General features: G+C 38.1%; 1 protein-coding gene and 1 pseudogene across 1 annotated transcript; both read left to right on the top strand.

Annotated features, from left to right (window-relative positions):
• Positions 1-40: 40 nt before the first annotated feature.
• LOC135707719 (UTP--glucose-1-phosphate uridylyltransferase-like) lies at positions 41-1,759 on the top strand (annotated as a pseudogene).
• A 22,553-nt stretch (positions 1,760-24,312) lies between these two features.
• Positions 24,313-62,515, top strand: LOC135707678 (uncharacterized). The gene is made up of 3 exons (XM_065229528.1): positions 24,313-25,481; positions 28,462-28,565; positions 48,122-62,515. The coding sequence occupies exon 3, from the start codon at positions 48,130-48,132 to the stop codon at positions 53,872-53,874; it is 5,745 nt and encodes a 1,914-aa protein (XP_065085600.1). The 5' UTR covers positions 24,313-25,481; positions 28,462-28,565; positions 48,122-48,129; the 3' UTR covers positions 53,875-62,515.
• The last annotated feature ends 9,574 nt before the right edge of the window (positions 62,516-72,089 follow it).

Here is a 72,089-nt window from a genome sequence, read left to right as displayed (position 1 = left end):
CTTGCTTCACGCTTCTTTTTACGTAAATTACTTATTATAAGTTGTCATCCGACATCCGACTGAGACAGCTAAATTCGTACACGTCAGGAAGTTTACGGTGCAAAGGCGAAATGTTAGCAGTTGCAAATGAACAGAAGGTCCGTGGACTCCAACGTGTCCCATCAGACTCCAAGGAATTCCACGAGGCTACCAAGCGCGATGCGTTGATTCGTTTGCGCAAGGATCTGGACAATCTGCTTCAGACTGCCGACGATGTCAGGAAGTCAATTCTGCAGAAAGAAATGTGCGGATTCGAAGCACTCTTTCATCGGTTCTGGCAGGAAGATGGTCCCTCGGTTGAGTGGGACCGTATCCAAAAGCTACCGGAGGATGCTGTAAAAGATTACTCCAGTCTCAAAACTCCACAAGAATCGGAGATTTGCAAAATGCTGAATAGACTGGTCGTCGTAAAACTGAATGGTTGTTTGAACGGACCAAAGAGTGTAATCCCTGTTCGTAACGATCTAACATTCCTCGATTTAACTGTGCAGCAAATAGAGCATTTGAACAAAAAATATGGAGCCAACGTACCACTGGTGTTGATGAATCCGTTCAATACCGACGAGGATACGGAAAAGGTCATTCGCAAGTACAAGCGGTTCCAGGTTAAGATCTACACATTCAATCAAAGCTGTTATCCTCGCGTCAGCCGCGATTCACTGCTGCCAGTTGCCAAGGATTTCAATATTGAAAACGATATCGAAGCGTGGTATCCACCGGGTCACGGTGATTTCTACCAATCGTTCCAGAACTCTGGATTGCTGAAAAAGTTCCTAGATGAAGGACGTGAATACCTCTTCCTGTCCAATATCGACAATTTAGGTGCAACGGTCGATATTAATATTTTGAATCGATTGCTGGGCGACGACCGCCAAGCGGACAAACCAATAGAATTCGTCATGGAGGTCACCGATAAAACACGCGCTGACGTCAAGGGTGGTACTCTGATTCAATACGAAAATAAGCTACGATTGCTGGAAATTGCTCAGGTTCCCAAGGAACATGTGGACGACGACTTCAAATCGGTAAAAACGTTAAAGTTTTTCAACACAAACAACATTTGGGCACGCCTGGAGTCGATTGAACGAGTTTTGGATGCACGCACAATGCACATGGAAATTATCGTTAATAACAAAACTTTGGACAACGGCATGCGAGTAATTCAGCTAGAAACCGCTGTTGGTGCAGCTATGAAATGTTTCGACGATGGAATTGGCATCAATGTACCTCGATCGCGTTTCTTGCCTGTTAAGAAAACATCCGATTTGCTGTTGGTTATGTCTAATCTGTACAGCCTGAAGTATGGATCGCTAGTTATGTCGCCGCAACGTATGTTCCCTAGTACACCGTTGGTGAAGTTGGGAGACAATCATTTTAGCAAGGTTAAAGAATTTCTTGGACGATTCGCCAATATTCCTGATTTAATCGAACTAAATCATTTGACTGTGTCTGTCGCGGTACTGTCCTTATCATTGCCAATCATGGTGATCGTATAGATATTCCTGCGGGAGCTATTCTTGAGAACAAACTTGTGTCCGGTAATATGCGTATTCTTGATCACTAGTGGGTCATTTGCATGCCATTCGCAATCACCTTTTGACGCATACTCAAGAGTGTTTGCATAAAAGCGCACCTCATACAAAGGCATAGAAAGTTGATATACTTCTGATAGAAATTGTGCCCCAGTGAAGCAATAACAAATGCAAAAGTTATAAACTTTCTTTGTTTTAGAATTGAATTTATTAATTGCAATCGATGTGTGTCATCCACAAACAAAATCAAAGATTTAATGATTAAACATAGCTTATAAGTGGAAAACAAAGTTTTAAAGATTTTTGTTTTGAAGGTACGTACGTCAAAATATTTTGTTTATCGTGTTAGTTGAATAAAAGAAAAGAAAAAAATAACTGTTTCTACACCCGCAGCAGCACTTACTGTAGCTGCTAGAGCCTAAAAATTTAACATTGCATTTGATTATATATAAATATCGCAAATCAAACAGATTTTGTCTCCAAGAGTAGTTTTCCAACCGGCTATACAATGTAAATAGAAATCCAACAAAATTAACAGCAATTAAACCATAACAAAATATGACAGTTTCGGTAAATTTTCACTTCGCTAGAAGTGTAAACTGACCGATTTCACTTCACATGAACTGTAAACTGGGCAAGGTGGTGAAATCAAAATACTTTTTTTCTTCTTTCCTTTATTTAAAAGGCAACTTCCACACCTGCGTAGGATATCGCACCCATTCAACACACATGGGCCCGGACTAACGGCTTTACTTCCCTTCCGAAGGAAGACGTGACCAGAGATTTGTATGCCTCAGAAAAATCCCACCAACCTCGGCTGGGATTGAACTCAGACCCATTGGGGTGAGAAAGCAGTCAAGGTTACCACTACACCACCGGCGCCGGATAAATCAAAATACGTTCCACAATATTTTTTCGCATCCATTTTCGCTAGCAAAATTTCATGATTTTTCGCGGGCTTCAAATTTTCGTTTCGCTTTCTATGGTAAGTTCCCATCAGCAAACGTCAGTCTGTGCGTGAAACATGTGGGACATTTTCTTACCCTATCACTCCTATGAAAATCCCATAAGATACTGTCAAGCTTTGCGTGAAGAGACGGTGGAGTGAAGAGATTAGACAAAGTTCGTTAGATTTCATGCACAGATTGCGAGACAGATTGTCAGATGTTTATGGCAGAGTCCATGTTATAATAAGAGTCCAATAGAAAATGTTACGAACAAGCAGCACTGTATGTGATTTATTTTTCGTCAGAGTAAACGGCAACCAGATTTTTTGCGTTAACATCGGATGGCTTTCATTCAGCAGTGAAAAATTGCATGTCAATAACGGACCTTCTGGGAGACAAAAACAATAGACGAATCCAATAGAAACCCATTAATGAATAAACCATACTTTACCCATTAAATGAGGAGGGGCACTTTTAGCGGAAATGGGTATTTTTTACCCATTAATGGGTTTTTGTGAAACACCGAGTAGGAGAAAATAATTGCAAAGTCGTCGAAAAACGTCAATGCTTACTGAGCATGCGACCATATTCTGCTTCTCTTTCATAAGAGCCAATGTCGCAAACGTAAACAATGACTTGTTCCACGAATTTCTCTAGAATGAAAAACCATTCAAGTAAACCACCGAGTCCCCCTATCCGAGAGAATTGGTGGCTTACATGGATTGACTTTTAACTACGAAACATTTACGATAGAAGCCATTGTTTACGTTTTCGACATTGGTCCTTGTGAACGCTCAGTGTCGATATCATGAAAATTTGATTTTGGCAGATCGATGGCCAACTATACCAGTTATACAACTGAGGCAACACAAAAAAAATTGTCTACTATATGTAACTTTTTAGCCAGTTATTTTGCATGAACTTCCTCATATCAGGAGCAAATTTTCATTACGTCGGAAGTAACAAAGGTAAACAAAGTCGAGCTGTCAGTTCCAAGGCTCCTGCTATTACACTGTTGGAATATAGGATCACATCCTACTTTTAAATTTATTTACCAGTCAAATTGCTTTTTGACGTAATCACCTTCCGATCAAAATATTTTTCAATGTTACTTAAGTCACCCGATTTCTATGGAGATGCCGTTTGCCTTAACTAACAGCGCAGAGAAACCCGTGAAAAGTGTATGTTCGTCGTTTCGCTTTCTCATTATTAAAGTGAATAAATCGAACTGTTTGTTGCTAAGATGATTTCGGTGGTCCTAAAATGATGAAAGGACTGCACATAAGGAGACGTGATTGATTATTCTCCCGAATATCCTGGTAAATACACGTTAAGTAACACTAGGAGCCACCAAACGACGTACAATAATTCTTGACTCAAAAACCAGTATTTTTGAGCATGAAACATATTAAGCAAGGTTTTAATCATACAAAGCAGATCGCTAGTGCTTTGTATGGTTAAAACCCTGCTTAATATGTTAAACATTGCTATCACTATGAGATTATATGTGTTTAATTGGAAATAGGAATAGCTTTTCGGTCATCAAACCAAAACTTTATTTTTCTCGGATCGGTACGAATGTTACTTTCGACATAATGAAGATTTGAAAGTATTCACTGTTATCAATGGTGGCATTTTGATTTAAAAATGATTTTTTTTTCTCACGAGTTAGTTTAAAAAAAAGCTTTGAATACGTATAAATTGATTATATTTTTTCAATAAATCATTACATGAAAATAATTGATCTGATTAAAATTTCAGCTGTTAAAAAGTTGAAGTTAATAAAAAGTTCTTTGAGAAAAACTACACTGAAAGAAAAAAACTCAGTAAATTCATAGTGAAAAACATAAAAGTTGTTTTACTCAAAATATACCCTTTCGATTTTTATTTATTAGTTTTTGTAAAGAAAGCGAAAGAAATGTCCTAATATTTGGTAAGAGATGTAACCTGGAATCTGATTTCCACAAAATTCTATAATTTATTAAATTTTTATTGGTAGATTGAAGATATAACGAAATTGCATATTTCTTAGTAAGGTAATAACATTGGATCCTACGATTTTACGCATATTTTTTGATAAATTTTGCTCAATAATTGTTTTTCCTTACTCCAGCCGTTAATGCGAATTAAAAAAAATCATAATTATAAATTTTAAACATTTTAGACCATTTTCAAATGTCAGTCGCGAAGTCCAGGAACAAAATATGTTTTCCATGATTGTATATTAAAAAGCAAACAATTTATTCTCCGATTTGGTGGCAATCAGACTTGCTTGGTTCAATTTAGGCGCTGTGGATGAGAAACAAATTTATGAGTAAATACTTTCCGATACACTAAAATAATCAATAAACCCACTAATATGCCTTTTGCAGGTCTCTATTAGCTGTATACCTGGGTAGAATTGTGCATGCCTGTGCGTTGAATTGACTGATATTTGATTAAATAAGCAGTTGAAATCGTCAATTGTTCACTTTACCCCAACTTCCCCTATCAATCACATTTCAACTAAGGATAGGAATAAAGGTCATTCAAGGAGAAAAGATTGACAATACATGTTTAAAAACTAAAAAGTTTAGTGAAATCTGCACGCTGACAAAATCGGGCAAAAAGCTAACAAAATCGTGGGTAGAAAAAATCAGGAGCTGACAAAATCTGGAAAGCACTGTATTTTTTAAGGTGATAGCCTTCGATTTCATTTTTATCTTTTACTAAACATTGTGAAACGCAACCTCGGTTGGTGTTGATTTAACCAATCAGAGCAGGACACGTTGGAATTCTGAATTTATTTCTCGTATACGAAGTGGCAAACGATATTATTCATATGAGTCAGGGTTATTCCTGTTAGACCTGTGCGAGTGATCAGATCGTCAAGCCAAAATTATACCCAAGTATGCTATATTGTTCATACCGAGTGTGCTATTCTTGAAGTGATAAAACGCGTGATAGCTAACTTTGTTTTATAAAGGTGAGTTATGCGATTTTCGCTAGATTTCTAAACCTAATTCTATAATGTATAACCAGACTGTGTAGCTCAGTGCCACTAAGAATTAATAAAGTGCAGACCAAAGGCTAATGTAAAGGTAAAACATTGAATAGGATATTTGGTCCAACAATTGTTCCTAAAAGTACTCGTTATCGCTGCAAGCACTATTCTCGTGGCCCTTCCAAGCACCCTGCGCTCCCCAATCTGCGCGTGTCACGTGTGGGTTCGAGTTGGGCAGCAACAAAGTCGAACTTACATTGCGGGGGACGCTGGTGACGACGTCATAACACTCGAAAGCAACTTAGTGAAATATGTTTGTAATCTTTTGTAAAGCCGCCGGGAAATACCAGTTGCCATTTTGTGTTTTATATAAGACAACACATCATGATGATGTCTTCGGTTTTATGCTAACTGCTTACTTGAAAATGGGAAAAAATCACTGGCAGGATGCTTTTACACGGAATGCAATGTGATAATACAATAATCTATAAATTATCTCAGCATTTAGTGGAAGAACATTAAAAAATTGAGTAACATACAGAAATGATGTAGGGGAAATGACGGCTTCGGCATGACAGACTATTTTCGGCAACCTAAATTGAAACACTATTTTCACTGGATTTTCTTACGAAAACACTTCGCTGAATGCATGCAAACGATTCTTTATGCTTTCAGCTTCAATTTGACTATATTTTTACCACTGAGAAAAAGCAATCTAGCAGGGTTTTCTTGAAATGAAACACGCGCACTACAAATTGTAGCTGATTTCGAGTTGCCGATAATAGAACAGCAGATTTACATGCAGTTCAAATGGAACGGTTGCCGAAGAAAAACTGGTTGCCGACAATACTCGCTCTCACTAGAAAAGATTGGAGCTTTGTAAAAGCGTTTCAAAACAGTTTTTGACAATTCTTTCGACTGAAATTGTTAGAGCAGCTGGCAGCAAAATATTGTAAACAAACCAATACTTCATATGCGTGCGTTCCATAGAGAAAAAGGCTATAGAAAGAAGGTCGCTGCTTAGGTTGCCGAGAATACGTAAATTCCCCTAATCCATATTACATTTCCAATGCAAACGCAAACAAAAAGATATGACGTTACGAGAATGGTAATTGAGGGAACGAAAGAAATGAATCGTGCGAAGCGGAATGAAAACCGAGCGATAAACAAAGTGCACCAATACATTCAGCTCTTCAATTCCACTTCTTGCACAGACCAGGTTGGTATGTGCCTGTTCATTTGCTGGCCATGCGTTTTCATTCCCTACTGTTCGACCGCCCCAACTGTGGATCGTTCATCGTAACTTACAGAAAGTAAAAGCTCTCTGCCGTTACTTTAATGAGCTTTCCGACCACCTTTACAGCTTGTAAAACTTAAGGTATGGTAGCGTCACTATTGATGGAGTGGCGGGATTTGCAACTAGATATATAAAAACAAATACAGCAGAAATGTATAGTCCGGATCGTACTACTTTGTTAATGTGGTAGCCTTCGATTACATTTTAATCTTTTACTAAACATTGTGAAACGCAACCTCGGTTGGTGTGGGTTTAACCAATCAGAGTTTGACACGTTGGAATTGATAAGAGTTCTGAATTTATTTCTCGTATACGAAGTGGCAAGCGATATTCGTAACAGGGTTATTCCTGTTAGACCTGTGCGAGTGATCAGATCGTCAAGCCAAAATTATACCCAAGTGTGCTATTCTTAGACTTGAAGTGATAAAACGCGTGATAGCTAACTTTGTTATATAAAGGTGAGTTATGCGATTTTCGTTAGTTTTCTAAACCTAGTTATATAATGTATAGCCAGATATTCAGACTGAATACTAACTGTGTAGCTCAGTGCCACTTAGAACTAATAAAGTGAAGCCCAAAGGCTAATGTAAAGGTAAAACATTGAATAGGATATTTGGTCCAACAAGTATTCCTAAAAGTACTCGTTATCGCTCAAAGCACTATCCTCGTGACCCTTTCAAGCACCCTGCGCTCCCCAATCTGCGCGTGTCACGTGTGGGTTCGTGTTTGGCAGCGATCTCGAAAGTAACTTAGCGAAATATGTTTGTATTCCTTTGTAAAGTCGCCCGGAAATACCAGCTGCCATTTTGTGTTTCATATAAGACAATACATCAAGAAGACTGCCAACTCTTCTATTCTCTCGTACGACCGCTATGAGACAGGTTCAATTGCGCATCTGCCACTCACAGGTAAATGCTTCGAACGAATTTGATAGGGGAAATGGATATAATGTTGGCCTAAATGCCCCTAATTTGGGCCCATACATAAATTCAGCAATCAACTAGAATTTCAATAGCCAACAAAATTATCCATTAGTACCGTCTCAATGATGCGTGCATATTAGACTGTTTCAAAATAGGTCAAATCTGGGATTTCAAACGCTACCCTCTGGAATGGTAGTTTTGGGGGTCAGAAACACCCTGCCAAAATTTGAAGTCATTTGGTTCACGGGAACGCCTCGCTCAAACGGCTTGAAGTTTGTATGGGGAAAATCGACAAAATGTATGGGGGAGCGAGCCACTTTCACATTCGAGGCATTCCACGAAGGTTCGCAAATCGATCCTGACCGATCATTTCCAATTACGCTGAAACTTTGCACAGTTGTTCCTTTTTAGTAAAGGCGCCATTTTGTGCTCTCAGTTTTTCATATTGAATTACGACTACTTTTTGAAAAGGGCCTGTGTAAAAATAGTACTAATGAGTTTAAAAATATATATTGCCGAAACACTTTATTCGATTGATTTGGGGTCTAGAGCAAAGTTGTAGATATTATTTTGGCAATTGTGTAAAAAATATGCACTGTAAAAATTTCGTTTATATCAATGAAAAAAATTATATTTATTATTAAAAAAGTTAATTTCTCAAAAAGTACATTTTTGAAAATTTTCGTTTTAAGCCTCATTGAAGCTCATAATGTTTGCTACTAACTGGCAAAGTTTGGTGATGGTAAACTCAAAAACAAAAAAGTTATGGTTTTTTGAATATTTCACTATTTTTACATTTTCATTAAAAACACATTTTTTTAACCGTGTATATTTTTTCAAGAATTGCATTTTAATTTTGCACAACTTTTCCGGAGACACCATAGCAATCAAGCAAGCCGTTTTTGCAATGTATTAAAATGTTTATTTTATAAGCGCTTTTCTACACAGGCCCTATCGGAAAAGTAGTCGGGGTTCGCTATTACAATTTGTAATAGCGAATCCCGACTACTTTTTTATTTTAAAATCTCAACTTAAATCCACAAAATACATTTATCTGCTCTTTTTTACTTTTCTTTTATTCGAAAACCTTATGGACAAATGATACATAATTTATTTTCATTGTAATACACTTACTTTCTATTTTTATTTACATCACTTCTTAAATACATCGAATATTTTGGCATCATTATCATTACAGTTTGAGTATCGTTTGGCTTTAATTTTATTTTCTGATACAGGAATGAAAGAATGAAACTTTTAAGTTCCTTGAATTATTTTTGCATTATTATATTGCTCGTTGAGGTATGAAGCCATACATTCGTATTCCTCTGTTGTGGCAAAACTAAATGATAATTTTGTTAATTCTTCTTCTTTTCGATTATTTGCCCAATTATAAAGCTCTCTTGCATTTTTTATTGGATGTTCACGTTCTTTGGCCAAACTTGCTCTAGTAGCCATACGTTTTATTGTACCTCCAATAGCGTCACAAGGACCTTTCCCATGTGATGTTGCAAAGAAATGCCATTCGGCTTCAATTCCATACTTTGATTTAAATTTACAAAGGCTAGCAAAATTTTTCCGGTTCTTGTACTGTGACGCGGCTCCATCGGACATAAAATAAATCTTGTTGATATTTTTACTTTGGTTAATGCGTAAAAAACTTATCATTTTAGAAATAAATAAGTTAACAGCCACTGTGTCATGCCTTAACTCTTCAGAAATTATAATAAAACTTAAATGTTTAACTTGCATATTTTCTCTAAAATATATAACAAATGGATGAATGGTAGCTTGTTGGACATTCCAGTGATGAGACTGAACTTCATCCTGTAACACAAAGCTGTAGTTTTCGGAAAAATCGCAAGTAACTAAAAATTCACCTTCTTGCAAATTATTTCGTGTAGCTTTCAAAAAATTAGATTGCTGTGTTTTTATGAAATCATGTGGTATCAAACTTGTCAATTTCAAGCAGAAAAATGAAACAAACTCGTCTGCAGGCTTTACAATAGTTTCTAAATCACATCTATCCGTAGTAACCCACTGTTCAAATGAAAGCTGATGTTTTAATAAGATGTTTTCTAATGCGGAAGAGTCTGGACAATCTTCACAACACCGTAGATAGCAATATGTTGTCTTGTTTTCACAAAGTAGGCTGTCAGTGAACGTTTTTACATCATTTAAATGGTTAAGTTTTTTCAAACTGTGTAAAATTAGATTGATGATTTCATGCGTTGTGCACACGCTAACATTGTGGGTTCCAGAGCTGGTTAAAAGTTTACATTGCTTAGGGCGGAGTTTTGCAAATGAAGAGAATCCAATTTTTACATTGCAGTGAGTTTCATTGAATCGTTTATAAGCTTCTCTCAAAGTCATCATTAGTAATCTTTTTTGAATGGCTTGTCGTTTTCCGTCTTTTTGCACAGACACATAATCTTTTTGACCAGGCATTGCCCGGCTTATATCATCATCTTCAAAAAAATTTATGACTGCCAATTTTGTTTCATCACTTAAGGCTGTGCCATATTTTGCGGTTTTTGACGAATGACCTTCCTTTATCAACTTAGCCTCTGTTGCAATATATCAGTTAAGAACTTCGGAAACTTTGAAATAACGACTTGACTCGTTCGAGATCGAAACAGAATTGATTTTATTTCTTGATATGTTTAACTTATCCTAACATTCTTGTTGCTATCGTCGTCGTCGTTGAAGGGTCGTTGTCGCGTATGCTGCTGAGTCGGCATTCTAGGTGCCATCGACAGTCTCGGTGCAATCGCGTCGATGGGTGGTGCGAGTACAATGTTGCCGGGAGGTGGATGATGATGATGATGATGGTGCGCTGGGTCAGTCAGTGCTACTGCCGTTGGTTTGGATTCAATTTTGGTGCTCTGGGTCGGTTAATGCTGCTGCTGTTCGTGTTCGCTTGCTAATAAGGCGAGCGATCTAGCTAGTTGTTGTTGCTGTTGCTGTAGATGATTTATTTGGTCTTCATTGGTTGGGCGGCTGCAAAGGTTGGGGTTCGAGATGGCTTCGGCTTTAACTACTCCCTCCTCCAGTTCGAACTGTCCCGGTTCGACAATTTTGGACGATGAATTTGGCTTGTGACTGAAACGATCTTTGAACAGATAAAAGGCAAATGCTATCGCAATGGTTATTATGACCATGGATGTTCCAATTGTTGTATGTTGATGTTGCTTGCGTAAAGCAAGAAGCTGTTTCCGAGTATCGAGATGTATCTCCTTCAATTTATGTAGAGTTATGTTCGTATCTACAGTCTTCCCAGTTATTTGTAAACCATTTAAGGGAATTAGTACTGGAGAATCTCGAGTAAAGTACTCCATGTTGGTAAATGATGTGTGATTAACTACCACTGTGCAGTTTTTGAAATAAATGAGTGTGGCTGTGGAAATATTTCGATTCGAAAGTCCACAGTCTGTTGTGATTGGCAGACTTTTCAAACAATCGATGATAATGTAATTGGAACTTATTTGCTTGATTTCTGTTTTTGCCGAGGATTCGACAAGTTCACAATTACCTGATAATCCTCGAAGGATTTTGGAATAGCATGTGTCGAATGAAACATCCTTTAGTCGATCTTTGCTGCAGATAGTATTGTTTCCAATTTGCTGACAGTCACCTATTATAAGATACGTTTCCTTAGTGTTGGTGAATGCTTCGTTCACGAATAGATTCAACACCTTTCCTTCTTTGACAACCGGCTCGATGAGTTGATGTTCGAAGATGGCGTCCTTCAGAGTTGGTATTAAAATTACAAATACAATTTTGGTATTGTTATGAAGTACAATCAGTTCGAGATATTCAATGGCTTGTTCATAACTATCAACAGTAACATTTTCACTTTTCAAAATTGACATTGCTTCTAATATTTCTTCGGTTGTGAGAATATTTTTTGAGACAACTTTTGCTTTAGACATTTGTATTGATTCAAATATATTATAAAGGTATTCTTTTACGAGATCTAGGTTTACATTGAGATTGAAAATTTCTTTGAGGATTGCGATTTCTTCCGAGTTGTTCCTGTCATTAATAAAATTATGTCTGTATTTAACAAAGTTTTTTACTATTATTTCCTGATGTTCTTTCAGCTCCTTAATGATTCTGTTCATTCTATCCTGCACTTTATGATTAATTTTTACTTGCTCATTGTTTTCCGTTATTAAGGCATTACTTTTCTTGGACAATGTTTCAAATTGGTGGTTAATTTTGTATAAGTCATTGTTATCTAAATTTCCTGTTATTACTTTTATCATGTTTCCTACTCCATCAAATAAGCCTCGTTTTTGCCTAGATAGAGGCATAATATTATTGTAAATCACGTGAATGGTTTCTAGCTTCCTATTGAGCAATTTTATAGTATCTCTGAAGTTGAATACTTTGAGGTCGTTTATTATTGAGTTCAATTTTAGAATAATTGGTTCTAAATGTGAAATGTCGATCACGTGAAAAATTTTATGCGAACCTACTTGAATACGTCCGTGTCCTAAATTTAGAGATACCAACCCTGGATTGTTGCTCAAGTCGTGTAGTTGTATGCTCGAATACAATGTCATGAATACTAGTAGTATTACCACAGTCGATGTCATTGTTATAGTGTCTCGATGAGGTACGTAACTTACAGAGAACAACTTCTTGGGTTCCCGTGTTTTCCTCTTCAAAGATTAGTCACCTAAAAAGAGATTTATATTAGTCCAATCTAAGGAATAGTAAGCACGGTGTTCTTTTTGATTGTCTTTTCCACTTCAAGGATGGAACCTAAAAAGAGATTCATATTAGTCTAGTCGGGTAGAAATTATATAATGTAAGGCTAAGGAATAGTGACCATTCCAAGTATAGTGATTAAATTTAGTAAGATTAGTGCTTATTATGTGCATCAACCAATGACATTCTAGCGGCCACTAGAGAGCTCAGTATTATTAGTGTTGTGGTTAGGTAGAATACTTCGGTCCTTACAATTTTATGTCTAGTTTGGACATTTCACTGTCCTGTTTCGAGGGTAGGTGGTTTTTCTCTATTTGAATTGTGATAGTCGTGTTGATTGGTTTGGGTTTTGGACATTGTGACTATTACTTCATCATAAAATTTGTCACGAGCTTGTAATAGTCGTTGCTTATTCAATGGTCTTTCTTCACCATCTTTAATCCCTAGAAATGCTTCACGGGGTTTTAGATTGATAGAGGAATGTATGGCGTTATTGTATAGTGTGCATGATAACAGAAACATCTCCTTAAGAGAGAGATTTTCGTATTTATGTCTGTTACACCTGAATATTTCGACCAAAGTTGAATGAAATCGTTCAACTATGCCATTGGTTTCACTATTATTCACTGGTGTGAAGTACTGTTGAATGTTCAAGTCGTTTAACATTCCTCGGACCTCAATGGATGTTAGGGCCGGTTCATTATCGGAAACGATAAGGTTTGGTTGCCCATAGAGAGAGAAGTATTTGATTAATGCTTTTCTTAAATCGGGTATGGATCTCGATTTGATTGGAATCAAAGTTCCAAACCTTGAGAATTTATCTACAGCTGAGAGAAATATGCTCGGCTGTGATATAAAAATGTCCATATGGACAATTTCCAATGGTTTTTTAGGAACAGGCGTTTCTCCTAGCTGGATTTGATAGGGTTTCCTTTCATATTTCATTTTGTTACATGTTTTGCACAAAATGACATACTTCCTAATTTTTGCTTTCATTCTGGGGAAGTAATACCTTCTCAGAATTTCGGCATGATTTTCTTGAATTCCTCGATGAGAGGTTTCGTGCGTTTGTTCTATAAGCAAATCTTGTTCGCCTTCATCAGGGATATTAATTAACATCTTCTGCGTAATTTTTACGCGGAAAGTTCTACATCGGCTGAAGTATGTACGGTAGACTGTTTGGATTGACTCCATAAGGTTTTCAGGACATCGTATGCAATTCAGCCTTTTGAAGTTCATGCATTCTTTAAAAATATTTATTAATGCGGGGGTCCCAAAATGACTTCTGGTTATAACTCGACGATGAACTTTTGGAAATATTTCTTGATATGTTTCAGAGTTTGCAGTGCCAAATTTAAGAATTATTTGATTGTGGAACACGTTTATAGGTAATTCGGTACATTGAATAAACTCTGAAACGTCAGTGTCTGCTGAGTGGACTGAGTTCGTATCTGAACATTCTTCGTTTAAGTTGATTGTACTTGGTATTCGGGATAATGCATCGGCAACGGCATTCTGTTTGCCTGGTCGATGTTTTATTTCGAAATCGTATTCTGCTAGTTGAAGCCTCCATTTAACGAGCTTAGAATTAGGCGTTTTTAAGTTAATGCATATGTTAGGGGTTGATGATCCGTATAGAGCATGAACTTCCTACCAAAAAGGTAGGGTTGAAAGTATTGGGCAGCCCACACAATGGCTAACAATTCCTTTTCAATTGCCGAATAATTTTCTTCGGTCTTCGACAAGGTTCTAGAAGCAAATGCAACAGGTCTGTCTTTTCCAATATTTCCCTGTGACAAAACTGCTCCTAAAGCAAAATTGCTCGCGTCTGTGGTTAACACGAATGGTTTTTCAAAATCTGGGTACTGCAAAATGTTACTATGTGTAAGCAAACTTTTGCATGTTTCAAAGGTTTTTATGGCGTATGCTCAACAGTTTCGCCCTTGCGTAATTGTGCTGTTAAGGGTTTCGTGATTTTAGCAAAATCACGAACGAACCTTCTATAGTAGCCTAAGATACCTAAGAAACTTTTAAGTTCTTTTTGGTTCTTCGGAATAGGCCAATGTTGAATTGCATGAATTTTGTCGGGGTTTGGTTTAACTCCCTGGTCCGTAACAATATGACCTAAGAATGCAACTTCCGTTTTCAGAAATTCGCTCTTGTCAAGCTGAATTTTTAAATTGACTTTTTCGAGAGCTTTAAATATTCTATTCAGATTTTCTATGTGTTCTTGCAGGGATGTTGAAAAGACAATTATGTCGTCCATATAAACTAGACAACATTTGCCTGCTAGATCTCTCAACACGTTATCCATTACGCGTTGAAAAGTCGCTGGTGCGTTCTTCAGGCCGAAGGGCATACGAAGGTATTCATATAGCCCATAGTCGACGGAAAACGCCGTTTTCTGTATATCTTCAGGATGAACTTCTATTTGGTGAAAACCAGAGGCAAGATCCAGTGTGGTGAAGTATTGACATCTACCGAGCTTATCGAGTATCTCAGTGATGTTTGGAAGCGGGTACTTGTCGCTTATCGTTTTTTCATTGACCTTACGATAATCGACAACTAAACGCCATTTTTGTTTACCCGAAGCGTCGACCTTTTTTGGCACAATCCAGATGGGTGAACACCATGGAGATGTGCTAGGTCTTATTATGCCTTGAGCTAGCATTTTTGTTACTTGATTTTGCACCTCTTGCTTATGGCAATAGGGATATCGGTAACTTTTTGCATGAGTAGGGATTTCGTCCCTAGTCTCAATTTTATGTTTTACAACGTTGGTAAACGTTAAATCGTTTCCTTCAATGTAAAAAATACCAGGGTATTTAGAAATAAGACTCAAAAGTTTGTTTTTTTCCTCAGTGTTTAAATGATCAACGCGAAGTTGATTTTTCAACCTTGGGCCAATCGTGCAAGAATTAAATATAAGCTCCCGTTAATTCTTTTCAATTTCAGGGTGCTCTTCAAAATTATTTAGCTCTGAACAAATTACTTGGTTGGGGCAAATTTTTACTGGAAAATTACAACAGTTTTTTAGTAGAACATGGGCTCTATTGTTATTGGCAGTGTAAACTCCTGGAAGAACCATCACATCGTGCGTCAATGGAAGAGGATGTTCGATATAAAAATCTCCTTTCGCTAGATTGATGTTCAATGAAATAGGGGTTTCTTCTAGTGCATTCAAAGTCACTGAGAAGGAGTCTGGATATTTCCTAGACATTTGAATGGAATATTCAGGAAATCTTAAAGTATTGGTTGAAGTTACAATCTCGATTTGAAGAGTACTAAGAGACTCGTAACCTATTAAACCATCGAAAAATGGGTGGAATTTAAATAATTTGAAACTTAATGGGGCTTTATTTTTGAATACAGATAAATTTGTTATTTGATTAATATGGAATTTTCCACTTATGTTGCTCACACATGTAGCATCACAGTTTTGAATATGTTTCGGCGATATTTTTGCTGGATCTATGTAATTCTTATTGGCCCCGGTGTCAATAAGAAATTTTAAAGGTCCTGCAGGAGTATTTATTACGATGTACGGTAGGAAATTATTAGGTTCTATGTTTCTGTTCCTTCGCTGGGAGTTGACTGAAAATTTAAGTCGTCCGACTCAGGGTAATTTTCTTGGGTCAGTTGATCTTGGTAAAACTCATTGTTAGAGTTTTGCTCTTGGCTATCGATCCAGTCGTTATTCTCGTGGGTGGATTGTTCATCGTGAACGTTAATGCTTTGGTACTTTTTAAAATGGGAAGTTGAGGGTACTTCTTGTTTTATGGCTGGGTATTGCCTGCTTCCCTGAATTTGGGTTTGGTCTCCAGGTCGAGATTGATTATTCATATTGTTATATCCTCCTGAAGGATAAGGTGCACGTTGGAAATTATTATTACCCGAGGCATAAGGTGGGCGGGTATTCGGATTATTTCCGTAGTTATTGAAAGGTAAGGGTGCTCGTGTGTTTGGGTTAAAACCTGGAGGATAAGATGGACGTATGGTTTGATTCCATACTCCATTTCGGAATGGAATTGGTTGAGGTCTAGGGTATTTTGAAGGTTCAGGGTTTGATTTGGTTTCGATTTTGGTCCTTTCTTTCCTCCTATTAGCTGCATTTGATTGATCTAGTGCATGCTGATAGGCGGACAGTAGGCTATCTGGTCTACTGGTTCTAGTTAAGGAAGATATGGGCTCGTGCAACCCATCGATGTAGGCATTGATTATCATAGCTTCATAAGATGCCATGACAGTTTGTGCACACAATCTCATGTTATCATCCAGCATGATTTTTGCGTTTATGTCTGACAACAGACCATCGCACTCAACGTAGAACTCTTCTACGTTCTTGTTACTTTGCCTTAGGTAAGGTATTTTGTTGAGAATTGTTGACAAGTCACGCTTGTCACCAAATCTTTCTTTGAGTTTTGTTTTGATGGCTTCCCACTTGCAATCGGTGTTGCTCATTAGCAGGGCCTCATTTGCTTTTCCCGTTATTTTATCTCGGATGAGCGAGTGCCAAATTGGCATCACTAGGTCGAGCTTATCTTCAGGGACAAAAGTTTTTGCGCATTCGAGTTTCTTCTCGACTGATTCCAGCCAAGAAGGTAACTCTCTTTCTACTCCGCTATACCCGGGAATGATTTTGATGATATCGGGGATTTTAGTGGGGTCGAAATTTGTTACCGGTGCCGTAGGCCTTTGTTCCACGTTACTACGTGGTCCATTTTGTAGCCTTTCGAGCTGCAACTGTTGTTGATCCAATAGCCTTTCTAGCTCTTGAATTCTTTCTGCAATATTCTCGCTCATTTTTCGTGTAAGCATGCGATTTTATTGCTAGTCGTTTAACTTTCTCTTTTCACTCGCGTTGTCCCAATTTGGGTTTTTTTTTTTTTTTTAACTATTAATTAAAATTTATTGCTAGTCGTTTAACTTTCTCTTTTCACTCGCGTTGTCCCAATTTGGGTTTTTTTTAAGCTATTAATTAAAATTACTTACGATTCTATGTAGATCCTTAAGGTTGTGCAAATGACCGGGTGCTTTCTTCTGGGGTGATCCTCAATTTGCCGATGTTCCCTCGGCAACGCGTTGACGCCTAACGATGTTCCCTCGTTGGCTTCGAAGCGGAAAAACTCACAGTTTACTTGCACACGCGGATTAATCAGCACAATCCTACCTAGACTGCGCCAGTTAAGAACTTCGGAAACTTTGAAATAACGACTTGACTCGTTCGAGATCGAAACAGAATTAATTTTATTTCTTGATATGTTTAACTTATCCTAACATTCTTGTTGCTATCGTCGTCGTCGTTGAAGGGTCGTTGTCGCGTATGCTGCTGAGTCGGCATTCTAGGTGCCATCGACAGTCTCGGTGCAATCGCGTCGATGGGTGGTGCGAGTACAATGTTGCCGGGAGGTGGATGATGATGATGATGATGATGATGATGATGATGGTGCGCTGGGTCAGTCAGTGCTACTGCCGTTGGTGTGGATTCAATTTTGGTGCTCTGGGTCGGTTAATGCTGCTGCTGTTCGTGTTCGCTTGCTAATAAGGCGAGCGATCTAGCTAGTTGTTGTTGCTGTTGCTGTAGATGATTTATTTGGTCTTCATTGGTTGGGCGGCTGCAAAGGTTGGGGTTCGAGATGGCTTCGGCTTTAACTTATCTACTAGCATTAAATTGATCCATAACTTTTTGTGTTGACCATGAATAAGGCAATAACGATAAAATTAATAATTTTTCACTTCTTGCAGTGGATGCATTGGAAAACTTTTCCTTCATGTTTTCTAAAACTTCTTTGAGTTCATTCACTTCGTCAGCCTCAGGCTCGAAGTTGAAAAGATTCTTTCTAATACCTTCGTTGATTTCACGGTGCTTCTTTTCGGGGTAGTGGATGTAGTTGAGTTTTCCCACGTCTATCGGTGATACCTGCATTCCTGCAATGCCTCGGTTGAATATCTCGATGTTGACTGGTTGAGTAAATTCTTGGTACGATTGAACTGAAGTAACTGATGTCATTGATGGTACAGTTGTAAGTTGTAACTGTAGTTGGCATCTTTGAGCTTCCGGCAACATGCTGTTCCTCGTTTGAGATGAAAAGAGCTTGTTTATCAACACGAAGACGACAGGACGTGCAAATGCGAAAACCAGTATTCAATCCTGATGCTTCAGAATATCCAATCGATTTTAATTTCTGGATGGTAATATTCGAAATATTCCTCAGCTCTTTCGAGCACTTGACTTCCTCGAACGGCCGAATGCACCTGATAAAACATGCTCGTTCACTCATGTTGCTTCCTGTATTAAAAAAATTAAAAATAATAATCTTTAAAAATGATTTCATTGAAATACAACTGAAGGTTATGCTTACCTTTTAACCGAATGGTGTTACACTTATTTCCTACGATGATTTTTTTAAGATGTATGCGGTAAAAAGTAATCTTTGTGATCAACTGCTTGTTTTCACCATTCAAACTCATTTAAGTATCAGATAGATAGGTATAATTTCTACATTAGGTACAGACAGATGTTTTTGGTGTTCACTACAACAGTGTTGAGTATTTGACTAATTACTGTTAAGATCACTGATACAACTATGCAAAATTGAAGACAATGAATAAAAAAGAAAATTAATCGCTAGTTTGAGCATCATTTCACTTTTATTTAGTTCTAGCTCAATATTCATCAAATGAATTTTTTAGTTTTGTTAGTAACGATACCTTTTCATGGTATCAGATGTAATGAATCCTAACTTTTCAATAGGGCCTGTGTAGAAAAACACTAATGAAATAAACATATCTATATTGCAAAAACGGCTTGCTTGATTGCATTGGTGTCTTCGAGAAAGTTGAACAAAATTAAAATGCAATTCTTGAAAAAATATACACGGTTGAAAAACATGTGTTTTAAATGTAAATGTAAAAGTCGTGAAATTTTCAAAAAATCATAACTTTTTTGTTTTTGAGTTTACCATCACCAAACTTTGCCAGTTTGGTAGCAAATATTATGAGCTTCAATGAGGCTTAAAACGAAAATTTTCAAAAATGTGCTTTTTGAGAAATTAATTTTTTTAATAAGAAATATATTTTTTTTTCATTGAAACAAACGAATTTTTTTACAGTGTATATTTTTAACATTATTGCCAAAATAATATCTACAACTTTGCTGAAGACACCAAATTAATCGAATAAAGCGTTTCAGCAATATAAATTTTTTAACTCATTAGTACTATTTTTACACAGGCCCTGTTAGAAAAGTAGTCGTGATTCAATTTGAAGAACTGATAACACAAATTGGCATCTTTACTAAAAAAGAACAACTGTGCAAATTTTCATCAAAATCGGAGCCGACAAATTAAAAAAAAAATTAAAAAATTCGTCAATATGTAGAGAATTGCTCATTCGCGGCTCAAGGTGGCGCTGTAGTGGGTCGATTTTCTTCGTGTACAAAATGTAGCACCTTTGAAGTATTGGGAACATCCGGATGTGAATCCGAGTTACCTCCGAATAGTTATTAGCGTTTCAAACGAACACCACCTGCTTTACTTCTGGGGAGGGCCTAACGCGCTTGTGCAGTTTTTATTTTTACGAACAGGTATACGAATAGCAATGTTTGCATAGGTGTAACTTTTTTGTTTAACCATGAAATTGGTTGAAATTTTCACAGTGAGTAGAAAAATGTTCGAAATTATGGTCTACTAAAAATTGGAACATATTGGCCAAGGATTCCGGTTTTATTCCGGGTTTCCGAGAGGCCATCGTGGGGAGAAAAGGTACCAGTCGTCTAGAACAAGGTGGTGCTGAAAATCCACAGCAACAGGCATCTATGGGTAGTGCTGATTAATATTTTAACAAAATCAACCCATAACCTGGTTCTAAATACTGAGCGTCTACCGGAAGGCCTTCCGATGATCTGGATCAACCTTAATCTGGATTATTATGTATTGTTGATCAAAGTAGGCCTTGATTATTCTCTGCAACTATATGAAATGTAGTAAATTAATGATTTTAGATATTTTAGCGTTTCAATGGCTCCAAGTGGTCACCAGATGATCCGCCGGAAGATCCGAAACATCGGTAAAATTTAGTGCTACATGAAATCGATCAAAGTAGGCCTTGATTTTTCTCTGCAACTATGAGAAATGTTGTAAAATGGTGATTTTTCATATGTTAGCTGTTCAATGGCTCCGAGTTATCACCAGATGGTCCGCTGGTAGATACGGAACATCCGTAAAATTGATTGCTGTGTAAATTTGATCAAAGTAGGCCTTGATTTTCCTCCGCAATTATATGGAATACAGTAAAATGGTGATTTCTGAACTATGAGCTGGTCATTGGCTCCAAATGGTCACCAGGTGACCCACCGAAAGATCTGGAATATCCGTAAAATTGGTCGCTAAGTAAATTTCATCAAAGTATGCCTTGATTTTTCATTGCAACTGTATATAATGTAGTAAAATTATGATTTTTTTATATATTAGCTGTTCACTGGCTCCAAGTGGCTCGCCGAAAGATCCGGAACATCCGTAAAATGTATTGCTGCGTAAATTTGATTAAAGTAGGCCTTGATTTTGCTCTGCAACTACGTGAAATGTAGTAAAATGGTGATTTTTGTTATATTAGCGGTTCAATTGTTCCGAGTGGTCACGACATAACCCGCTGGAAGATCTGGAAAATCTGATAAATTTATTGCTGTGTAAATTTGATTTTACTCTGCAACTATGTGGAGTGTAGTTAAATGGTGATTTTAGATACATTAGCTGTTCAATGGCTTCTTCAATAGATGGTTTTGAATAGAAAAATGCCTTGGCAACAAGTCCTTCTTAAATAAGTACCATTAAGTTTTGATGAGTTTATTTTGTACCTGCATTATAAAAAATATTGGTATTAGTATTATATAAAGAGCAATAGGCTGAAGTGTTTTTGCAGAACAAAGACCATTCCACGCAAATAAGGAAAAAGTATCCAAGTATTTTGTTGTTAAATGATGTTTAAATTTTGTTTGTTGAATTTTAAACAAAATATGCAAAGGACGGGTATACACTACTGCTGAAAAAACTCAGAGTGCACTGGAAAAATAAACTAATAATTTCATAAATATATTACTCTTGCTTTCCTTTTTGCTCGGGTATGCTCCTGGAGTTAAAAATTGTTTAAATTCGACTCCTAAAAAACAGCTATATTAAATTGCTTCTTGTAATCGTTACTTGTTTGTTGACTATTATATCTCCAATAAAACCTTTGAGGCCGTATTTCACTCAGCAACTCATTTTGCTTATTTCTTCCGGAGACTTTATTTTATGTATACTATCTGGAAGTGGGCAAATATTGTGGTTGAAGGGACTATTTCATGCAAAAGCATGTTTCAAGTAGACCTGTAAACCAGTCATGTCATCGGCAGCGGTGGCGCAGAAACTATTTTCGCCTTGGTAGTACTTGCCACACAACGTGATGCCGCTGGTTTAAATCATTGATAGAATAACCTGAAAAAAGTTTCTTGGTACATACTCCCAACAAACCCCCCGCTGACTGTGAAATGTCAGGAGCGACAGCACAATACCGAACAGCAGCTTTTTATCCCCTCGGAACTCAAAAAATAAGAACGGCTATTTTGTAGATATCCTCCACGGTTCTATGAATACCGAAGAAACCAAAAGAGCTAGCTGCCTGGACACCCAATTTTGTCCTGCCGCTCATCGGAGAAGTGATAATGATCTCCGCCCTCAGAATCAAAGCCTGGAGAGGTAATGTCACCAGCACACTTAATGGAAACCTGACTAATTGAGTGTTGTTTTCAGCACAGTTCTAAACCATCCCTTACCCCGCCGAATTAGAGAACAATTCCAAAACGAGCCCAACAAACATTTTCGAAGGTAGAAATATGAATAATTTTGCTGGAAGAAAATGTTCTAATTATAATTTGTCTTGTAGCTCCCATCGGTATGGGTGAATCTGACAGACACCTAGATGCATTCCAGTCAGAAAAAGGCCCTTATATGAGGTAACCAAACCGATTTAATTTAGTCATAGCTGGAAGCTAATCGCCATGCTTATACAGGACCATTTCTTTCGTCGTCACGCATTTCTCTCGGTGAACGGACTACAAATCTGGAGTGTCAGAGTCAAAGTAATCATACATGGGAGTATTCGCCATTAAGCTGCTTTTCTTCTGTTCAAAAAGTCCTTTATATAGCAAACATTCCGAGCTAAATGCGGTATTGTTGACGTCCAAGTTCATTTTACGTTCTTTATTCTTTTTCAAACAATTAATACATTTCAATACAGTTGACGTACACTCTGACGTTTTGTGTTGTTGGCTGCACCTAGAACATCTATCACAACACATCTTCAACACATTAATCGCGGGAACTATCGAGCACCGATCAAACCCTACACTTACTTTTTTTGCACATAACAAACATTTAACATCAATTACAACACTAAACTTGTTATAAGTGAAACATGTTCACTACTTTGGCATCATTAATAGCGATGTCTTCATTTTGACTTTTTAAGTAGTCATTGAAGACATCGAAGGAATACTGATCGCTCATGTCCACTATTTTCAATCTTGGCACCGAAGTGGGAACAACAGCACTATATTTTTCACCCAAATTGCTTTAAATATCAGTTTTTACATCATTTACATTAGCTCCTGTTGCACACTCAACAATAATAGAGCCATCTTTACCATTCCTAAAATTACTGATTTTGTGTGTTTTTGGATCCAACTGAGTTTTCAAATACTTACGAGTATCTTCGCAAGGTTGTTTGGACTCTTCGGTTTAATCACAATGACCGGACGAGTTTTACGATTATTCGGTTTGTTACTATTACACATATTTTTATTTGTACTTGTACTAGCATGACTAGATCTTTTTACAACATCCACAAAAATCACATTTTCTTGAAAAACATCATCAGTCGAATCGTTGTCACTATTTTGAAATTTACGTTCTTTGTGTCTGGGATTTCGGTCCAATTCAGGATGAACCATCCTAGATGCACCATTTGTTGCAGCTAATTTCTTTTCCGTACTAATTTCAAAACATGAACTATATAGTCATCGTATTCCATTTCTCACTAATTAATTTTTCAAAGTAACTTAAAGAATCGTTCAAATTTTGTTGCATCTTTTCCATGCCAATTGTCAACGCGTTGTCTATCTGAGCAGCAACGTTGTTTCGTATACCAGTGATAGAGTTAGCAACAGAAGACAATTGCTTCATTGCTTCCCCCATCATTTTGGTATCCGAAACCGATACATTCTGCTCGTCACAACTCTGATCTGACAAACAATTACTACACTTGAATAGAACATGCTCATTATCTGTGATAAGCTTTGTCTGAGTCCACGTAAGTGTAGTGCACTTGCAATGAAATACACGAGCACACTTACCCACACAGATAACCGGCAAATCACTTACCAAAATCCCCAAATTGCATATTGCACACTCAGCCATATATCACATAAACTTTACATGCCACACCACAGAGCCACAAGTAAAAACGAACGAAAGCAGAAATTTACAATGCCGTAGCTTACTAAAAGCATACCAAATAGCTTGCCGGGTGAAGGAAAAAACAAAAATTGAACGAGAACCAGCGGCAGCAGCAACCATTCTCCTACTTATCTAATAAATTATCACTACGGGGCACGCGTAGGATCAATTGTACTGCGGCAAAAACACAATTTGACATTAAACTCAGTTTAATCATATCGAGTGATTCAAAATAAATGCTCTCTTTCTAAAATATTGGAGGCGAACCAGCCTAAGGCTGAAAGCCTCCTAAATAAAGCTAAATAATAATAATAATTTCTAAAATATAATCATCTGAAATTTAAATCAGTTAAATCATGGTTCACAAGAATGGAAAATAATCCTTTTTGAATAAATTTTAATAATTTTTTATTCTTTTTTAATAATTTTTGATTTAATTTCAATCTTTTTTGATTACATATTAATATTCAAAATGAATAAATTTTAATACTGGAACGATTATTTCAAACTTAATCATGCATGACTACTGCCGAAGTAACCATGGCTCGGACTCAATAACGTGAAGAGGGAATCTGCATACTTATTAAGCTTTTTTGATTTAATTTGTTTTTGAGTGTATGCAAACGCTGATCGAAACCTAAGAGGAAGAGGTGACAATTGGCTTCTTCCTCTTTTATTTCTATCTCTATCTCTATCTTTATCTATCTCTATCTCTATCTCTATCTTACGCACATGAAATTGGCCAATCAGGAGCTGGTTCACGTTTGACAGAAAAGTGGTTCATTTTCGCCCCAGTATTGTCACCTCTTCTCTTAGATCGAAACAAACGTTATGACGTCTCGACAATGGTAATTGAGCGAACGAAAGAAACGAATCGTGCGAAGCGGAATGAAAACCGAGCGATAAACGAAGTGCACCAATACATTCAGCTCTTCAGTTCCACTCCTTGCACAGCCCAGGTTGGTATATGCCTGTTCATTTGCTGGCCATGTGTTTGCATTCCCTACTGTTCGACTGCCCCAACTGTGGATCGTTCATCGTAGCTTACAGAAAGTAGAAGCTCTCTGCCGTTACTTTAGTAAGCTTTCCGACCACCTTAACAGCTTGTAACAATTAAGGTATGGTAGCGCCACTATTGATGGAGTGGCGGGATTTGCCACTAGATATATAAAAACAAATACAGCAGAAATTTATAGCTCCCTTACAGTAGCCCGGATCGTACTACTTTGTTAATGTGGTAGCCTTCGATTACATTTTAATCTTTTACTAAACATTGTGAAACGCAACCTCGGTTGGTGTTGGTTTAACCAATCAGAGCAGGAGACGTTGGAATAGATAAGAGTTCTGAATTTATTTCTCGTATACGAAGTGGCAAGCGATATTCGTAATATGAGTCAGGGTTATTCCAGTTAGACCTGTGCGAGTGATCAGATCGTCAAGCCTAACTGTCAAGTCAAAATTATACCCAAGTGTGCTATATTGTTCATACCGAGTGTGCTATTCTTAGACTTGAAGTGATAAAACGCGTGATAGCTAACTTTGTTATATAAAGGTGAGTTATGCGATTTTCGTTAGTTTTCTAAACCTAATTATATAATGTATAGCCAGATATTCAGACTGAATACTAACTGTGTAGCTCAGTGCCACTTAGAACTAATAAAGTGAAGCTTAAAGGCTAATGTAAAGGTAAAACATTGAATAGGAAATTTGGTCCAACAAGTATTCCTAAAAGTACTCGTTATCGCTGCAAGCACTATCCTCGTGACCCTTTCAAGCACCATGCGCTCCCCAATCTGCGCGTGTCACGTGTGGGTTCGTGTTTGGCAGCGATCTCGAAAGTAACTTAGCGAAATATGTTTGTATTCCTTTGTAAAGTCGCCCGGAAATACCAGCTGACATTTTGTGTTTCATATAAGACAATACATCAAGAAGGCTGCCAACTCTTCCATTTTCTCGTACGACCACTATGAGCACGTGCAATTGCGTCATCTACCGCTCAGTGGTAAATGTTTCGAACGAATTTGATAGAAAAGATTACAGCCTCAGAAGAACGGTTTGGGTATTTGCCCAATTTTCTATGCGTTGCTTCACTAAAGTGCAGCGCTACTGTATCTGTCGCTTGAATTCTGGCAAAGTTGCCATACTTCTAGATATGATGTCTTCGGTTTTATGCTTACTTCTTACTTCAAAACGGGAAGAAAAAAACTACAAGGGACAGCCCTAAGATGCTAGTTCACATTGCTATGACGACGACTGAATTAAGAGGTCAATTTTCTTCATCGATTTCCTTTTTTGATGACCATCATGGCTTCACTAACCATTTTCACACTATTTCTGCTAGGCTCTTCTATCATCCAGAACAACAAACGTATCAATGAATGCAATCAATACCGTCGAGTTTCAGTTTCATTGAAGCAAAACGTAGGCATCAATGCATCATGGATGTTTCCTATTCGTTTTAATGATTTGTATTGTTTCTATATAGCATTGAAAACGCAACTAGAAATTGAATACCATGTTTTTATATCACTGGTAATTTTACAGAAAATCATTCATTTATAACATTTTAAACATTCTACCAGACACAAACAGATATAACACTATCAGGCTTAAAGTGACCATTTTATACGATAGATTAGGCGATAAAAGTATAGAGTTGATTGTTCCGTTAGAGTAGTATGGCAGTGTGAAAATTGTATATAGAGAGTAGAAAACGATCATATGTCAATTTCGGGTTGATCGTCTCTTTTACCAAACTCCCTCGTTGGGGAAGGACGGTGATGGAGATGATCAATGATAATGATTAATTAAAAGATTTTATCTAGAAATTAAATTGTTGATTATATTACGTACATCTTAAATAAATGTTTGCATTTATTAATAACACCTATACATAATTTACCTCTACTCCACCAAGTGTTTCAAACTCCTGATCCTGGATTACCAGCCACTTCTGTTTCCATCTGCTTTATTCTTGATTACATATTTTGATCATATCATAGAATAATATGAAGCTCATTTTGAGTAACTTCTCTTGAAGTCGAATAATCTTTGCCTTACGGTCATTTAAACGAATCGTATCACTTATGCTATTTTTAGTTAGAAAATTGTGGTTGGTATTTGTAACCCAAGTCGCACAAGTGCTGAAACAAAGTTTTATAAGCCAACCTTATCAAAATTGATTAGGCGTTGTAAATCAGCTTTACAATAATTGAATAAATGCTTAACAAACATATTTGGAAGCACTGTTCGTTGTGAAGCTGTAAACCTGCTTGTCGATTTAAGTGAGGTGCTATAAAAGGTATCGTTAGTCTTATGAAGCATATAGTTAAACCGAACGCAAACAATCATTCAAAAGCGCTCCATGCAGTTTTTTAAGCTCTTAACCAAATGGCAATACAACTTCATTCTTGTTTAACTCTGGAAGCTATTATATAACTTTTTTTTATCAACACAGGTGTTTTATAAGTGCTCTCAATTATGTGTTTGGTCAGATGGCAACTTGAGTGTGAAAAAATCGTTAGAACTGTTTCCGCACATCGTAGGTTCATGAGCAAGTCGACCATTATATAATTTGCCATGTATGTAAATCGTTAACTTCACGCATTAAATAATTTAAACATGTTTAGCTATAGTACTATCATATTGTTCATCAAACACGCATTTAACGATCAATTTGAATATGTCCTGGTTGGTAGTACTGTCGTTTGGGGCGCGCATAGTCAATTCCCTTGCGTTTGACGTTTACACGCTAGCGCCATATGTTGATCGTACTGCCCATGACATGGGTATACTCAATAGATGGCGGTAGCGTTTTAGTGGCGCTATTTTATAGTGAAAAATATATAATACGTTATGTATCTTTATCAAGTTCAAATGTTACTTTCAAGTTAAGGACAACACACGTTCCAAGCATATGATTCATATATTTGAAACTGATATTGAATGCTATTGAACGTCACACACACACATTATGCTTAAAAATCTACTTTTTTATGAAGAGCAACTAGTTAAAGCTACCATTGGAGTATCATAATGAAATGCTATCAAGATTTATTTTGATATCTTTCAACAACCAACCAATTCTATCCCGGTGCTCAATTTGCCTCCGTATCACAGTATTTAAATCTTTTTCCTTTAATTTTTTTGTGGCGAAATGTAGAATTCACATGATTTTCTTATGATTGTTTTCATCTTAATTTAATTTGTTTCATATCAAGATGGTAGGAGGAAAAATACGAACGCACATTTGAAATTCAAACTTCGAAGGCAAATAACTGCCCCGGACCCCGGATCCTTAATCTGGCACTGAGGCACATTCAAAAGATGCAGTATAAAGAAAGTTTTTAAGATTAAATATAAGCTGCTGATGAAGTCTAGGAACGCTTCATGAAGGTTTCGCGAGGAATTCCTACTACAAAACATTTAATCAACATCGTAAAAAATTAAAATTATAAAATGCACCATATTTTCAACTCGGTTGAAGTGCAGCCTCTTTGATGTGATATTAATTTTAGTTTTTTGCTCCGCAGGATCATTGACGGACGAGCCGAATGCTGATACTTCGCGAAATCTCCTATCGCTGTTTCTTCATATCCGCGATACACCCAGTACTGTAATTGTAAAATAATAACAGGTAAGTCGCAATTTTTCTCAAGGGGCGACAGATAAGTAAGGGTAAAATTCAAAAGATGTGCACCAAAGTGAAGCAATAGAATTTAAAAATTACCGGTATGACAAAAATCCTCTCCAAGGGTGACATGGCATTAGATAAGAAAGAGAACTTCATGAGGACGGATTATTAGAATTTCAAAATTATCAACGATGTGGCAATGGTCCCCTGTTCAGATGACATTTCTTAAACAAGAATGTCGAGAGCTTCACGATGACGGAGCATAAGACTTATTATATTATCAATGAGGTGACAATGATATTCTGTTGTAACTTTGTTCCAAAAAAAATGTCTATCAAGAACTTTATGAGGATGAAGCATTAGAATTGAAAAAAATATCAACGATTTGGCTACGGTCCACTGGAAGAGTGACATTCCTGAAATAATATTTTCAAGAACATCATCAGCATGAAGCATTAGAATTTTATGGTTTCAGGTTGGCGATATTCCAAATATTCGCATATCGAGAACTTCAAGGACGAAGGGTTAAAATTGCAAAATTATCAACGACGTGGCGATGGTCCTTTGTAAAGAAGATATTCCTGAAAATGAGAATGTTGACCACTTCATGAATAGCCATGCATCGATCCACCATAGTCCAGCCCTTGGCTTGTTTAAGGTTCAATTCAGACATGTTCAAACACATCACGGCACTGCGTACGGAAATTTGTTATCTAGCCCATATATTAAGTAAGGACAAACAGTTCAATGAATGTCACACTAGCGCTACCGGGTGAGTGAATTTTGAACTAAACTCTTTACCATAAGATAGGTTTTGACCATCTGATCAACTTTACTGAAGACGGAAATCTTCTATTTAGTCCATATGTTTTAAATAAAACAGCAAAAAAGGTTATCTTCCATTTAATTCCACATGAATTTTGGTATCCATGACAGATACGTGTTTCGACTACAATGTGCAGTGTCATTCCCACTAAAGAACTTATCTAAATCTAATCCCCTTAAGTACTCATCCCCTAGGTATAAAAGTCAAGATCACAGGTATAAAAATGAAACTACAATGTGTTGAATCGGAACCTACCTAACTAATTAAAACCAAAGAACTAAACTAAAGGAGAAACATCTATACAACTCTCTAATAAGCAAAGGCTTGGTAGCCATCATAATACGTATCTGTCATGGATACCAAAATTAATTAAGTGGAATTAAATGGAAGATATCCTTTTTTGCTGCTTTATTTAAGCATTCCGCTAACAACCCAATTTCATTAATTCATTGTGATGTTTATTTAGCCTTTGGGAATTTCCATTATTAGAGAGTTGTATAGATTTTTCTCCTTTAGAACATTGAAAATACTCCAGGAACTGCTAGGTTGCAGAAAATACTCGCTAGAGATCTTCCAATGGGCTGGGCACTAGACTGATGCAAAATTTGAAGTTATCGCTCCACAGTGCCCAAACGGTTCCAAATTGGGCCCTGATTAGCCTCCCAAAATTTGAACTCATTTAGTTTGAAACTGACTTGGCACAAACCATTTGAAGTTTATATGGGAATTACTATGGAGAAACCATAATTTCGGTTCATATTTATCTCAAAACCCGCCAGTTCACTCTACTTTAAAAAGCTGATAGCTGAGCTTGTTGAAAATTTTCTCAGCTACACTTTTGTTAAAGAACACTTTTCGATCAAACGTAAGGAACACAAATTATTAATGATTCAAGTCACTGATGTCTTATGATTATGCTCAATCAACTGTTCAGCAGGCAACATTGGTGTTTATGGCGCGTAGAATAGAGGAAAAAAGCATGGCTACTATTTTTTATATATAATGCGTTTATTTTTCCAGGCTCATTTGCTATAGCTTTGCGGAGCCAATATTCATTGATTAGATTACAAAATTACTTAAAACTAACGTTAGTAAAGCGGGGACCGATTACTCGCGGCTATCTCGAGGTTAGGGGTGACAAATTGTAACAAATGGATGGCAGGGAAGGGATTGTGAACACAAGGTTTGGAGAGCAATGTGCTCTTGATCTCGAACTAAGCGACACTCTGATGAAAAAGACAAACATGGGGGTACACCGATGGGCAGCTAACTACTTGGGAGAACACAAGATGTCACTAACTACTAAATCCTCAGATCTATCCGTTTTAAAAACACATAAATTAAATTCAAATAGTCGAGATCTCGGCTCGCCAAGACATCTATAATAGGTATCGCGGGTTGTTTTCCTCGGGCCCTGAGGGATGTGGATAACTCAGATCTGGCAACACGGTGTAAAGTACACGACCAAACAACATGCTCGATATCGTGATAACCACTGCCACACGCACATAAATTGCTGCCTGAGAGCCCAATTCGATAGAAGTGCGAGTCTAACGAGCAGTGATTGGACATAAGCCTTGATATAACGCGTATAAAGTCGCGGCTCATGTCCAACCCTTTGAACCATGGTTTGTTCGACACCTGTGGGAAAATAGGATGTAACCATCTTCCCAATTCACATCATTCCATTTGTGTTGCCAACTGATGAGGACTTGCTGACGAGCAATGGAGAAAAATTCCTTGAAGGCGATTTGTCGCTCAAAAATATCGCCTTCCATAGCGCCCACCTTAGCCAACGAGTCCGCTTTCTCATTACCCGGAATTGAGCAATGAGATGGGACCCAAGCTAAGGTGATAGTATAGGAGCAGTTAGATAAAGCACTCAGTTTAGATCGTATTTCAGGCAGGAAATACGAGGAGTGCTTCATCGGCCTCATTGAACGAATAGCCTCCAATGAGCTAAGACTATCCGTAAAAATGAAATAATGGTCAGAAGGTAGTGAGGCAATTCGCTCTACTGCGTAAAATATAGCTGTGAGTTCCGCAACGTATACTGAGCATGGTTTCTGCAGTTTATAAGAGGCGCTATGAAATTGATTAAATACACCAAATCCAGTGGAAGCATTTATGGCTGACCCATCTGTGAAAAATCTTTTATCGTTACTTACATGGTGGTACTTGATTGCAAAAATTGAGGGAACAACCATCGACCGATGGTGATCTGGTATTCCATGAATTTCTTGCATCATGGTCAGATCAAAATTTACAGAGGAACTATAGAAGGCTTGGAAGCAATCACGATTGGAGATTAATGAAGAAGGACCAACCTCCAGCGTCATGTACTCATAGTACAAACTCATGAATCTTGTTTGAGGATTTCGGTCGAGCAGCTTCTCAAAGTTTTCTATTATCAATGGGTTCATTACCTCACAACGGATAAGAAACCGGAAGGACAGTTCCGCGAAACGATCTGTCAGTGGGAGAACACCCGCGAGTACTTCGAGGCTCATCGTATGCGTCGAGTGCATACAGCCAAGCGCGATTCGGAGGCAACGGTATTGAACTCGTTGCAGCTTCAAGATATGTGTTTTCGCCGCGGATTGAAAGCAGAAGCTACCGTACTCTAGAACCGACAAGATGGTTGTTCGATACAACCTGATCAGATCTTCTGGGTGTGCTCCCCACCAAGTTCCAGTAATTGTACGAAGTAAATTAATTCTTTGCTGGCATTTTTGTTTCAGATACGCAATATGTTTTCCCCATGTGCAATACTTGAAAGATATACTTTGAATGATTGTTCTACCCTTTAGTTGAAGCAGTAACTGTGCAGGATGATGCTTCCTAGAAAAAAACAACCAACTCAGTTTTCTCCGGAGAGAATTCGATACCCAACTTCATAGTCCAAGTAGACAAATTGTCTAAGGTATCTTGCAATGGTCCTTGCAGGTCCGGTGCACTTGGTCCTATAACGGACACAACGCCGTCATCTGCAAGCTGCCTTAGCGAACAATTTTCATCAAGACAACCATCAATGTCTTTTACATAAAAATTATAAAGGAGGGGGCTTAAACATGAGCCCTGGGGAGACCCATGTAACTAATTCGTGAAGTTGTCGAGTTTCCATGAGAAAAGCTCATATATTTCTCAGACAACAAGTTGCTCAAATAGTTGTTCATAATTGGTGAAAGCCCACTATCGTGGAGTTTATCCGAAAGGACATCGATACAAACAGAATCAAAAGCCCCCTTAATGTCCAAGAAAACTGAACCCATTTGCTGTTTTTGCGCATAGGCCAGTTGAATTTCAGTTGAAAGCAACGCAAGACAGTCGCTCGTTCCTTTGCCTCTCCGAAATCCAAATTGCGTATCTGAAAGTAAACCATTCGACTCGACCCATTGGTCTAGACGAAAAAGAATCATTTTCTCCAACAATTTCCGTATACAGGACAGCATCGCGATGGGACGGTACGAGTTATAATCCGACGCGGGTTTACCGGGTTTTCGAATGGCGATAACTCTTACTTGCCTCCAATCATCCGGAACAATGTTGTGCTCCAGAAATTGATTGAATAAGTTCAACAAGCGTCTCTTCGAGACGTCTGGGAGATTTTTAAGCAAGTTGAACTTGATTCTATCCATTCCTGGAGCTGAGTTGTTACATGAGAGGAGAGCAAGTGAGAATTCCACCATCGAAAACGGGGAATCTATTTCGTTAATACCCGACGGACGATCACGAACGTTGGTTTGAACCGACACCGAATCCGGGCAAACTTTCCGCGCGAAGCTGAATATCCAACTGTTTGAGTACTCCTTGTCTTCGTTGACCGGTGATGACGCGTTTCGCATTCTCCTGCCGACATTCCAGAGTGTTCTCATGGAAGTCTCTCGCGACAACCCATCGATGAACCGACGCCAGTAACCGCGTTTTTTGGCTTTAATCAAGCCCTTAAAAGTTTTCTCGAGGTCGGTGTACCGCTCGAAGTCCCCGACCTTACCGTGTCTGCGGAAGCGTTTAAACGTGGCGGACTTCTCGCTGTTCGCGTCGGTGCAATCCTTATCCCACCACGGAGTGGGAGGTCGCTTGCGAACGGAAACACCCGGAACACGTTTCGTCTGTGCTTGCAGCGCACAATCGATGATTAGACGCGCGAGAAAGGAGTACTCATCCAGTGGAGGAAGTGTTTCAACCGATTGACTGGCATCAATAACCGCGGACGCAAATTTTTGCCAGTTAATGTTTTTCGTAAGATCGTACGCGATGTCAACCGAGCGAGTAGAAGATGAACCATTGGTAATATAAATTTTGATTGGCAAGTGGTCACTACCGTAGGGATCTTGGATTACTTTCCACGAGCAATCCAACGATAGTGAACTCGAACAGAGGGAGAGGTCTAATCTACTTTCTCTTGCTGGAGGTTTGGCCACTCGTGTTACTTCCCCAGTGTTTAGAATGGTCATATTGAAGTTATCGCAAAGGTCGTATATCAGGGTCGAGCGGTTGTCATCGTACAGTTACCCCCAGCCTGTACCGTGGGAGTTAAAATCTCCTAATATCAACCGAGGCTCAGGTAAAACTGAGCAGATATCTGAGAAACCTTGGCGAGAAATCGCAGTTCTCGGAGGAAGATATACTGAGGCAATACTGAGACTTTTACCTCGAACATTTACCTGACATGCAACTACTTCAATGCCTGTCACGGAAGGCAGATCGATTCTATAAAAGGAATGGAGTTTGTTGATCCCGAGAAGCGACCCTCCATACGAATCTGCTCGATCAAGGCGAATAATGTTAAAATCGTGGAAAGGAAGATTTGTGTCTGAAGAGAGCCATGTTTCACAAAGAGCAAATGCATCACAAAGTGAGGAGTGAACTAAAAATTTGAATGCGTCAAGTTTTGGTATAAGACTTCTACAGTTCCACTGCAGGACTGAGATCATATCCCCGACCTCATTTGGAGAATTATCCATCAAAGGATATGATCGATGCAAGGAAGGACCACTTGGAAGCTAGTTGCTTCAAAAGAGTTTTCAAAATTGGAAGCACTAAATTAATAATGTTCCTCGTTGAGTCAGAGACATTGAATATATTGAAGATGCTCTCCACAATTCCAGAAAACGTAAACATGGGAGCATGTTCTTGCTGATTTTTCAGCTGTTCTTCTGGCTGAAAAAATGGGATATCTGGGGTTTTAGATGATCCCGGAAGTGGCGGAAAGTCCTTGTTAAAATTACAAGGTTTAAATCCCGGTGGTGGGGGTTTTGGTACATTTCCGCTACCTCTTAAATTTGTCAAGGTTGGTTGAGAGTCCAAACGAGAGGCCTTACGAGGTTTTTGGATGACGTTTGTTTTGCATCACTTCCTCGGGTTGCCGTTAAAGACAAAGGGACGATCCTCACCAACCTCTGAATCAGAGCCCTGATCATCATCTGGCAGGAGGTGGAATGTGTTGTTGCTTTTTTGGGTAGTTTGGGAAGATGAAGCGGTCATTTTCAAAATTTCTGCTAGTGAACGCTTAGAGCGAGCTTCCAATGACCGCTTAAGTTTTTCTCCCTGCTGTTTGTACTTCGGGCAATCACTCAGAGCATGCGGAGTATCCTAGCAGTAAACACATTTTGGGGCAGCACCACAAGGACCTTCCGTATGCACCTCCCCACATTGATCGCAGCGCGGTTTGTTTGAGCAATAGTCTGCGGTGTGACCTAGTTGCTTGCATTTTGAGCAATTCATTACCCTCGGTACAAACAAGCGTACAGGTAGTCGAACCTTCCCAATTGTGACGTAGTCAGGTAATGCCGATCCTGAAAAGGTCACACGAAACGAGTCTGATAAGGTATACCTTTTTTTCGTGCCTATGAGCGACACTGACTGCAGTTGAATACAGTCCAGTATCTTGACTCTTGGGAGGCAACGATTTTTGAAGAACGCAGAAAAAAAAAAAAACTTGGGACGGTGGAGAGTAGCACAAAGTGAACTTGATCAGCCGAACGTTCGACAAGGAATGGATGGCTACTATGTCACTCTGCAGAATACAGTGTTGCCCACAATACAGTTGCTTATTCTTGCCATAAGATTATCAATCTCTTAAACAATTAATAACTATTTAATTTGACGTTTGGCTGAAAAACGATTCTCTGCAAAGTTGTAGCTGATAAAAAATCCCATAAGAATAGCAATAGAATTTGTTAACAGTACAATACCTATGTAAAAAGGCTAGAAGACAATGAACAAAAGTTTTGTTTTCCCATACTAATTTCCATATAAACTTCAAATGGTTTGTGCCAAGTCAGTTTCTTATCAAATAAGTTTAAACTTTCTGAGGCTAATCTGGACCCGTTTTGAAACCGTTTGAACACTGCGGAGCGAAAATTTCAAATTGTGCATTCTACTGGGCACTTTGAAAAAAAAAAACAAAAAGATGGTGCTTTTACTACTTTTACTAATGAAACGTTAGAGTTGATAATGAGAACACATTTTCCATATTCTATTATCAATTCAAACGAAGACCAAAACGCAACGACAACAGCAATTGGTATCGATGAGCCCAGGACGAATATTCATGAAATATTGAATGAAACGATTGAGTTAGACAAAACAAGAAAAGTTAAATGGTCGATTGACTCCTTTGAACCTTTCAAGTCACTAGGTAGGGGTGGAATTTTGCCTGTACTACTACAGAAGGGAAAAGCGGTTTTAACGCCTATTCTAACAAAGCTATTTCAAGCAAGCTGGTGAAGCTGGCATAAATATTAAGCTATATACCGGCAGTGTGGCGACAAGTGCGGATTATTTTTATCCCCAAGGCTAATAGAAAAGATAAAACTTCACCAAAATACTTCAGGCCTATAAGCTTATCCTCTATTATGCTAAAAATAACGAAAAAAAAACAGTAGATGAACATATAAAGTCATCATATCTATCCTGATGAATGTGGGCGTCTTAGTGGAATACCTGTATAATGAGAGAGAGAGAAGGATTAGTATTTTCCATTTAATTCCACTACTTTATTTGCTTATCCTTGACAGATACGCGTATTTCGTCTACAATGTGCAGACTTCTTCAGTGTCTTGTACTAATACTCGACTAAGTGGAATTAAATGGAAAATACTAATCCTTCTCTCTCTCATCATCATATCTAGTTAGAAATCCTCTGAGCAAATATTAGTTTGCATACCAGGAAGGTAAGTCGTCAGTATCAGCTTTCCATACGGTTGTTACAAAACTAGAAAGATCTTTTGAAGCCAAAGAAATTTCAATTGCTGCATTCCTTAACATTGAAGGTGCATTCGATAATTCATTTCACGATTCAATGACTACAGCGTGGCTTGGATCAAAGCATTGTAAATTGGATCAATGAGATGTTATCAAAAAGAAAAATATCAGAAAACATTGGATGCTCACTCATCAGTGTAAGAGCAACCAAAGGGTGTCCGCAAGGAGGCGTGTTATCACCTCTATTGAGGTCTTTAATAGTTGATGATCTTCTCAAAAATTTAATAGCCCAAGGCTTCCAAATTGGCTTCGCGGATGATAAATCATAATTGTACGTGGAGATGAAGATGGAATTAGTTTCACTCACACCCGGGCCGACCATCTAGCACCGGTATCACTGAGATTGCACCCGCGCAATTAATTAAGGATCGCTTTCGGGTGATGTTCACACACTTGAGATTTGCAACTGCGGTGCTCCGGCAGCGATCACGTTTAGGAAGTGCAATTTGCTTCACTCACGACCGGGCTAATTCACTAGCGCCGGTTTCTCTGAGATTGCACGTGGGCAATCAATTAACGTTCGTTAATTTACTGCTATGTAGCAGCACCGACAATCACGGTTTTTAGAGATGCACTTAGCTGCACTCGCAACCGGGCTTAACGCACTAGCGCCGGTATCACGTCGGGGTCACCAAAAATGATTCTGCTATCAGAAATTGCTTGCCCCGCTCCCGCAAGGGCCGTTTACCACAACTCTGAAATTAGCAAAACTAGGGAATAGGCCAAGACCCTATTCCCGCAAGAAGCTGTGATATAAATCAACAACTCGACGCGGTTGATGTTCTGATCAAGACTGAATTTTATTAGAATTTTTCATTACAGAGTTGGGTATAATTTTACTCTGCTGGTGCCGTGTGCACAGATCCGAGCCATCCTTCTTGGTGCCGGGTGCACCAAAACTGCTGACTCGGCGGGCGTCGGATAACGCCCGCTTAGACGTTGAGATTGTTCCTTCTCGACGTTGCTTCGAGTGATTTTAGGCGGCTCATGTTGCGCCGCCACTTCCATACGATGACGACGACGACGGCCACCAGGATGAAGCCACCGTCTAGCGAATAAGATATCACATCGTGGGTTGTGATATTGCTGTGCTCAAACGTTTCGTCGTTTCCAAAGGGCCACATTGTGATACTTTGTTGCCGCGCTGGTTGCTAGATAATGATACCGCACGGTCGCGGTACGATCGAAGCGGACTCTTTCGATCCGCTCGGTGCACATTTTCTGCTGCGCTGGGAGTTCTTGGTGAGAACTCCGTCGCCTTAATTTTTGTTATTGCTTTATGCTGATGGTTCAATCAAAATGCAACCATCAGCCCCGATCGATGATAGGGTGACCACCCGATCATCTTTTGGTCACATCCACCACATAATCCTGGAACTTTCCAAAAAAGATCTTAGCATTTATACAGGTCATTGTCCGAGCCGTTATCACTTGAAGCTGCTTGGAAAACTTCAAGATGATGTATGTCGCTTCTGTGGCATAGAAAAGGAAGACTCGGAACATTTGCTGTGCCACTGTCCGGCAATTTTCAATAAAAGACGTAAATTCTTCGACAAGGGGCTGATGGAACCCTTTGACATTTGGAGAACAACTCCCAGTATGGCAGTGCACTTTATTCGAAGTGTAAGTCCTTGCTGGGATAATGTTATTAGTCGAACAATGGCGATCACTCCTAATAATAGTGATACGGCATCTTGATATAGCTTAAAAAAAAAGATTAGTAATTTCCATTTAATTCCACTACCTGATTTGCTTTCCCTTGACAGATACGCGTATTTCGTCTACAATGTGAAGACTTCTTCAGTGTCTTGTACTAATAGTCGAGTGTTAGTACAAGTCACTGAAGGAGTCTACACATTGTAGACGAAATACGCGTATCTGTCAAGGATAAGCAAATAAGGTAGTGGAACTAAACTGAAATTACTAATCCTTTTCTCTCTCATTATACAGGTAATCCACTAAGCCGCCCTCATTAATCAGGATTTAAAAAAAATAAAAATGGGGAATATATCACAATAGATCTGAGAAATGGTCGCAGTGATGCAAATACCCGATTTGGATTTAAAAAAAAATATGACCATCGTAAAACTAGCTTGGATATGTTTGTTTATGGTGGTATTGGAAACATGAATAGAGCTAATTGATACCATACAATAGGTTTCTGATGCTCCAGGTAATGGGTTTACATTCTGCAAATTCATGATTAATCATTATCATATCATACGACACATCATCAAATTATATTTGCTCGACGAAATATGCATCACCACTTGATTTTGGATGATTTCACCTTAGTGTTCTTTGAGCACTTCCACAATTTTTCCAACCCGAAAAATACATTAACAGGACTGGGAATCGAACCCAGCCACCTTAAGCAGGTCTTGCTTTATAGCTGTGGCTTAACCGAGTGAGTCAAGTCAATGTCAAATCGTTTGTCTATTATTTTTTGGTTCTAATATTTGGTATCAATGGTCATTATACAGGGGTTAGCAAGCATTTAAAATATGTATGAATTGATGTCTTCACGGGGGGAGCTGGTTTTATCTATAAAACGATCGGCGTAGTTTAAGGACAGACCCAAAGCAACTGTCAGTCTACCAGCCAGTTTCATATACGCGATTAGAGGAAACATTCATCGACCTGATGTGGTGTTAGGCACTATCTACATTCCACAAGACTAGTTTTTAGGAGCTTTTAAACCCCACCCGAAGGGAGACATAAACAATCATCCATACCAATATTTTACATATTGTATGGACTGTGGATACTCGTCAACTTCCCTTCCTTGTTAATTCGCCAAAAAACATGAAAGATTTCCATCCTGGGTAGCTGCTTGTTTTTACTTTGACCTGGGCCCTGGTTCAATTCCTATCGACTAGTTTGATGTTCTTGTAGAGGTTCTTCTCTCAGCTCCATTGCCATGACTGCTGCCATGATTGCTGAAATAAATGTCATCAAAAGGGGGATCAAGCGATTGCCCTTTTCTTTTGCGCTTAGGCGCCGTGGCCGTAGAACCAAGTTTCTCCAAATCGACTTCCAAAAAGATTACTGTAAGAATCCGAAGGATCGAAGAGGAATTTTTCAAGGCGATGGCCAAGCAGGATTACCTCGGGTAGGGTCCAAACAAGGATCGAAGAGGAATAAGAGTAAAAAATGGTAGAAATTTTACAGGTTGAGCACTGATAAGAGCCGTTTCAATTTGTTGTAGCTTTGGGTAGCATTAACACTTCTTTCAGCAAAAAGCGAATAGATCCGCACGGCAAACGAGCACGATGCGAACAGCCAGCACTTGCTTTCGTTTCTACCCCTCCATTGTGTATCGTCAATTCACCTTCACTTATTGTCGCCGCCAAAAGCTACTTTCTTCTCCGGTTAGGGAGAGTCTTTCGCTTACTAGGTCAGACACTGTTTCTCGATTCTAGGAGCTACTTTTTTCTCCGGTTAAGAAGAGAAGTTTTCACTTCCAAGTCAAGAGTTCTTCTAGGAGCTACTTTTTTCTCCGGTTAAGGAGAGAATTTTTCACTTCTAGGCCGAATGTTCTTTCGGATTCAAAAAGAGAAGAATCTGGAGTAACCTACGAAACTTAATTTTATTCAACAAAATTGTACAAAGTGATCTTACGGCTATGTGTTGCATTATCGACTTATAATTATATAAAAGTTTTACATGATTTGTCCAGGGTTTAGCATATTCCTTTCAATACCGAACTTTAACCTTATTTGCCTATTCTAATTAGCTGAGGATTCCGATCGCCCTTGAAAGGGTAAATTTGTGTTGTTTAGACCTTATATACTATGCCCTCTCAGATCTGGGATTTCTCAGATATCTTGTAAGTTTATTTATTTTTGTAACTCAGATCTGATATGGCCCTACAAATAAGAATGTGACATTTATAACGTTTAAACATTATAATTATATCCTTCGTTAAGGATAAACAGAGAGGGAAAGCTAAACTGCGGAACGTTTCTGCGTTTATCCCACTTGAACGCAGAAACGTTCCTAAGTAAATACTGCAGTTAGATTATGTAAAACGAGCTCTCGCTCCTTTCGCCCTACTTTTCATTTCATATTCTTTGCCTTGGTATCAACGTCAGCTAGGGCTATGCAAACGAGATGCAACTATGTGGTTATCTTATGGTTTTGGTTTTAAATTAATTGCCTCGCGGTAACACTTATGTTGCTGATATTCTGTTGATATGGACCTCGGATTTGTCGGATTCAGTTTAGCTGTATTATGCCATCTATATTCGGCTTTGAGATGGGCATATGGCTTTATGATTGCCATAATTTGGGATATCCGGATCCGGTTCTACTGTGGCCATAAGGCTCTGTTATTAATTGTTAGAGTTATTGGTAATATTTTGTCGAGTATGATGATGATGATGATGATGATGGTCCCAGCTCTTACCCCTACAAAGGTTTGAGCTGGATGATTTATCTTTAAGATAATTAAATATGATAATTTAATCAGGTTTGCAAACAAAATCGAACTGGTTACAGTTACAGATATAAATTCCCACTAGAGTTTACAGTTGCTTTACAACGACATAAATGTGAAAAAGCCTAGGCGTCCACCTCTTAGTTCGCCTTTTTGTCCACCTGAAATATTCATAAATCTGTATTGGACATGTAGCTTAATATGGTTAAGATAAAAAAACAAATTTAACCATTTAGAATCATAACCCTGAATACATTGAAACTGTTCTACGTTTTTTTAAACAAGTTCGTTAATTTTGAAGTCTCAATTGCGTTAGCTTTACGGAGACGATAGTTTATTGTTCTTTGTTTGTAACAAAATTCACATAATTCTATGTCTAGTAGGAGTTGGGCCGAACACTCGCGGCTTACTCGAGGTTAGAGAGGTACATTGTCGAAGGATAGAATCAGGGGAGGAGCTTGGGGGTAAGGTTTCGTTGTCTCATCAGAGTGTTGTCGCCAGTATGAACGGTAGAGCGGTTCTAGTTTCGTCTGGAGTTCGACCGGCTATGGTGACCAGTGGGCGACGATGAGACTCATGGAGACGGGGGGACACGACAAACAAAAACTATTAAAGAGAGATAAAAAACAAAGGAATTAAATTCTTATACTAGACATTTGAAGAAACACATAAACCGACTGCATATAGAAGATATCGCGAGTTCCCAACATGTCTCTGATAGGAACATAGGGTTGTCTTCCTTGGGCCTAGAGGTTATTCAAAAGTCGCTCTCTGTCGGCGTCATTATCATTACATTGCCAAACTGCGTGATCGATGCCATCGTAACCGTTTCCACACCGACAGATGTTGCTGTCCACGAAGTTTATTCTATTGAGATGAGCATCTAGCGAGTAGTGGTTGGACATTAGTCTACTCATCACGCGAATGAAGTCACGACTTAAGTCCAAGCCTTTAAACCACGCTCTCGAAGAAACATTTGGAGTAATGGAATGTAACCACCGCCCAAGAGAATTACTTGTTCAATAGTTTGGCCAACTTAGAAGAGAACTCTGACGTACAAATGGGAAAAATTCATCATGTGAAAATCTTCTATCATAAATCTCGCCTTGTTGTGTGCCCACCTTTACGAGAGAGTCTACCTTCTTATTGCCTGGGATTGAGCAATGTGAGGGGACCCATACAAATTTAATCATATATGACTTTTTGACCAGCACACTCATCTGCTCCCTTACCTTTGAAAGGAAATAAGATGAGTGCCTACCTTGTTTCATCGACCGAATAGCCTCGATTGAACTGAGACTAACTAAGAAGATGAAGTAATGGTCTGCGGGCTTGTTGGAAATCATCCCCAATGCGAAGTTGATTGCTGCCAGCTCAGCAACAAAAACGGAACAAGGTTCCTGGAGTTTACGGAAGGCGCTAGAGTTTTCATTGAAGACACCGAAGCTAGTGGACCCACTGAGACGAAACCCGTCTGTAAAATATCTGTTCACGCAATTGACGTGTTGGTAATTTTCAGTAAAAATACGCGGGATAATAATAGGTCGAAATTGATCGGGAATCCCATGAGCTGTTTGTTTCATGGTCAGATCATATCCAATTGAGGAACTGCGATTGGTGAAGTGAGCACGGTCTGGAGTGTAACAAGGAAGACACATATCTGACGATATGTAGTGGTGGTAGATTCTCATAAATCCAGATTGTTTATTCAGCCCAAGAATTTTTTCAAAATTTTCAATTATAAGTGTGTTCGTCACTCCGCATTTGATTAGTATTCTGAGAAAGAGCTCCCAGAAACGGTTCTGGAGGGGTGTTACTCCTGCCAGAACCTCGAGACTCATGTTATGCGTTGAGTGCATACAGCCGAGAGCAATACGCAGACAACGATATTGAATTCGTTCCAATATTTTTCTTTGATTTGTTTTCCGTCGATCTTGTTTTCCGTGCTGAGCACCAATGCTACCGACGCCAGTGAGGCAGCTCCCACAACTGGACCTTACTTATCGACCCATCAACTCATGAACCGGGGACCAACGGCTTTACTTCCCTTCGGCGTGATCAGAGATGTTATGCCTCAGGACATCCAGGTGGCGCCGACAGGGATTGAACCCAGGCCTGCTGGGGTGAGAGGTAATCACGCTTACCGCTACACCACCGGCGCCGCTACGTTCCAATTTTATTAGGTGACATTTTCTTGCCGAGAGAAACCAAAAAGAGCCGCACTCTAGAACAGAGAGAATAGTTGTTTTATAAAGCGTTATGAGATCTCCCGGATGAGCACCCCACCATGTGCCGCAAATTGAACGCAGAAAGTTGATCCTCTGTTGACATTTTTGCTTAAAATACGTAATATGGGTATTCCAAGTGCACTTTGAATCAAACCAGACCCTAAGGTATTTGAAAGACAATGATTGAGTAATGTTTCTGCCCAAAAGATTAAGCTGCATTTGGGCTGAGTAGCGCTTTCGAGTAAATTCTACCAGTTCAGTTTTCTGCGGTGAGAATTCGATCCCTAGATTCCTAGCCCAAGACGACAAGTTATCTAAGGAACTTAGCAATGGTCCTTGCAAGTCCACGGCATGTGGACCTCTTACGGAAACCACACCGTCATCTGCAAGTTGTCTTAGCGTGCATTGTTCTGCCAAATAGTTGTCGATATCTTTGACATAAAAGTTATAAAGAAGAGGGCTGAGACAGCCTTGGGGCAGTCCCATGTAGCTAATTCTGGAAGTTGTCAGTTGTTCAAGGGAAAAGTTCATTTGCTGTTCTGACAACAAATTGTACAAGAAATTATTTAAAATCCCAAAAAGTCTACATCTGTGGAGATTGCCTGGAAGAATTTCAATGGAAACTGAATCACAAGCCCCCTTTATGTCCAAGAATACTGAAGCCAATTGCTCCTTGTGCGCAAAGGCCAGTTGAATATCTGTGGAAAGCAGCGCTAGACAATCGTTTGTTCCTTTGCTCTTGAGGAACCCAAACTGTGTATTTGATAGCAAGTTATTTGTTTCGACCCACTGATCGAGTCTCCGAAGGAACATTTTCTCCAACAATTTCCTAATGCACGAAAGCATCGCAATCGGACGGTATGAGTTATGGTCAGACGCTGGTTTGCCAGGCTATTACTTTGACCTGTCTCCATTCAGGCGGCATAATGTTGTTTTCTAGTAAGGAATTGAATAAGTCTAGCAAGTGTCTTTTAGCGATTTCTGGGAGATTTTTCAGAAGATTGAATTTAATCATATCGCTTCCCGGTGAGGAGTTGTTCGATGAAAGAAGAGCCATAGAGTATTCCAGCATTGTGAATGGTCTATCCAGAGAGCTGCCGCTCGGAGACGCTTCTCAAAGAATGTGTTGTGCTGGAACTGAGTCCTCTGTTCTACGGTTGGTTATATTACGTCGAGTAGATGTGATTTGATGTGTCACTTGATATGATTTCAAAAGGTAACGAAATTTACCATACGGAACCATAATCCGCAATATCCGAAACCGGTTAGGACTTGATATGTCACTTGATATGGTTATCAAATTTGACCATACGAAACCATAATCAAGAATATCCGAAACTGGTTCTAAAGTGACCTTATTATTCTATTTTTATCGTTATGAGTAACATTGGTCATATTTCGTCGGGTAGACGTGATTTGATATGTCGCTTGATATTATTATTGTTTTTTTGTTAATAACTTTATTTGTACAGGCTCAATCGAATAAACTGTACAGAGTCAAGTTATCATTTGCGTTATACATTATTAATGTCTTAAATCTAAAATTAAAGGCTTTGAACCGATTACTCTCGGAGCCTCCCTTAGCTCAGTCGGTAAATGCACAGCTACAAAGCAAGACCATGCTGGAGGTGGCTGGGTTCGATTCCCGGTCCGGTCTAGGAATTTTTCGGGTTGGAAAATTTCTCGACCTCCCTGGGCTTATAATAGAAGTATGATTGGACTTGCCAGACAATTATACCAATGCAAAAATGGTGCAGGCTTCGAAAGCTCTCAATTAATAACTGTGGAAGTGAATCTCGAACACTAAGTTGGGAGCACGCAATAAGCTAATATGCAATATGCAATAAGCTTGAAATGCGAAGAAGAAGAACCGATTACTCGCAGTCTTCTCGTACAAACTTATCACAAGGCTAATCAAACTTACAATCTAAGTTTAACGTTCTTCAAGAAAACATACATGAGTTGCATAAACTCCAGATCGAGTCTAGCCAAAATATCCCGAACTGGAACATTAGGTTGTCTACCTTAAGCCCGAAGGGAATCATATAGCTCAGATCTGACTCCACGATGCTCAGCACAAGATCAAATAATGTGATCTGCGGCCTGGTAACCTTATCCACATTCACAAAGATTGCTGTCCCCCAGCCAAAAACGGAACAAGTAAGCGTTTAACGAATAATTATTGGACACGAGGCGAGACATCACACGAATGAAGTCTCGACCCACCTCCAACCCTTTAAACTAAGGAATCTTCGACACCTTAGAGATGATTTAATATAGCCATCGACTCAAACTCCTTTTAATTCATTTATTTTGCCAGCTGGCGACCGACTGTTGACGATAAATGAAGAAAAGCTCGTTGTAGGTGATTTGTCGATCGTAAACATCGCCTTCTATAGCGTCCACCTGTACAAGCGAGTCCGCCTTCTCATTGCCTGGAATCGAGCAATGAGATGGGACCCATGCAAAGATGATGACAAAAGATCTTAAAGATAAAGCACTTAGAAGCTCTCGTATTTTCATGAGAAAATACGAAGAGTGCTTTACCTGCCTCATGGAGCAAATAGCCTCTACAGAACTGATACTATCAGCAGGCTTGCGAACTCAGATTATGCCGTATAGATGCTCGTTCATCGTGAACTAGTTCATCCCTCACATAGAAAGAGTAATGATGTCAAACCCAAAGTGCTCAAAAGAGCTCCAGCTCAGATTGATGCTCAAGCTGGACTTCCACAAACACGCATAACTATGAGTGAAACCGTAAATATTGAGCTTCATTATGCATTCGGAGAGAGCACGCACGGCCTTTGATTGATGCACGGTTCTCACTTTCAATATTATGATACACAACAATACATTCAATGGACTATAGGACCATTCCCAGAGAACGTAACATTTTGAGAGAATGATATTTTTTAAACTTGGCGACCACTTTTTGCGTTACTGAAACTCAGTCACAAAAATCTTTGATCGTTTTTTTCCGCTAAGTGCTTTATGAGTGGATAAAGGAAATTATATTTCTGACTAAGAATGTACGAGGGAAAAACTATCGCTTGGTGATGTTTTCGTATTCTCCTGTTGCCTTTTAACATGTTCATTCATTGAATTCGCTACCCTCGCTGCACAAAAGGTAGCTCGGAAATTTTTCTGGACCAACAATTGAAATAGGCGGAACAACTCAACGTCCACACTAAGATTATTCACCGAAATCTGTGAAATTTAACCGAAATCTCAACAGCTGAACGTTCGGTAAACAGTTCGGTGATTTTTTTTACAGATTTCCTATAATTTTTCACCAAATTTTTCAAAATCACAGGAAATCTGATGACAGTGTTGCAGAGCAGCAATGCTACATCGACATGTTTCGTCTAAAAACGATTTACTGACTGTGTTGGGGAAGTAGCATATGCTTGTACAAAATTGGTGGATTTGTTAGTTATTTCGACGCTTTTGGGCAATGCTTGACATTTACCACTTTTTCAATAGTTTCTTGTTCCTGTAAACAGAATTATTATAAATAGAAATATTTCTGATCGATTGGTGATAAAATTATTGAAATTGGTTCAGAGGCAGCTGAGTTATTAACGTTCAAAATCTTTCATAATTTCGTTACATGTTTCATTTTTGGGTTTCACAAAGTGTACCCTTATATAGAAATCACAGACGCAGTCCTACGTCAAAATGAGTTAGTTAGCCTTCATCTATGTGATTACTAATCTTGGATTTGTTGTTCCCTAGTTTGAAGTGGTTAAGACTAGGGTTCTAATGCATGGTCATTATAAATGTCATTCCTTAATTTTGTTGCTAAGAAATCAAATTTTGATTGACAAAGGGGGGTGCCTTTGGAGGGTGCTCTCACTATTCGAAGGGTATAAAGGCAAGAATGACAATTGTATCAAAACCGAATACTGCATTATTTCTCAAAAGTGATGAAGTAATTAAGGACACGGGATGTTCTACAATAGATCTAAGTACTGGTCGCAGTGGTTTTCTGTCCCGAACAGAGGATAAAAAAAAAAGATGTGTGATTTTTAACAATTTCTCAACAAATTTTTTCTCTGAAACAGATATTACAGTACGTACGGGAAGATAAATAAATTTAGAAGTCATCTGCTTTGAAAACATTCCATCGTGTGAAAAAATTTACTCGAAAAATACAGGCAAAGTGCTTAGTAGGCCCCAAATTGGATCGAAGCCCGACAAACATTTTATATTTGTTTTACATTTGGCTTGGATGTTCTCAATGTGATCTTTAAAAGTTAATGTTAGTTGAAGTACTAGTCCAAGACATTTCACCTAGGTTGACCAGGCAATTGAAGCTCTGTTCATAGTGACTATGTGACTACTACTAGTGTTTCAAATACAAAGCTCTAGGCTTATGTTAAAATATCATAAGTTAAGTTTTGGAAGCGTTGGGAGAAATCAACCATTTTTGTAAATAAGAAGAGACAATATCTAAACTTTTCTGCAGTTGCTGCAAATAAAACGAAGACTTCTTCCTTTAGTGGAAATGCCTGCAACTCTGAGGTAAATCAGGGAGTTCCGAAGTGAAATGTTTTACAATATCTGCCCAAGAATGTTACCCTGAGGAACACCAGTTCTAACAGGTAGTCGGTCAGAGTAGTGTTCTGTAAGTTACATAATTTTGAAATAATATTGAGTGGAAATCAAACCTTCATGCCAAACACTGTAGAATGCTTTTTCTATGTCTATAAGAGCAATGTCCAGATTATTTTGAACGAATAGACATGAAATACTTTTGATAAATGTTACTAATAGATTATTATTTTCTTTTTAGGGAAAATAATGGAGCCCACCAAAGAACCAGGGACCTATGAATATGGTGGCAATACTGGCAATCATGGCAACAAATACGAAGAAGATTTAGCATTGGTGCTGTTTGAGCGAGCATCTTTCGGGAAATCAGCATTCAAACTTGCTTCAGAAATGAAGGACGCTGGAAAATTTGACGACGTAGTCATAATTTTCGAAGAACAGAAGGAAATGTGGTTAATCCAAACCAAACACAAAGGCAGCTCAGGTGATACAAAACCATTATCGTTCGACAATTTTTTTCCGAAGATGTTCAAGGATAATCAAGATTTTGCTCTTGTGAAGTACATACAGTCATATTTAGATGTCATTCAAAAAGATGTATTCAAGAAGTATAAGAAACGATTTTTTATCCTAACCAATAAATCATTAGACGTTAGCGATGGAAAGCTTAAGGAATTGGTGGGCATCGAGATCTGTGAGCAAAGTGAAGTGAACCCAATAATGAAGTTAGCTAAATCCGACAATTGCTACATAAGATTCAGACCAAAAGAGGATAACATTGAAGAATTACTGAAGTTGATGAACTCTGAAATAACTGCCATTAGGGATGCGATCATTGAATCCTTCAAACGAGGAAAAGCATCGGACATGCTGACGAAGCACAAAAAACCATTGCAGAAGATCCTGCAAGATTTAATTGCAAATTCAAATAGTGATAACTCAAACAGCCAGGTCGATACCACCCATCAATGGTTGTACAATGAGCTACTAAATAAGATTGACAGACAAGCAAAGGTAAACATAGCAAAAAATAAAGCGTATCAAGATCTGATGAAAGGTAGCTCTAGGGACACACTACCTACATATTTAAATGAAGAACACGTGAGCAAGTTCTTTCAGAATCTAATTTTCTGTGTAGACCAACCAAATGATCTAATGACAACCGTCGAGGATGATCTTCGCTTATGGGTGAGAACTTGGATTCCACCGGATGATCTTGGCAAGCATTCGCCATTAGGGGTGTCTTTGGAAAAATTTAATAAATGTTTTAAAACTTGGATCAATCTTAGTAGTAACAAGCATACACGAAAGATTTACTTAACTGAAGCCGAGGGACGTAAGTGTGTCAAAGATATAACGGAAGAACTGAGTCATAATTTATCACAACGTGAAAGTGAGTACATAGGAAGAAAATTAATTGCAAATAATCATATTGTAAGCGACCATAAATTCATCAAACGATTAATAGACGACCCAGAAGAGAGCAAATTTTCTCTCTTCATCGGAGAGCCTGGTATGGGAAAAACAACTATCCTCCAATACATTGCCTTCGAAGTTCAAAAGAAATCCGATATTGATGTGTTCTTGATATATTTGAATAACTTACAGGAAATGCTCAAAACGGGCTGTGAAAACTTAGAAACGATTTACACAATTCTTAAACTGACTCTTTCAAAAACAAGCTTGACAATATTGAAAAACAATCTAGAAAACAACGCAAATCGGTCTATAATCATGTTTGATGGGTTCGATGAGATCACTTTTCATAACGAGGCAATCGCCATGTTTAAGCAAATATTGTCAAAGAAGAATAATCGAGTGATTGTAAGTGGAAGATATCATGTCAAAGGTATTCTTGAAACAGCTTTTGGAGCAAGGGCAATCAGATTGATTTCTTTTGAAAACGATGAACAAATGGTGTTATTAAAAAAATCATGGAAAACTTCTGATGATTCAGAGGAATTTAAAACTTATTCAACTCAATTGCTCAAAAAATTCTGCTCGGACATAACAAGCTATGAGTCTAAATTTTTTGGGATTCCACTTATGATACGATTGTTGGCGGAAGCATATTCTGATGATTTCAAACAATATGTAAATACTGTTCCAAATAATCGTGCACAAGATATTTTCCCGACTGAAAAATTTAATGTTGTCTCATTGTTTAAAAAGTTTGTGCAGTTTTCGTTTCAAATCAAATGGAAGAAAAAAAGAAACCAAGATGCTTACCGAAATATTGACACGCAAAGTGATGAAGAAGAGAAGTGTCTTTTGAAACACTTTATTATTGAGCATCAAATAGCTGCCTGGCATCAGATTTATAGGAATAACCATAAGGAAGTAATCACATCGGGTGAACACAAACCATTTTACAATGACCTCCAAATAAGAATCAAAAAAGGAACAGAGCACTCTCCTCTATTTAATATTTCAGATGGCAATCTTAGATTCATACACTTATCCTATGCCGAGTTTTTCGCTGCAATGTTTATATATGATTGTATCCAAAAATGCAAAGCAATTTTGTACGAAACACTTGTTGATCATGAAACCGTTCGAAGATTTTTTTTTAAACTAACTGAAGAACAGTATTCAGAACAATCAGAGCAAATGATTGTTCTGAGCGATATTTGTAAAGAAAAAGCTGAGGTTGCATTCTGGGCATGTGAAGCAAGTTCAGTAAAAGTAGTAAAGGAACTACTACAAAATAATGATTTAAAAACTAAAATACACCAAAAATATGGATCGTTGTTACACACTGCGACGTATGCTGGGAATTCTGAGCTGGTTTTATTTCTACTTGATTATGGCATCGATGCTAATATGATCGCCCACTTTGAGATAATTCGAGGGTATGATAAAAACCTCAATACAAGTCCTCTGCACATTGCAAGTGAATATGGGCATCTAGAAATTGCTAAACTTCTCCTCGATGGATCTGCAAATGTGGATCATCAGGATGAAGAAAAAAGAACACCTCTACACTATGCAAGTAAAAATGGGCATTTAGAAATTGCTAAACTTCTCCTCGAAAGATCTGCAAATGTGGATCTTAAAGATGCAAATAATAGATTACCTCTGCACTATGCAAGTGAAAATGGGCATTCTAAAATTGCTGAACTTTTCCTGAATAAACCTGCCACTGTGAATCATCAGGATAAAAAGAATGGAACACTTCTCCACTATGAAACTGAAAATGGGAATCAAGAAAATGCTGAACTTCCCCGGAATGAATCTGCCAACGTGGATCATCAGGATAGAACTAATAGATCACCTCTCCACTATGCAAGTAAAAATGGACATCTAGAAATTGCTGAACTTCTCCTGAATAAATCTGCCACCGTAAATCATCAGGATAAAAATAATAAAACACCTCTCCACTATGCAAGTAAAAATGGACATCTAGAAATAGCTGAACTTCTCCTGAATAAATCTGCCAACGTCGATCATCAGGATGAAAATAAAAAAACACCTCTCCACTATGCAAGTGAAAATGGGCATCTAAAAATTGCTAAACTTCTGCTGAATAAATTTGCCACCGTAAATCATCAGGATACAAATAAAAAAACACCTCTCCACTATGCAAGTGAAAATGGAAATTTAGAAATTTGTGAACTACTCCTGGATAAATCTGCCTACGTCGATCATCAGGATGAAAATAATAGAACACCTCTTCACCATGCACTTAAAAATGGGCATCTTGAAATTGCTGAACTTCTCCTGAATGGATCCCCAAGTGAAAATTGGAATCTGGAAATTGCAATAACTCTCCTCGATCGATCTGCCAATGTGGATCTTCAGGATGAAAATAATAGAACACATCTCCACTATGCAAGTGAAAATGGGAATCTAGAAATTGCTGAACTTCTCCTTGATCGATCTGCCGGAGTGAATCATCAGGATAAAAAGAATAGAACCCCTCTCTTCCATGCAAGTGAATATGGGCATCTAAAAATTGCAAAACTTCTTCTGGATAAATCTGCCACCGTGAATCATCAGGATAAAAAGGATAGAACACCTCTCCACTATGCAAGTAAAAATGGGCATCTTGAAATTTCTGAACTTCTCCTGAATAAATCTGCCAACGTTGATCATCAGGATAAAAATAATAGAACACCTCTCCTCTATGCAAGCAAAAATGGGCATCTTGAAATTGCTTATATTCTCCTGGATAAATTTGCCGTCGTGGATCATCAGGATAGAACTAATAGAACGCCTCTACACTATGCAAGTGAAAATGGGCATCTTGAAATTGCTAAAATTCTCCTGGATAAATCTGCCACCGTGAATCATCAGGATAAAAAGAATAGAACAGCTCTCATTTATGCAAGTGAAAATGGGCATCTTGAAATTGTTAAAATTCTAGTGGATAAATCTGCCACCGTGAATCATCAGGATAAAAAGAATAGAACAGCTCTACACTATTCAAGTGAAAATGGGCATCTTGAAATTGCTAAAATTCTCCTGGATAAATCTGCCACCGTGAATCATCACGATAAAAAGAATAGAACAGCTCTCATTTATGCAAGTGGAAATGGGCATCTTCAAATTGCTGAACTTCTCCTGGATAAATCTGCCACCGTGAATCATCAGGATAAAAAGAATAGAACAGCTCTCATTTATGTGAGTAAAAATGGGCATCTTGAAATTGCTAAAATTCTAGTGGATAAATCTGCCACCGTGAATCATCAGGATAAAAAGAATAGAACACCTTTGCACTATGCAAGTGAAAATGGGCATCTTGAAATTGCTAATATTCTCCTGGATAAATTTGCGGCCGTTGATCATCAGGATAGAACTAATAGAACACCTCTCCACTATGCAAGTGAAAATGGGCATCTAAAAATAGCTGAACTTCTACTGAATAAATCTGCCACCGTGAATCATCAGGATAAAAAGAATAGAACACCTCTCCACTGTGCAAGTAAAAATGGGCATCTAGAAATTGCTGAGCTACTCCTGGATAATCCTGCCATCGTTAATCATCAGGATAAAAAGAATAGAACACCTCTGCACTATGCAAGTGAAAATGGGCATCTTGAAATTGCTAACATTCTCCTGGATAAATTTGCGGCCGTTGATCATCAGGATAGAACTAATAGAACACCTCTCCACTATGCAAGTGAAAATGGGCATCTAAAAATAGCTGAACTTCTACTGAATAAATCTGCCACCGTGAATCATCAGGATAAAAAGAATAGAACACCTCTCCACTGTGCAAGTAAAAATGGGCATCTTGAAATTGCTAAAATTCTCCTGGATAAATCTGCCACCGTGAATCATCAGGATAAAAAGAATAGAACACCTCTGCACTATGCAAGTGAAAATGGGCATCTTGAAATTGCTAATATTCTTCTGGATAAATTTGCGGCCGTTGATCATCAGGATAGAACTAATAGAACACCTCTCCACTATGCAAGTGAAAATGGGCATCTAAAAATAGCTGAACTTCTACTGAATAAATCTGCCACCGTGAATCATCAGGATAAAAAGAATAGAACACCTCTCCACTGTGCAAGTAAAAATGGGCATCTTGAAATTGCTAAAATTCTCCTGGATAAATCTGCCACCGTGAATCATCAGGATAAAAAGAATAGAACACCTCTCCACTGTGCAAGTAAAAATGGGCATCTAGAAATTGCTGAACTTCTCCTGGATAAATCTGCCATCGTTAATCATCAGGATAAAAAGAATCGAACACCTCTCCACTATGCAAGTGAGAATAGGCATCTAAAAATTGTTAAACTTCTCCTCGGTAGATCTGCAAATGTGGATCATCAGGATAAAAAGAATAGAACACCTCTTCACTATGCAAGTAAAAATGGGAATCTTAAAATTGCTAAACTTCTCCTGGATACATCTGAAATCGTGAGTCATCAGGATAAAAAGAATAGAACACCTCTCCACTATGCAAGTGAAAATGGGCATCTAAAAATTGTTAAACTTCTCCTCGGCAGATCTGCAAATGTGGATCATCAGGATAAAAAGAATTGAACACCTCTTCACTATGCAAGTAAAAATGGGCATTTTGAAATTTCCAAACTGCTTCTTGAGCGATCTGCCAACGTGGATCATCAGGATAAATTTAAGAAAACACCTCTCCAGTATGCAAGATTCAATGGGCATCTTGAAATTGCTGAAATTCTCCTTGAACGTTCCTTGATTGTTTCGATGAGATCACTTTTCATAACGAGGCAATCGCCTTAAGCAAATATTGTCAAAGCAGAATAATCGAGTGATTGTAAGTGGAAGATATAATGTCAAAGGTATTCTTGAAACAGCTTTTGGAGCAGCGGCAATCAGATTGATTCCATTTGAAAACGATGAACAAATGATGTTTTTGAAAAATTCATGGAAAGTGTCCGATGATTGCTCGAAAAATTCTGCTCGGATATAACAAGCTATGAGTCTAAATTCTTTGGGATTCCACTTATGATTCGATTGTTGGCGGGAGCTTATTCTGATGATTTCCAACAATATGTAAATACTGTTCCAGATAACCGTGCACAAGATATTTTACTGACAGATTTTTTTTCCTTTATTTTTAACGTCGGTCTCTGTTCCGCGATCTAGTGCCAATCACCGACGGACATCGATTGCCATCCATTGGCGGCAACCGAATGTGCAGGAAGGCAGCTTCCACACGTCGAGTTGCGTATGTTTCGGTTTGGGAACACTTAATTTTACATGACATGTTTGCTTACGTTCCATAATTTACGTCAAAGATGGATTACGCCTCGTGTAAAAATAGTTATTTTTAAGTGTGCAACACACATGGGCCGGGACCAACGGTTTTACTTCCCTTCCGAAGGAAGATGTGACCAGATATTTTTATGCCTCAGAAAAATCCCACCGACCTCGGCTGGGATTGAACCCAGACCCATTGGGGTGTTAGAAAGCAGTCACGCTTACCACTAAACCACCGGCGCCGGCCGACAGAAACATTCAATGTTGTCTCATTGTATAAAAAGTTTGTGCAGTTTTCGTTTCATATCCATATATATATATATCCAGTGGGCAGTGTGCTCTACACTCCAAGTTCCCTTTCTTTCAAATTCGCCCCAAATTTGATATTTTACCCATTTGAGTGCTGATTAATCACAATGAAACATTGTGACAGAGCACGGACTTGAGGTTACTAGCAAGGAATCAAAAATATCTCCAAATGTCAAAATGACAAGCGATCAACGAACCGAATGATATCGCTATGTCAGAAGTGGAAAGCAATAATGATATAATCTTCTTCATTATTTTTCATGACAAGCAGCCTGTGCGCCACAGCTCAGTCAAGGCGGTAGAAGGAAACGTGCAAATTGTTGGCAAGCTGCTTCACGAAGCAAAGCCGAAGATGATACACGTGTGTTAATGGGAATTTTTTTGTTATGTCTTTTCTCGATCCAGATTAAGCTATGTCATCATCCGTGTATATTGAAACAAAGCAGGCAAGCAATATATCATTATCCTTCTACCACTCCGATCGAGCTATGTTACAGAGCGAGTTTTTCATGGCAGTCGTAGCAACCGTTTTGTCAGTATCATTGGTTGCTTTATGTGTTTGGATTCACTGGTTACTAGAGTATTAAATAATCTAGGTTCTATTTAGGATTATATCTGAAAAATCCAAATCTGCTCAACGCCCACCAAGTTCAGTGAAAGTAGTCAAATAACTAATACAAAACTAAAAACACGAAAAATATGTAAAACAGCCAAAAAGCTTATCTTCCATTTAATGCTACTTAATTAATTTTGGTATCCATGACATTGCCAACCCAATGTACAATGTGCAGTCTCCATCAGCGTCATTCTCACTTAATAACTAATCTAAATCTAATCCCTTGAAGTACTCATCCTCTAGGTAAAAATGTCAAGATCACAGGTAAAAAAATCAAACTACAACGTGTAGAATCAGAACCTACCTAACTAATAATAACCAAAGGTAAAGTAAAGGAGAAAAATCGTTTCAAATCTCTAATAAGGAAAAAACCCAAAGGCTTGGTAGCCATCATAATGAAGTAATTGGGTTGCTAGCGGAATGCTTAAATAAAACAGCGAAAAGGGTTGTCTTCCATTTAATTTCACTTAATTAATTTTCTGATCTTGACATTTTTACCTATGGAATGAGTACTTAAGGGGGTTAGGTTTTTGGTCTTTAGTGAGAATGACACTGATGAAGACTGCACATTGTAGTCGAAATACGTATCTGTCATGGATACCGAAATTAATTAAATGGAATTAAATGGAAGATAACCTTTTTCGCTATTTATTTAAGCATTCCGCTAACAACCCAATGTCATTACTTCACGAAAAATATAGATCTTTATTACACACTGCAACGTATGCTGGTAATTCTGAGCTGGTTTTATTTCTACTTGATTATCTAATCACCAAACTAGCGCCGGTGGTGAAGTGGTAAGCGTGATTACCTCTCACCCCAGCAGGCCTGGGTTCAATACCAGTCGGCGCCGCCGGGATGTTCTGTTCACGCCTTCCTTCGGATGGGAAGTAAAGCCGTTGGTCCCCGGTTCATGAGTTGATGGGTCGATAGGTAGGGTCCAGGTGTGGGAGCTGCCTTCCTGGCACGTCGGTAGCACTGGTGCTCAGCACGGAAAACAAGATCGACGGAAAAAACAAACCAAAAGGGTCTAATCGCCAGCTTTGATATATTTCAAGATTATGATAAACACCTCAATACAAGTCCTCTGAACACTGCTAGTAAAAGTGGACATCTATAAATAGCTGAACTTCTCCTCGATCGATCGCCAACTTTGATCATCAGGATGAAGAAAAAAGAACACCTCTCCACCATGCAACTGATTTTTTTTATCACTTACCATCGCACGCAAGGAGTTGCACTTCGACCAACTGTAGATGAAATGCGTTTGTTTTGAAAACCTTCGCTGTCACGTACGTGAGAAATGAACAAATGAGTTCATTATGCATCAGTACATACGCGTTTGTTGATATTCACCAGTGCTTGATTATCTTACTCAAAATAGTCCAAATCAAAAGCGATCCTCAAAAGCAGAATTATCAATTTAATGTTGGGCAAAATCATATATTGAATATTGTCGACCCCAGAGTCATAAACCTTGAGTTTTTGTTTTTGTTTTGATTTGTTTTCCGTCGATCTTGTTTTCCGTGCTGAGCACCAATGCTACCGACGCCAGGAAAGTAGCTCCCACACCTGGACCCTAATTATCGACCTATCAACTCATGAACCGGGGATCAACGGCTTTTACTTCCCTAGTGATCAGAGATGTTATACCTCAGAACATCCCGGCGGCGCCGACTGAGATTGGACCCAGGCCTTTTGGGGTGATAGGTAATCACGCTTACCACTACACTACCGGCACCGCTCTTATGCCTTGATATTATTATGAATTTAGCATTTGGCAATAATTTTCCATCGATCTATGTGTTAAAACCAACACAACACGATCTGCAGCGCTATATTTGTGTAAAATGAAAATAGAATTTTCCTTCAAATGTCACTGCTGTTCTCAATGGTGATATCTCTCAGAAATTACCCATACACTTAGTTCCGTTGATTGTTAACAGAAAGCAATGCTGTCAACATATGAATGGTACCTCTATATATGCATTTAGGTTAGCAATCGAAGTCCCTCCTTGTTTACATGTTCTGCACAAAAAATACATCCGAGATCCCTCCTTTTTTACATATTCTGCAAACAAAATACTTTCTAAGCCCCTCCTCTAACAGGATTTCCAGCCGTTTTTTTTTATGTATGGGGCGGGGCAGAAAGTATATTTTGTGCAGAATATGTAAAAAAGGAGGGAATCCAAATATTAATCAAAATGCATATATAGAGGTACCAGACATGTTTTGCAGTGTCAGGTACTCTATTTTGTGTTATATGAGAGGGAAATCACAAAAAAAAGGTTCATCAAAATACATGGCATGTTGAAAAATTGAACTAGTGAGAGCGAATTTTCGCTCTCAAATTTAATCTCTGGGGACTGGTAGTAAAGCGGGTATAAATGTATGGAGAAAAATATTATTTATGTAATTGTAACTTGTTTAAACATAATTTCCGGGAAAAAAACTGAACGAAAAAGTTCCTGACTAAATTATTTAGGCCCTTTTTATGACCTGAATATGTACCGAAAGCGAATTATTCCCACTTCTCTCAATTTCTATATGGGGATTTTTATCACTTCCTACCAGCGGAACATCTCTGTGAAAAATGGCCGAACGATGTGATTAATTGATCCTCAAAATCATCCCCACCCAAATGATGACTAATAATAATATTGACAACAACAAAAGCGATAGTGAAAATCCAGCCACAAATGGTGATACAGCTTTGTCACTATACGGGCGAGGAGATTTCAGGGGGGAAAAGTGCGGTTCTAGAGCAAATTGTAAGCTAACTCGGTCACTGTCTCATACAAAAATCCAACATGGCTGAATCATGAATTTGACACATTAGAACACCTATGTATATGTAGTCATCTTGGGACTAACACAAGTGTTGACTTTGACACTCAGAGGTTGCCTTGATCAAAAGAATGTTGATGTATCGAAATTCCAATTCATGCAGGTCTCCGAGCAAAGTCCAGAATCAAAATGACGGCAAATAGAAATCAAATTTTGATATCAACATCAAACTGCCGGTGGTGTAGTGGTAAGCGTGATTACCTATCATCCCAGCAGGCCTGGGTTCAATCCCAGTCGGCGCAGCCGGGATGTTCTGAGGCCTAATATCTCTGATCACGCCTTCCTTCGGAAGGGAAGTAAAGCTATTGGTCCCCGGCTCATGAGTTGATGAGTCGATAGGTAGGGTCCAGGTGTGGGAGCTGCCTCCCTGGCGTCGGTAGTATTGGTGCATGGCACGGAAAACAAGATCGACGGAGAAAAAAAAATCAAGGAAAAAAAAAAGTGACATCATAATTTGATTTCAGTTTATGTGATTGACAAATTTGATAACAAATTTTGTTTTCATTTTGCTGTACATTTGCTCTTCAAAAATATGTTGTTGCAGATTTGTTTTCATTACCTTAGTATAACATCAAATTGAAAATTCGTTTTGTTATCAACAGGAAAAATGAACATCAAATGGAGTTTTCAGCTTGCTCTTACTAATAGCAGAATTAGTTTTCAATTTGATGTCGCTGGAAGATTGTTTGCTTTCAATTTGCGACCAAAACGACAATCCCCTGAGCATCGACATCACAATATCAAATGTTGTTTTCAATTTGATCTCAGGCTTTGCTTGGGTATTTGTTAAGGTTGTCTTCATTTTCAGCTCAGTTGAGTGTAAAAAAAATTATTTTTATCAGCACTGAAATTGTTAAGCTTCTCCTCGATCGGTATCTATCATCAGGATGAAGCATAAATAACACCTCTCCACTGTGAAAGTGGCGCAGCAAGGCGAACAACAGCAGAATTTATTCATGATTATTGTGAACTGCAAAGGGAGCATGGTGATGATATTTAACGGAAGCAAAACTTTTCCTCAATCGATCTTTCATAGTATATGCATAAGATTAACTACGCAGCTCAAGACAACGTCAATGATCTCTGGAGTAGAAAACCGCATACATTTCATATTAAACCATGAGAAGATTATTTGTGGATAAACTCAGATAAACTTCTTTCCCGCAGTGTACAGTCAATTTTAGTGATTCGATTAAAAAGATCCAAAATTGATGTCATGTAAGGGGAATGTGGTATATTGAGTTATTCTGTGTATTTTGCTCGAAACGGAATTTCGCGGAATAATTTAAAGTTGCAAGCAGAAAATTACGAATTGATAAACTTCCAAGTTAACGGGATTTTACGGAATTCCGATGATTTTGTTTACGTACAGTGAAATCAAAAACCAAAATTATCAAACTCATATTTACCATTTTCAAAATAATCATAAATAGTCACAGACTTATCCAGGGAAATTGGCAATTATGGGTCTTTCCGGGCCTGAATAGACTACCGCATTAGTGAGACGATGACCCTGGCGATAAGCTTCAACCAATATTATACTCGGATTATATCCGACATCAGAGTTAATCAACACGACTCTAAGCAAACATATTGGAGATCATCCAAACAGGTTCGGTATTTAAAGTTAACTAGAGCTCGAGCTTACCGCCATTAGAGTCCTGGGTGGGTGACTATAGAATCGTGAGGTGTCCCTGCTGGAGCAGAATCCGAACATAATTCACGAGGTATCAGTAGGAGTCTCTTTTCTCTGTGACAGCTGTATGATATGACGGATCAACCAACTTTCATTTTTTCACATTTCTAATTCGGTTGATTTTAAAATTTTCAGTCCAGAGAAATTTAAATTATTCAACTTTATCATAATTGTCTGTACAACTATAGCCAAAATCTCCTCTTATTGAATTGCACTAAAAAAAATTCTCCGGGAGAATATTTTAAAACCAACCGGTTTAACATTTGTTGGAGAAAATCCGATGTAGGGTAAGTGCACCAGTATTACCCATAGTTTCCATTGAATAACAATGTATGTGTCATATCGTGAATATGATTTGAACCAACAATATTAACAGAACTCAAGACCTCACACTTGTAAAAAACGTTAAATATCGCCAAATCATAGCCAAAATAGAAGCATGGTCAATATAGGTGCATTTCCCTTACATGAATATTGATTAATCCGGCCTTTCGGACACGGCGTGAGCAGAATCAACATCCACACTCAGCTCACGAATGAGAAGAATAGGGAAATAGAGGAGGCCTCCGTCCAGTCTCTCCAACAAGCACAACCGAGTTACCTTGTGGCGTGGATGTTTTCTTACGCCAGACCGCACAACATATGTGAAACTTCGAACCGGATGTCTGCAAGTTTAAAAATAGTTGTGAATATTGTTAGAAGGCAATTTATTAATGTTCCACATCTCATGTAAACATTGCAAGTCCTAGAAAATATTTTTTTTCGAGGTGGCACTAGATTTTTGATGTTTCATGAATTTTAATGTCAGTTGGCGTCAACAAATAATAGGGTAGGTGTTTTCCAGTAATAATGGTGTTCCTATAGTTGTGGTAGAGTGGTTATGATGGGAAACCGTCGGTAGATCTCCTAAAATAAAGCAGAGTTGCATATTTCATACCCAAAATTAGCCTGAAATTGACGGAAAACAATTAATTTTCCTGATGAACGTGGGCGTCTTAGTGGAATACCTCTATAAAGAGAGAGAGAGAGAGAGAGAGAAGGATTAGTAATTTTCATTTAATTCCACTATTTTATTTGCTTACCCTTGACAGATACGCGTATTTCGTCTACAATGTGCAGACTTCTTCAGTGTCTTGTACTAATACTTGAGTGTTGAAATAATAGTGGAACTCATAACAAACCAATGCATTCCACTATTAAAGAAACCAAAGTTAGCAACTACCACAACAACTGGAACAGTGTACCTATTAATAGAGGATGTATTTGCAAAAAAATCATACAATTTATTCACAATGTAATATTTTCCTAGCAAGCTAGAGATTGAAAGCTGTAGATTGATGTATAAAATAGTATGTAGAACATATATTTATTTTATAATAAATACATTGGCTTAGTTCCACTATCACTGGCTCACCCACCCTAATTGATCTCCGAAATGGGGAAATTTCTCCATTTTCAAAAACGCAAACATTACCGATTTACCGCTAAATTAAATCACGGCCAATTGAGCCCAAAATTGTTTAATACACATTTTCACAGTAATTGGTACCCTAATGAATATACATTTTTACGTTCATGTGGATTTATATGGGTCATTAGGCTGAATGGGTCATTAGACCGAATTTTGAAAAATTAAAGATTTAAATTAGTTTTTCTTGAATGGCTTCAAGGGTTCAATCCCAGTCGGTCCCGTCGGAATTTTGTGAGGAATAAAATCTCTGATCAGGGAAGTAAAACCGTTCGTCCCCGTTCAGTGAGTTGATGGGTCGATAGATAGTGTCCAGGTATGAGAGCTGCCTCCCTGGCGTCGGTACTTGACAGAGATTGACAATAGATCGACGGAAAACTAGTCAAGGAAGAAAAAGCAGCAATAAATTAAAAAGTGGCAGCAATAATAGCAATAGAAAATATATGTTTAGGCAATAAAAACCTTGTATGACCCAATAATAATCGATTCATTTCAAATTGTTAATCTTGAAGTAGAAATAGAATACTAAACATCAGCATTAAAAATTAAAATGTGCCGGAAAAACATTAGAAATTTTCCAACCAAGAAGTCATTTTTTTTTAGGTTTTATTGGTTCTTTTTCAATTTATTATCGTTCGCTTTTTGATGTTATAGTGCTTCGATGCCTCTTGAGGGTTAACATCGTCAGAATTAGTGATGTCTGAAATTTACTCGATTAATGGAGCGCACAGCGAACGAACAGTAGATATTCGACTAATTTTAAGCTAACATAAGATCGTCCGGGCTATTGAGAAAAATTAAAATATTCATATGGCAGGCAAGATATGTAACTAGGATTAAGATCGCGGCCAAACCATTAAAAATCAAAACTTCAAAAAACTGTTGACACCAATCTACAGGAGGTTGATTAAATAAACATGGGTTTGTGTGTGTGTTTGAACTTCTATTACAATCAGAAAAGATTTCGTTTGTTCAGAAAGAAAATCCTTAAATTATACCTCAAGAAACTGGGAAATGCCAAACAGGGTTATTCATGGGCATAGCCAGGATGCAGAAGTTAAGTGAATGCACTCTGGAGATAGCGGAACGGTCCTCCGGATGAGGGGTCAATCTACGAAACTAATCCTAGACCTACGCAATTTTTTTCAACTCTAAGAACTGTGATTTAAGAATGAATTTGAGATCGTGACATAAACATAAACCCGGATGGCTTTGGGACCGTCCTCCAAAAGATCCGGAACATCAGTAAAAGTGGTACCCTTTCGATTTGACCAACCGATTGGGACAATGTAAATCTCGGACGGTGGTTACATTCAATTATTCCTAAAGTTTCTTCGAGAGCGTGGTTTAAAGGATTGGGTCGATGAAGTCGTGACTTCATTCGCGTGATGAGTGGACTTATGTCCAACCGCTACTCGCTAGATGTGCCTCTCCATAGAAAACACCTCGTGGATAACAACATCTGTCGGTGTGAAAACGGTTACAATGACATCGATGACGCAGTTTGGCAATGTACGGATAATGACGCCGACAGAGAGCGACTTTTGAATACACTCGAGGCCCAAGGCAGCCCTTTAGCCCGCGATATCTGCTATATGTAGTCGATTTATGTGTTACTGCAAATGTCTACCAAAGTAACAATTCAGTAACCATTTAGCATCCACTCTGATTTATGATGGTTTTATAACGGCAATGAACAATCCATTTAGTTTAAATATAGCATTTTAAAGTGTAAAACATTCCTGCTTAGTAATTCAGCTTTTTACTGTTTTAAAAACCTTTTATAGTCTGGCAAGAAAGTCAAAAACTGTCTTGTTTTAAAAATAAATTTAAAACAGTTATCAATCTCTCCATAAAACTTACAGTTCGGTAAAACTGTAGAAGAGATGAACTAGCCTTAGGCTAAAAATCTCTCTAATAAAGGAAAAAAAATCCTTAAAACTGTTCTGTAATTCAAGCATTAACGTCATTAGCAATTGTTTATTAATGTCATGATAAAATACTTTATAAACGTGTTCTATCATTATAAAGGCAACCATAAAACAATTAGGTTTTGCATTAGAGAAAAACGCATTTATTGTCGCTTTTTAGCCTTTTTACCCAATTACTTTGTTTACAAATTGAGCTTAAAAGATGGTTCCTCATAGTTAATATATGCCAAATTTATGACAAGGAAATCTCGAAGGATAGACGAAGTAGGATGAAAAAATCAAGCCAATTTCAGATAAATTTACTCCTTTAGAAGAACCAGCACACCACCAACGACTGACCATCTGTCGGAGAAGAGTAAAGTGAGCGGGGCCCTCGAACTCATAAAACATTGTCTAAAGTTGAAAAACATACCAGCCTTCTCCAGATCTTGCGATGACAAAATAACAACCGACAGCAAACCACTGGAACTGTTAGTTAGAGGAGATTAGCTGGTTTCCGATCCAAAGCAGTGATTTTATTCGGCGATAGACTCTTCGAAAATTTCATTCAACCGTACATCTCTGCATCATTGGATGGTGCACTTCTGTTACCATCCGGAAGAAGAGGATCTTTTTCGGGAACGATTGCGCTTGCAGCAGTTCGAAATGCGAAATGTTGTAAAACAGTATCGCAAACTATCTGAGTAACTGCTCCCAATCCATTGGGAGAAAACCGCCTGGAAGAATCCTGGATCTCGCAGCGCAACTATCGAAAGATAAACAAACTTTGACGTTTAACTTCTTGCAGGCAACTTTGCCTCCATAAATGCTGCCATAAATCTGAACGGGTTAGGATCAAGCAAAATGGCTTTAGATAAATACAATTCAGCCTGCAAGTTTTCTTCATAAAAGCCATTTTAAACCCTTATTAATTTGTTAAGGAATTCTTGAAAGCAAAACAACTTTTTCACAAATGACCCATGAAAATCAATTTTTATGCCACCGCCATGTTACAAATAGTTTGCTTATTTTTTACAATCTTCGATTTTCAATCAATATTTCATTAGATATAACTATATTTTGGTAAATTTACCAAAGAGCAACAATTTAAATGCGATAATAATAAAAAAAAACTCGGCCAAGCTCGATCTGAAGAATATATTTTTTTTTTCAATGTTAAATAATTAGTCAAATCGACGTTTTACGAGGGTGGACTTAATTTTTTCGTTGTTTTCACGTACATTTCACGTAAAATTTAATATGACACTTAAAACTAGGCCACTTAATGAGAACTATTGTAATAAATTTGGATATTCAACAAGATTTTTATACCATCAGTTTCTATTGCATAATTTATTGATAAGATCGGATTCATAAATCCTTTTCTATCTTGATTGATGTTTTCCTAGTGGATTCAGCATGCGGCTAGGGGAAATGGTTCGGAAAGGGTTTTTATTGTTGCTGAATAGCTTTTATTGTAATTTTAAAATGGTTCTCAATGCGTTCGTCATACAACCTTTTACAGTAAATCAATCTTGAAGAGCTTCGAGAATACACCCTTCAGAACCTTCTCCAGGGTGGGCCAACTAGACATATTCTAGTCTTAATGAGGTTTTGGTGGATGCATTAATGACAAAATAGTCTTGACCAGAGGTTTATGAATGTTGTTTTAAAGTTGCTTTGTAGTATTTCATAAAACTTAAATGTTACTTGGGTAGTGTAAGAATTTAAATCTTTTGTTGTCTCTCTTCAATGGTTTTTGTTTGTCTTGTCCCCCCGCCTCGATAAGTCTCGTCGTCGTCCACTTGTCACCATACTCGGTGAAACTCCAGACAAATCTAAGCCACACTACCGTTCATACCTACGACAACAACTATATACAACTAACCCTCGATCTACAATTTATTTTTCAAAACATGAACTGATGTGTTGGATTTCTGCCCACACCTAGTCTTAATGTCAGCATTTGCAAAATCTGATTTCGGAACGTTCGCCTTCGAAATTCTGGTATCGAAAGGATGATCATCTTCAGCACTCTATTCTGAGTTTGTAGTACTTTGGATGATTGCTTGATTTGGGCCTATGCGATCCACCACTAATCTTATATCATTTTTACCCTTAGGTACCTCCAAAAGTGATGAACAGTATGATTTGTCCATCGAATCTTGAAAACTCAACATGCCTACATGCAGTGACTGAATTTCTCCAGGAAAGTTCATCTGATGTTCCGTTTGGATTGTATCTAATAGCAGTGTCCCTGCCCAACAACGAGCGTGCTTTGTTGATTACATACATTTTTTCCATGTAGCACCGTTTGTTTTTTAACCTGAAGACATACTTCAAATCTTCACGTACATCGTACGGGTTAGGCAAAAAAGTGTGCGTTTGATTTGTACTGTCGCATTAATGGCCCTTCACTCGTTTTCAACTTCTATTCAATTTGCATACTTCCGTACTATAACGGAACTATCTACCTACCCTCTTCTAAGACCACTCTCTAGCTAATAAATTACCACACTAAAGCTTCATGTTAGATAGCATTTCCAACTAACTCTGATTATTAAGGTGTTTTTTAGTCGAAGGCTAGTTCATCACGACAATCCGACAAAACAAGCTTTTAGTCAAGCCGGGCTAATCCTCTGCTGGCACACGCCCGCATATTCATACAGATATTTTCCAACACTCTGGAAACTCCATTTACGAACCAAACCGGGAGTTCGTAAATCGAATTTGTGGGTAAAAAAACTCGATATTTGGGATTTACTTCGTAAAGTGAGGTTTTAGAAAATATTGTCAAAATCATCACAATATTGGCATTTTTGAAATCGGAGTGACCTTTGGAAACCAGAAATTCATTTCTGACTCCATTTTGAATTCTAAGATGGCGGCATCCGGTTAGAGAAAAACTGGAAAATGCTTTCAAACAATCCACAATATGGGTATTTTTTAGAATCGTGGTGACGTGTAGAAACTGGAAATCTATGTCTAAAGCCATTTGAAATCCAATATGGTGGCTTTTGGAAACTGAAAAAAACATGGAAACACTGTCAAATACCCCACAATATGGGTATTTTTTTGGAATCGGGGTGACGTGAAGAGTTCGGAAATCTATGTCTAGTGCCATTTTGAAATCAAAGGTGGTGGCTTGCGGTAATTTTACTCATGGACATTTTGTTAAAAACCACTCAATATGGGTATTTTTTGGAATCTGGGAGCCGGGTAGAAACCGGAAATCCATATCTAACGCAACTTTTAAATCCAAGATGGCGCTTCCGGCTAGATAAAAACTGGAAAATTCTGCCAAATTACCCACAATAGAGGTATTTTTGGAATCGAGGTGAAGTTTAGGGACCGGAAACCCATACCTGAATTAATTTTGAAATTCAAGATGGTGGCTTCTGGTTACAGAAAAAAATAAAAAATACTATTAAATAACCCGCAATATAAGTATTTTTGGAATCAGAGTGACGAGTAAGAACAGGAAATCTATGTCTGATGCCATTTTGAAATCAAAGATGGCAGCTTCTGGTTAGCTGGGTGGCGTAGCCTGGGCAATGTTGCCAGTTCGGCAATAGCAAAGTGAAGAGGTGCGATGCGAACCATAGTACGGTGATAGAGGAAATTATTCACCAAACTCGAGTGTCTGTTCACCATGGAGGTGCGACTCAAAACGGCGTCTGTTCTCCATGTTAGGAGCGGCTGATCACCGTCTTAGTGCCTGCGTGGGACTCTGAACAGAGCTCTGCACGATGGTCCCCCGGCAAGACAGGGGGTTGGGGCGTCCTGGAAAAAATATAAGGTTGCAAATACCGGAGAAAGATATAAGGATGGAACAATCGGCACAGAGCTACGCGACGAAATAAAGACTACGATTGGAAACTCGGAACATAGAACTACAAATCGCTTGGCTATCCCGCGCAGCGATAGGTTAATCTATGACGAACTTCAACCACGCAAGTGCGAAGTCGGAGCACTGCAGAAACTTTGCTGGACGGGACAAAAGGTATGGAAAACCGGGCATCGAGCGGCTGGTAGCGTTGTGAAAAATCCTTATTCTGATGTAAACAAACGGTTTAGTTGACATTTCCTCTCGAACTCGCGTGGTGCACTCTACGTTGGTGGTGCATCAAAAAGGCCTATAATACGTTTGATCCGATATTTTATTTCGAAACTTACACAAAGGCTCTAAGAGCGCAAAGTATGAATATTTACACACTTTGTTCTCGCAATCTGTGCATGAAATCTAGCGAACTTTGTCTAATCTCTTCACTCCACCGTCTCTTCACGCAAAGCTTGACAGTGGGATTTTCATAGAAGTGATAGGGTAAGAAAATATCCCCCATGTTTCACGCACAGACTGACGTTTGCTGATGGGAATTTACCATAGGAGTAAAGAGTAACAGAGTGGTCAACAAGGCGAATTGTAAGTTAAGCCTAGTATACAGATCAAAGCGAAACGAAATTTGAAGCCCGCCAAAAATCATGAAATTTCGCTAACAAAAATGGATGCGAAAAAATATTGTGGAACGTATTTTGATTTAGCTGGCGCCGGTGGTGTAGTGGTAAGCGTGACTGCTGAATCCCAGCCGAGGCCGTTGGTCCCGGTCCATGTGTGTTGAATGCGTGCGATATCCTACGCAGGTGTGGAAGCTGACTTTTAAATAAAGGAAACAAAGAAATGCCGAAAATTAAATCCTATCAGTCATAAGATAAGGGTTAAGACACCAACTCCATTAAAAGTAGTTCGTAAGATGGAGTCAGAATTCATAAAAGCAAGCATTCAGAGTCTCTACTCAAAGTTGGAAACAAAGTCGTTGGAATGTTGCATTTGAAATTGGCCAAAGAATTCACAATTAAATTTCCACAGTTTTTGACTAAAGTAAAAGTATTGGAGGACTGTGAGGAAAAAAGGAAAAGAAAGTTACATAACAACAAAATGAGGCCACTACAATACTATTTGAATTACACAATACAACAGAGAGACCAGAAATTACACAGTTCAGTTAACACAGTTGTGGTTCAATACATCGAAGGTTTTGTGGTAAATCGCTCGACGCAGCAGTTCTCAGAAGAACAATTGACACTTCTCAACAAGGGATTAGGATATGCGATCTCCTCAAAACCTGACGTGGAAGAGATCATCGTTGACATGGAGACTGCAATCACTCACACACTTCTTATTCAATTACACGAGACTGCCAGGAATATTATTTCAGAGACAATACAAAACGGAAAGGGACATTCACTTAGTAAAACCGAAAAAGAGGAAAATTTTAATTCTCAAAGAAATAAAAACAAAGCCGGTATTCTATACAAAAGCGGACAAAGGTAATGCAGTAGTGATTTTGGACAAAGAGGACTATGACAATCGGATGACGTAAAAAAAAAACTAATGGCCCATACAGACAGTTAAGGATTGACCCCCTCTCATGTATGGTTAAACATGTGGATAAAACGTTGAAAGAGTGTTGCCCAAGTGTTGGTATAGGTATGTGGATGACATTTTTAGCATTGTCAAAAGGGAAGATTTATCAAAAACTTTGGAGGCCAAAGCAACATTCACAAGGACATCACATTTACTCACGAAGAAGAGAGAGACGGCAAACTTCCCTTCTAAGATCTTCTCATCATCAGGGAAACGTCTTCGTTTAATTTCGAAATCTATAGGAAACCTACAAATACAAAGAGAGTAATACCAAGCACTTCAAACCATTCCCATCAACACAAAATGGCCGCGTTTCACCACATGGTTCACAGGATGCAAACTCTTCCTCTTAGCGATACAGGCAAATCAAAGGAAATAGCTCACAATTTTTGAAATCGCTAGACTTAATGGGTATCAAGAAAAAAAAAACAATTCAAGCAGTAATCGATAAAAACAAGGGATCATTTTAGGCGTATTTCGACAACTCTTACACCAGTAACTGAGGGCTTAAAACGGGTAGCGGTGAATTTCGACAAAAAACATTACCAAACTATTGATTTCGAAGTTAAGAAGCTTTGGCCGAGATATAGTATTCAGCAATCTCTTGTCCAGATTGCAATAAAATCTACATTGGTCAGACGAAAAGGACTTTGGAAACAAGGTTTAAGGAACGCATCGCAGAGGTAAAAAAGGCTAACAAAGAGATGGATAAAGGACTTCATTATGAATTTAAATTTCACATCGACTGAGTGGTTGCGGTACAAGCACATATCGTCGGACAAAAAAAAAATTAAAAATAAACCTCAAAATTCGTGGTTGTGTAGCCGAAATAAATCTTCAAAAACTTTTGGACCATACCTCCAGTAGGATTGTCTTAGTGAACAAAGAGCGTCTTGATGATTTCTCAGATGATGAGCTTAAGAAGGTTATACTTTTTTTTTCGTTGAAGCGACTTTAAACAAAAGATTTATCTTCTTTAGGTTGAACTTTTGATAAAATGGGGATTTGATGGTAGCAGTGGACATCCAGAGTACAAACAAAAATTTGAAAACGATGACGGAGAATACAGTTATTCTAATATGTTTATAACTTCCTAAGTTCCAATTAAGGCAGAAGCAAACGGAAAACTTCTGTTCCACAATCCGAGACCGCCATCAACACGGTTCTGTAGGCCTGTGAGGATTCAGTTTGTCAGTGAAACGACGGGAGTGTCGATAAACGAGAATATATAAAGAATCTAATTGACCAGCTCACTCCAACAGAGATCACGGTAGATGACAGAACCATTATTATATGTTATAAAATGGTTTTGACGATGGTAGATGGAAAAGTTTGCAATTCTGTCTCGGGTAGTAAATCTTCACAGACCTGTTACATTTGCAAGGCAACACCGAAGCAAATGAATGATCTTGATTCTGTGGAGCAACGCGAGGAGAACAGTGAAACTTTTCAGTTTGGACTTTCTACATTTGTCTTTTGTCTGGATTAGTTGAGATTTGTTAGACTTAAGTGCATTAGGGTTTAATATAATTTAAATTTTCGTAAGTTTCATGGAATACTTTCCCCACGTGTCATACCGTCTTGACATTAAAAAATGGCAGATAAGAAAAGAGGAAAGGATGCTGAAGACATGAAGATTCGAAAGAAGCTTATTCAAAAACGGTTTAAGATTGAAATCGGGCTGATTGTTGACAAGCCAAAGCCGGGAGGGTCTGCATCATTGAATGGGAATATGGGAATACTGCACGTCGTTTTTTTTTCTAATGTTAATAAAACATCTTAAATAACTGGGCTGGATGTTACAGCACTAGAACGATGTGGTGCAATATTGCAGGTAATAATATGGAATTAAAGGTAATAATATGGAATTGTGAAGTCAAGCCTGATTAATTAATTTAATTTTTAATATATTCTTAGGTCTTAGCATGTGCATAAAAAATCAACACAGAACGATTTTCCGATTATTGTTCTGAAACAGCGAGGTATCTGGTTCACTTATACCCGTGGTATTACATGCCAGCTTCGGTGCATAAAATCCTGATTCATGGCGCCCAGGTTATCAATCATTTCAATGTTCCAATTGGCCAGATTTCCGAAGAGGCTCAGGAATCTAGAAATAAAGATATCAAGCGATATCGTCGAGATCATACAAGAAAATGCTTAAGAATGATCTTGAACCTTGACTTGATTCGTCGTTTGCTTGTGTCATCGGACCCACTGATCTCCGACAAAACCCCAAAAAGGAGACAAAAACGTTGTCTCAAGATGCAAAGTTCTTGATGAACATGGACAGTCGAGAAGAAAGTGATTCGGAGATTGAGAATGAAACTTTCGTTGATTTTGAAATGTAATTTATTTTGAAGGTTTTGTTTTGTTTGTTCCTTCATTTGCTGGCTTCCTGTTATCGTTCTTATAAATTAAGATAGGATTAACTCTCTAGATATTTTCTAAACAATAGCGCTTTGTAAAATATTTTCAATTTGACTTGCTTCAACATTATACTAGATAAAAATGATTGTAAGTATCAACGATAAAAAAATGAATTGAATTGTATGTTTTTTTTAAATAGTGCCATGCATAAATAAAAAATCTTTGATTACTAAAAACCACCGTATTCCCCAGGATAACAGCCACTTATGATCTTTAAACAAAATTGAAACTCTGGTTTTAAAATTTCAAATGAAAGTTGTTGCAAGTGCAGCGATTTGCAGCTCGCTTAGTTATAGCGCATTGAAAAAGGGTAATTTATGGCTTAAAAATCGATATAGCTCTCACAAATTTAAACATAACACTTTAGTGTTTTCAGCAAAGTTGCTTGTTATACTATTTTCTAAACATTCGCAGAACACACCTAAGAGATACAAAGTGATTAAAGTATATAAAAGCTTAAAAACTGATTTTAAGGAACAACTGTCAAATAATATCCTATATCTCGGTAAATTGAAGTCATGGCAACTTGATGTCTTGAGCAAAGTTTCTTGAAATAATATTTTCTATAATTGTTTTTTATGTACATCTACTATTTATTAAAATGGAAAAGTTAGGTTTCTGAGGTACAGTTGCACCTTAAGAAAAATTTTAGGTGAATATTCCAAAAGTCGCGGAACAGACCATTATGAAAATCATTGGAACACGTCAAATGGCTGAAATTTATACAAACATCAGAAACTGTCAGATTTTGTTATGGTTTATTTGCTATTATTTTCGTTGGATTTCTATTTACAGTGTAGAGCCGGTTGGAAAACTGCTCT

Source organism: Ochlerotatus camptorhynchus, unplaced genomic scaffold (genome assembly GCF_037179485.1).
Source record: "Ochlerotatus camptorhynchus isolate MF236.1 unplaced genomic scaffold, CSIRO-AGI_Acam_v1.1 ptg000316l, whole genome shotgun sequence".
In the NCBI taxonomy this organism is placed as follows: Eukaryota; Metazoa; Arthropoda; class Insecta; order Diptera; family Culicidae; genus Ochlerotatus; species Ochlerotatus camptorhynchus.
The sequence above is the reverse complement of the archived record's forward strand: the minus strand, read 5'-3'. Positions and strand labels throughout refer to the sequence as shown.

Coding starts and splice junctions, on each gene's coding strand:
- LOC135707678 (XM_065229528.1), top strand. CDS start 48,130: ATGGAGCCCACCAAAGAACCAGGGACCTATGAATATGGTGGCAATACT.